The sequence below is a fragment of the Leiobunum rupestre genome, chromosome 2, assembly GCF_980474605.1.
Source record: "Leiobunum rupestre chromosome 2, qqLeiRupe1.1.hap1, whole genome shotgun sequence".
Lineage (NCBI taxonomy): Eukaryota > Metazoa > Arthropoda > Arachnida > Opiliones > Sclerosomatidae > Leiobunum > Leiobunum rupestre.
In genome coordinates, this window is record NC_143385.1 from 53574982 (window position 1) to 53640018 (window position 65037).

At 36.8% G+C, this 65037-nt stretch overlaps 4 protein-coding genes across 5 annotated transcripts; all 4 read left to right on the forward strand.

Annotated features, from left to right (window-relative positions):
* Positions 1-26513: 26513 nt before the first annotated feature.
* On the forward strand, positions 26514-50466 carry LOC149958388 (SEC14-like protein 2). Its single transcript, XM_090164946.1, has 11 exons — positions 26514-26872; positions 27015-27084; positions 27833-27876; positions 30813-30875; positions 30966-31154; positions 33716-33794; positions 35410-35490; positions 38499-38585; positions 40237-40346; positions 48402-48738; positions 49647-50466. Exons 1-11 carry the CDS (start codon positions 26819-26821, stop codon positions 49763-49765), a joined length of 1233 nt encoding a protein of 410 aa, XP_090021072.1. The 5' UTR covers positions 26514-26818; the 3' UTR covers positions 49766-50466.
* A 4984-nt stretch (positions 50467-55450) lies between these two features.
* Positions 55451-55906, forward strand: Polr2K (DNA-directed RNA polymerases I, II, and III subunit Rpb12). Its single transcript, XM_090165805.1, has 2 exons — positions 55451-55541; positions 55614-55906. The coding sequence occupies exon 2, from the start codon at positions 55620-55622 to the stop codon at positions 55791-55793; it is 174 nt and encodes a 57-aa protein (XP_090021931.1). The 5' UTR covers positions 55451-55541; positions 55614-55619; the 3' UTR covers positions 55794-55906.
* Mettl2 (methyltransferase-like protein) lies at positions 55460-56845 on the forward strand. Its single transcript, XM_090165804.1, has 2 exons — positions 55460-55541; positions 55917-56845. Exon 2 carries the CDS (start codon positions 55927-55929, stop codon positions 56812-56814), a length of 888 nt encoding a protein of 295 aa, XP_090021930.1. The 5' UTR covers positions 55460-55541; positions 55917-55926; the 3' UTR covers positions 56815-56845.
* Positions 56846-56966: 121 nt separating this feature from the next.
* On the forward strand, positions 56967-60633 carry LOC149958391 (eukaryotic translation initiation factor 4H-like). 2 transcript variants are annotated; one of them, XM_090165806.1, is made up of 8 exons: positions 56967-57075; positions 57321-57474; positions 57843-57891; positions 57955-58019; positions 58093-58177; positions 58236-58544; positions 58605-58778; positions 59488-60633. In XM_090165806.1, the coding sequence occupies exons 1-7, from the start codon at positions 57038-57040 to the stop codon at positions 58772-58774; spliced, it is 870 nt and encodes a 289-aa protein (XP_090021932.1). In that variant the 5' UTR covers positions 56967-57037; the 3' UTR covers positions 58775-58778; positions 59488-60633. The 2 variants fall into 2 exon arrangements, with proteins under 2 accessions (XP_090021932.1, XP_090021933.1); XM_090165807.1 differs by having other exon boundaries at positions 58093-58171; positions 59488-60632.
* Positions 60634-65037: the final 4404 nt, after the last annotated feature.

The following is a 65037-nucleotide window of genomic DNA, read 5'->3' on the forward strand; positions in this document are numbered from 1 at the left end:
AATTATTTTTGACAAGAGTAAGCTTGGAAGATCTAAAAATACCGTGGTTAATTTTATTTAAACTTTGTAGTCTATAGCGATTGGCTGTGAATGGAACTAAAGATAAATGTATTGGTATGCATGATGTACAAGAAAGTGTTTACTCGGAAAAATCATTGGAAAGGGAACCACACAATTTGGTTGAACAGATAAAAGCTACGTATCATACGAAATTTTTCAGATATTAAGTTGATGGTAACAGCGTTCAAGTAAAAATGAATAAACGTCCCAATTTTTAAATGTGGATCCTCAAATAAGGTGTTAAAGAATTGTGAATTGCTATTGGTTAGTGTTGAACCACTGCTACTTGACACAAATAAAAAAACATTTACTACAACTTTGCACATATAGGCCAAGTGATTTGAGATGCTATTACGAATCTCTAAATTTAAATTATTTCAGCCAAACGCTCCTAGGTTAATTGTTATTAACAAAGCTGTGATTTTACTAAAATAGATTTTTACACAGCAAAAAATTTTGTATTTTCAAAATTAGTTTCAATTTTTTTGTCATTATGACAATATTGACTATTTTGTAAAACTAATACTCTTTTTAGTTCCAAAACCAGGAAAGTTGGTTTGGACTCTTTACGTTCTTGACGAAATAACCACGCAAGTCAGGTAATCTAATTTAAAACTAAATGTAAAGAGATAGTATCTATAATTGACTTTTGAATTTGTTGACAACAATTATTTTGGTATTTATTTTAATTTATAGGACTCCCTTGTAAAGTAGTTTTAACTGAATGGGAATATCCGAATAAAGCTTTTTATTATTATTATCTGGGATGAAATGAATTTCAGTTTAGTGCTTAAAATTAATCCCTTTTAACTAAGGTGAGCACACACAAAAAAATTCCAAAATGTAAAAACCGAAAGGTTTTTCTGGCCTCGGGTAATAGTTTAGTTTGAAAATGTAAATGCATTTCCTTGTATTCGCGATACCGGCTTTAAAACTAAAATCTATCAACGACCATGCCAACTGTAAATTGTTATCCAAATACGTTTGTAGCGTATTCTACTAGATTCCACGTACTAGATTACGTTCAAAGTAAAAACCTTTCTGGAGAATATGGTTTAATTTCAATATATAAAGAAATCTTGAAGCAGGTGAAGAATATTGTTTACGGCAATGGCACGGCTCCAAGGCCCAAGTTGCACGTTTAACTACAATGGATAGGCTTAGCTGATTTCTCAGGTTCTCCCAGGCTTGGTGGATTCTTTGATGAGAGGTTGATTTTATAAACATTTTGCGACATTTCTGTGAGCGCATTAAGATTTCCTTAAACCTCTAGGAGGTAGAAATCCGCTCTTCTCACAGAATTATAAAAAAAAAATGTTAAATAGCAGCTGCTTCTGAAGCTGCTTGTCCGCAACGGCGCCGGTCTTAGGCAGTGAGACCGCTGAGCATCATGGGATTTGTCGATGACGAAGCTTTTTGTACAGGGTTGCCATACCTTTGAAATTAAAATTGCCCTCTTCTTCGAAGAAAGTGTTACACTTGATGGCTTGGGAATCAGAATTTTTATATTTGACTGATGCTAGAGACTCCTAGCGGTGCTATTCAAATTGATTCGCGCGAAAACCGAATATTTTAAAGAAACAGAAAGACACGTTCCATGTTTATTTATTAACCGAATAGAAAATAAACAAAAAATATATAAATCACGTGAAAATGGTAACCGACGATATATATTTTATTTTATTACTTAGTATGTAAAGGATGACAGGGACGTTTGAATTTTGAGGGTGGAGATACAGAGTCACCAGTTTTCGGAAGCGGGGATGTGTGCCTGAGTCACGTGACGAAAAGAGGAGCTCATAGAAATCTTATACTCCTACCTAGAATGCTCCAGTCTACGGGAGAACCTGACGCCAAGTCATTTTGTAGCAACGACTACTTAGAATGCAAGACATGTGCAACAAAGTTTGCGGCAACCTAGACATTTTTACCGAGGAGAGGTATATTTTGGCTTGCCAACTTGTTTCTTGTAAATTTAGCGAGATCTTTAAACTCCAATACACCATTTAACAAGTTGGCAAGCCAAAATATACCTCTCCTCGGAAGAATGGTCCCTAGTGGTATTAATTTCTCGACACGACCCCCAAAGATATCTCCGCAATTCAGAGTTATTTACGAAAAACGTATTCTCGGTTCAAACCCTGCCCGGTATAAAATTTTAATTTTAATTTAAATAATTGAGACGAAACAATCGAGTTTAATTTATTCATAATATTATAAATTAAGTAGTTACAACAGCGAGTTAGACTTACTAAAACAATGCACAATTGAATTTAACCCTTTTTACAGTACATGTTTATCAGTTGAATATAATACTAAGCAAATTTTAATGAAAGAAATATCTACAGATAGTATTTGTATTTTTCTCGCTTACGAAATACTTGCCGCATCTTTAACGCTCATTTTATTTCAACGCTCGTAGACTTCCAGTTGACGTTGTGACACATACCGCAAGAAAAAGACCAATGCCGTCCAATTTACAATATCATATAATGACTCGCACACCCAGGAAATCATTGACTGCGTTAGAAATCGTAGATATCCAAATATACACACCAAATATATTTACAAGAAGCAAAAACCTTACCATCAACAAAGAACAGAGAGCCACTTGACTAACCGCCAGCTCTTAAAGCAATTAACGTTAAATTATCTCCTTTGAATTAACACAACTATATATAGGTCGTTAAAAATACCCGTAAATAAATAACAAAAAAACTAACAAAGTGGACCACCCACAGGGTCTACCCTTTAACCCTCTTATCTCGGCTGACTGCGCTAAAACAAGATTTAACCTTCAAAAAAACCAGATTAGGCCTTCATAAATTCATTAATAAAAAAAGACTTTATTACCTATTATGCTTACGATGCGTGTCTTAATTTCAGTGAACCTAAGGAGCTATCGGTGGTTCTGTGGTAGAGCGCTCGACTGCCAAGCCGAATGGTCTGGGTTCGAAACCTGGGTGGCGCATTTGTTTTTAATCAATAGAGAAACGCTAAATTAGAATTTCTTCGATGCAATAATTTCAATTTCAATTCTATTTCAATTAAACCAAAATTTCGTACTCTATTAAATACGCTTCCGATAAAGCTGAAGGTCTAATTTTCAATAAGGCGTAACAAGTGTCGGTGGTTCTGTGGTAGAACGTCCGCCTGTCAAGCAGGAGGTCTCGGGTTCAAATCCCGCTCGATGCGATCGCAAATTGATACTAAGACGAATACCGTGTACAACTGGTGGAAACCCTGCCATTGGACGTTGAGAGGTAGCATTACACTCAGCACTAGGTCCGTCCCAAAGTCATTAAGAAGAAGTTGGAGAGAAAACGCCCATATAAACACAACAGACTCAACATGCACAACCATCAGAACACAAATACAACAATTCAACACTCATAAGCTACGTATAAACACTACAAAAACGTAAAACGCCAAACCGTCACGACGGTGAGCGGAAAAACACCATCCAAACCAAAACGCAAGTGAATCCGCTAACGCTCACCGTCACACGGTGGTTTTGCCAACCCTTCGAGAAACTGCGAACGCAGAGATCTCGAGAAACTGCGTACGCAGAGATTACACTTTGCACCGAAAATGCGAACGCGTTCGCAGGCCTGACAGACCCACAGACAGACACGGTGGTTGTAAACTATTCTTACTTATGTCTTGGTATGACCGTTACATAATTCACTTATATGTAACTAATATTTATGTACATTGTATTCCCCCTTCTTCCCTACCCCGTGTTTCACCTTGTAGGTACCCCGGTACTGTTGCAAAACACGTTAATAAAACATTTCATTTCATTTACGTTGTGTTATAAATCTGTAATATATTATTCAATGACGTTGTTAAACTCTTTAATTGTCAGTAGGTTTAGTATTTTCGGATAGTCTTTTTTTTAATATAATGTGTATCTGGGTTTTAGGCAAAGGAAGGGTCGTATGTTATTTTTAATGATCGAGATAATGTTGTTTTTTGTCTATTCTTTGATCTTATATTTTTATCTTTTGTTTTTTGGGATTATTTTTTTTCACGAAAACGTCCAGTTTTGGAGGAGACTTTATAGTGTGTACGTCGTGTTGTTTAGCTTATCCGGATTCATGTTAATAACATCGAAAATTCCTGTTTGTTAATGGTAAGGTGTCGCACTAACTATTCCGTCTACGGTCATTTATTGATATACGAGCTGTGGTTTAGTCAAGTGGCTTTCTGTGCTTTGTGACGGTACGTTTTTCGCTTCTTGTTAATACATTTTTTATTGGTGTGGATATTTGGACATTTACGATTCCTAATGCAGTCCTTGATTTCCTGGGTGTGCGAGTCATTATATGATATTGGAAATTGGGCGGTATTGGTCTTTTTCATGCGGTATGTGTCACAACGTCAACAGGAAGTCTACGAGTCGTCCACTACGGTATCTTCATCAAGGGCGAGTGTTGAAATAAAATGAGCGTTAAAGATGCGGCAAGTATTTCGTAAGCGAGAAAAATACGAAACCCTCTGTAGATATTTCTTTCATTAAAATTTGCTTCGTATTATATTTAACTGATAAACTTGTTCTGTAAATAGGGTTAAATTCAATTGTGCATTGTTTTACTACGTCTAACTCGCTGTTGTAACTACTTAATTTATATTATTCTGAATAAATTAAACTTGGTTGTTTCGTCTCAATTATTTAAATTAAAATTAAAATTTTATACCGGGCGAGATTGAACCGGGATTACGTTTTTAGTAAATAACTCTGAATTGCGGAGATATCTTTAAGGGACGTCTCGAGAAATTAATACCACTAGAGACAATTCTTCCGAGGAGAGGTATATTTTGGCTTGCCAACTTGTTTTAAATACGATTTCCACACGCATGAAAACTTATACAATTCGCATTTGAAACGTTTAAATTAATTATCCAATGAATGCTCTTCGGTGTTTAAAAAGTAAATTTCCATATTTTTTATCATTTAACTACTTTCGCTTATAAAACATAATAGCTTGCTTCGTGTGTCCCGCGTTATCTCTTACTAACAAACCTAGGCTTAACGTATGGAGAATCGCGACTATTCTTTGCCTAAAAATTAAATAGAACTTTCCCTTCACCTTAATTATATTCAGATCATGTCTAACCAAGGGGGGATCTTTCTCGATTTTTTCTTGTGTTTTGTTTGAAAGCCGGGAGTAGTGGCTCACTCCTGTAATCCCAGGCGTCCGGGAGGCAGAGTTTGTGGATGGCCGTGTGAGGACAACCACTAATCCCCCAACGGGTGGTTGTCATACTTCCGCCACGGGTGTCCCAACCCTATCCCCAAGTATCCCCCCGTTGGCGTGGCCGTAACACATATCTCGCACCTGTTTAATTAAATGGACGAGCGGACTGTATTGTCCCACCCGTTACAATGGCTCATAACGAGCAAAAAAAAAAGTCTCCGGGCGCACGTGTGTACCAAAATCAAACTTAATGTTTTAGTTTTGTGTTATAATGATGGAAAATTCTCGGAAAGTTATGGATGTTATTATTAAGAATTATGCTGAAGACGTAAACGTATTTATTTCATCCCATTTACTTAAAGGAATTATAAATCCGAATATTTCAGTGTTCGTTTCTTTCTCTTCCACAGATTTTGGATATTCAGTTACTAAGCCCAGGTCTACCTTATCTACGTCTTCTAACGCTTTGCTTTTTCTTAAAATATCTTCATTGTTTTCAATTTCAACGAGTTCAGTTTGAACTCCAGTCGTATGCAACTCTTTTATGTATAAATTACATTGACTTGCCTGGGTTTTAGAATTTTCTGGCATTAATGCTGGGGTTTTTTTTTCGAGCCATTTAGAACTGAAAATTTAGCGGACGATCGAAAGAGCTTATAGGAAATCCGGCCAGGATGTTTAACATCGCGAAACACTACTTTTACAAATTTCCGACCAAAATTTTCCAATGCTTTACAGGCGATCTGATTGGGTGGCACTCAAAGGGTGGGAAGCATTGGGGGTTTGCACCTTAGATTTCATGGAAACCAAAGGGAAAGGTACAGAATACCGCAAATGCGAGACTTTCTGTTTATGTCTATTTATTTTTGGCTATAGTCAAGAAAATAGGTAAAATGAAGGGTTGAAAATCATTATTGATTATGAATGAATATTAAGATCAATTATATATTTTTTTTCATAAAAATACAGTTTTGATAAAACTGAACATCAATTTAATTTTAAAACCATTTATTCTTCAAATAAAAATAGGAACATTTTATTAAAATTCGTTTTGAAAAAATCAGAAAGGCACTTTGAAGTTAATCAGATTTTCAGACTAAGTTGCTAATTTCTTATTTTCTTTTCTTTTTCCTCTCTTGAGCCTCACTAATTGTAGTGATATTTAAATATTTCATTCTAATGAGGGCACTCATTTTTATGAAACAAAAAATAATTTCTCGTGGGTATTTGTTGAATAAGGTCATAAGCTCATTTGTTACATTATTTACAACTCCTTTTTCACTACTTAACACAACCTTATTTGACAAAGTGTTCCCTCTTTTGTGATATTCAGTAAAATGATATTCAAATTTAAATGCATCGTTTTTAAATTCTCTACTTGGCACAGTTGTATTTTTAATTAAATTTACTTTAGCACAGATGAGCTCGGAAATACTATCAGTTCCTAATGCTTTAGTCGGCAGTACCTCATTTTCAACAGTTGCCTGGTTTACTAATTCTGTGCAATAATACGTTTCTACTGATTCAGTCTGCTCTACCACATTATCAACCAATGTTTGGTTTGAAAATTCTTTTTGAAACTGATCTTGTGAGTTGGCTTTCTTAGGATCTTCCACCAAATTAACTTTTTGAAAGATGGCTTCGCAAATGTTTGCAACCTTTTCTGATTCTACAACCGGCGCTGCGCCTTTCCCACACAATTTTCGTTGTGTAAATACCTTTCGGCAAGGGTCTCGTGAGTGTCGCTCTACAGCTAGTGTTGACTGACAAGACAAATCTTTCCATGGCAATTTGATAGATGGAATACAGTTCACCTTTAAATTTTTCTTGGGTTTGGTATTCATCAATTCAGAAACAATGTCTCTCTCAAAATCATCAGGTGCAAAATGATCTGAGCAACTACGAGAATAGTTTGGATTTATGCTGTTTGTAGTGGTTGAAGTAGGACTGCATTTAGATATCCATACTTATCTTAAATTCTTTTCAGGTGGAAAACGATGGTAAGATATTTCATTTCCAGTTGAGTTAAATTTGTTTTCACACCCATAAACACAACATCTGGCTCCAGGCATTTTCTGAAAATGTAATGTTTAGCTTTAGCTTTTTTATATAAAAATATCTGGTCTAAGCCTAGGCCTAATTTTGACCTAGGCTTAGTTTGAGTTATTGAAAATATTAGTTTAAATACGATTATAAAATATTATTGTAGAATTTATTTAAATATTAGTTACACAATACTTACGTAAAAGATAGAAGTTATTTTTCAAGAAAAATCTGCAGATGCTGGGTTATTTATTTTACGCAAGTCTCGCCATGACCGTCCTCAGTCCTGTGTTCAGTCGTCGCCGATTAAAAGTTCGTTCTTTCTTCAAATTCTATTTCTAGCCATGGACTAATTAATTAGTCCATGTTCTAGCCTTACGCGCAAAACGAAGCACCAAATTCATAGTACGTGACGTCTTGTTCGTCCAAAGATTATGGCGTTCGTCAACCATTCGCGTCACTAGAGGTGGGACGATATTGTCAACCCCCCCAAAACTTTCCTTGGAAATCTCCCTCTGCCGACCCCGCCAGAAGAGCCAACCTTATAATACGAAGTTGTTTTTATAAACCTTGATGCCTAACTTTGTTTTGGTTTAAAGAACTTGTAGATTGAAAGCTAAATGCTTAGCGCAATGTCATCCGAAGTCAACCATGGCGGATAACAAAAGAAATCGAGCCTTTTGCTATGAATTAGCAAATAATAGTACAGCGAAATACGCGACGAGTAGGTAAAATATCTGACACGTAGCAAAATAAAGTTATCAAATCTAAGGAAACCCAATGAAAATTTCAATAGACCTACAACAACGACTATGTTTCTGCCCACTGATAAGTTTATGACAATTTTAAAATTTCCATTAAAAAAAGGCGAAAATTATCAAACTTTTGGATTTTATTTCACCCAATACAGATTCTTCATTTGTACTTATCATTTATACAATTTTCGAGTTTGTTAGACATTGTTTTACAAAATGGAGCTTTTTAAAGGGAATGTCACCTGCAGTATTTAGGTCGCTCTCCAAAGGGTTCCAATGTTGACCCACGGACTGTAAATTTTAGAGGACCGGTATTTCCGAGGTATTTTACGCCCCGTTCACCGATCAGGCTGACGGGAGTCGCTCAAGGTCATAAAAAAAACTAAAGCGCGTGTCATTCGGTCGGCCCGATTTCCAGATAACATGCGGGGGGGGGGTCTATCTCTATGCGTGGTACAAATGACCTTGACGGACTCTCTCTCTCTAGTTCGAAGTGATTGATGCTCGGGGAAACCAAAATTCTACAGGGGAAGGCTACGCTTTACTCGTCCTCTAAAATTTACAGTCCATGGTTGACCGTTCCCTATGGCTTCTAACATATCCCGATCTGTTTAGCAGGGGCGGATTAATCGTCTGGTGGACCTGGCGGCCGCCAGGGGCCCCGAACTCTATAAATTTCTAGTTAAAAAAGCGAAAGATGCAATATTTAATATTGTTCACGTATTATACCTGTAAACGCAAAAACCAAAGCAAAAGACTGTTTATAGTTTCAATATTTCAGTGAATTATTTGCGAAGTAAAACTATCAACATCAATAATTTAATGAATTGTGGATAGTTCTATTCGCTTACAATTATAGGTATCGTTAACATTTGATTACTATAAGTTTGGGCAGCATGATATTGAATTAAACATAATTCGAATGTTCAGCTCTCTACTTTTAATTTTCAACGATTTTTATATTATCGAAATTTTCAGAATTATCTTAATATCAGATTGTAAATGTTGAGATATAATTCCATGTAATAGTATTTAATTGCCTTCCATTCTTGTGTTATTATTGTTATAGTTATTTACTCATTACACTTATTTATTATCTACATCAAGTATACTATTATGTCAAATATGCATCTTAAAAATAAGAACCGATCGATTTATACTAATCTCTTGAACAGTATGAAAATTTTTAATAATTATAAATATAATTGCGAATTTCAGCCTGAAATGGTTACTGCGCATTGCGATCGGTCAGTAAGCCACCGTTGGCGTCACTGCACCCTGGTGCCACTCTGGCAACATTTTCGGCATTCACGCAATCCTTTGAGTTCGAGTTCGAATAGAGAAGTGTCAATGCTACATCACGCTACGTCACCCATGCTTTTTCCTATAGAGAAAAAAACGCGCCTAAAATGGCGGCCATGGCCAAAGCTACGAGGTGATACTACTCTATAGGTGGAAAAAATTCGTTTAGTTTCGAATTCGCAAGTTTAATTTTAAAGAGTTTGAGTCTGTACCATTATAGTAGTAAGTAGATGATATTGCTGAGTTGACTACTGTTAGTACTGTTTATTGTTTACTCACCCAACGTTGGTTAAATACTTGATACGTTCCAAAATAGATTAGAAAATGCAAAATATATTTTTTACAGGGCGAAAAGAATAAGCGTTATCAAAGCGGGACAGAAAACAAAAGGTGTAACGAAACCTGAAAAAAAGCCTTGCATAAGTTATAAGTCGCCAGCAGGGCTGGACATAAGGATATATTTTTTAGTAGTGAGCCTCCTATCTGGATTAAATTTAGTAGTCACTGACTAGGGGGGGTCAAAATGGGGGTATAAAAACCAGAAATTCAGTTGCTTTACCTGTCAGAATTAAAATAGGAGTTTATTATCACTTGAGTTACATGATGTGATTTTAAATAAAATGGGATTGGTGAATGATGAATTTATGATACGCCATATTCGCCATTATTTATGAATATTTCGAGGTCTAACCCTGGTCACCAGTACTTATCTACTTCTGGTAACTACGTAGTAGCTTCTACTTTCGAAATGTCTTCTGAGGCGTGTTTAAGTGTAACGAGGTCTATTGATGGAGACGGAGAAGAGGAAGAAGAAGAACAAGTCGACAGTCAAAAGCTTCAAAGTGCCACTGCAGAAGGTGATTGCGAAAACACGGAAGATGGAGAAACTCTTGAAAGACGCGCCGATTTAGACGTCCAACTGCATGCTCGATGATATAGCTCTTTGGTCTTCGATATTAACAGATGAAATGATTGAACATATTCTTAGAAACCAACCAAAGAATATCGGAAATATAGAGGACGGTATTGAAATCGATCAATGAATAAAGATAGAGATGAAGTGTATTACAGAGTACTTTCTAAGTTTTTCTAACCTTTGCAAACTGTTTTCGACATCAAATTCCAAATTAATATCTGTTTTTCAAAACTGGAAATCGATTGCGGCAAAGTTTATTGCAGAGGAGAGAAAATACCATTTAATTTCTCCATTCTATCCAGCTCTTCTTTGACTCGCCCTTTTAGATATACGGGTATCGGTCTTGCTGGTATTATTGTGGGGTTGACATCCTTTTTAAGTGCAGTTTGTGTTGTCCCGGAAGCTTGCCAACAGTATTAAAAACATCTTGATATAAGTCAATAATTTGTTGTGGACTCATGTCGCTACTCAAACCTTTGGAGAGTACTATCTAATAATCAGACGGTGTGAGATAGACTGGTTGACAAAATATTAATCCAAGTCGTCTTGCTGCGTGACCACCAATAACAGTTTTTTTATAGTCACGCGTAACATAGAATACCGTTGGAATGGATAACTTCTGAGAGCCACAAGAAAGTTCAAAAGTTCCCAAGATGTCCACATTGTGACCAGAATATGCCCGGATACGATATTGAGCATTCCGCAGTGGTGGGCGATCAGTTATCTTAAAATATTCAGAATTAGGTATCACATTTACATGTGCACCTGTGTCAATTTGAAAAATAATAAGATGATTTGCTGCATATAGAGGTGCGGCCCTAAATGGGTTAGAGTGTGCAATAACTGGTGGCTTTACCGGGGAGTCGGGGTCCGGCTCTTGTAACCCATAAGGGCAGTGGCGCACTGGGAGATGTTAGCTCTGATCAAATGGTCCTATCTCTACCTCCGACTTCGGTCAGGTTTGGGCTGGATACAGAGCTTCGGCTCAGGCTAACGACGGATTGGGTAGCCTACTGTGGGGCGGCGGGCCTCCGTATGAGGGCACGGCGGTCCTGTTTCCCGGTCTTTTGGACTCACACCGGGATCTCCGGTGCCAGCTGTGCCGGGTTACTTGGGCTGCTGTGTGCTCGTCGTTCACCTTTAGGAGCTCTCTCCAAAGGGTTTGACTCTTTACCTACGTAGGTAGGGTGTCGGCTGGAGTTGCTATAGCATCCACTCTTAATCCCACTGCTGCGTGCGAAGTGGGGATTGGTCCACCCATTGCTGCACCTTCTGCTGGGTTGAGTGGCTTGCGTCAAAGGTGCGACCATCAGTAGTAGGGTACTACTACCCATGCTGGATTTGTCACCTGTCTGGGCTAGGTGGACGCTGGCGTGCGTAGGGCACTATGATGATAGGCCTCCGGTGGAAAGGTCTCTGTTACTAGGTACAACTGGGCTATAAATTCTGACACACTGCATATAGAGGTGCCCGCCATATATTATCTCCACCCGCTATTGCATTTTGTTTCTCCACCATGTCCAGGTTCAAATAAATGTCGTCATCAGTCTCCCATGTACCTTCTGAATCAGCTGTAGTTCGTAACGCCTGAGTCGGCAAGCTTGAACTGTCCGGCACTCCGACGCAAAATGGTTATTACCTCCACAAGCTCTAGAGGTGCGGCCTATCGCTCGGCAGGTATGGTTATAATTAAATGTACCACAGCGAAAACATTTATATTAACGTTGTTGAGTCTGCTGTTGTTGTTGTTGGTAATCTCCTCTAGCTCGGTTACCTGCTGAACTATCCCGACGCAGAAATTGATTGCCTCGTTGAAAGCCAGTTCTGCCCCTAGAGGAACAGCTATAAGCTCGGGGTCGAAATGATTGTTCATTATTTCGGTATGGCTGTCTCTGTATGGCTGTCACAGTAGTATTTTCTGCTCGTACTGTTAATTTGTTCTGAGCATTCGCTGCCTCGTCCGCTTGGCAGATAGTAACGGCTTCTTGTAAGGTTAAGGATGGGATCAGTAACAGTTTCTTGCGAACTTCCGCATCTTGCATTCCAATTGTGATTTGTGTTGCAATCAAGGAATCTTTTAAAAGACCGAAATCACAATCCGCAGCCATAGTTCTAAGGGTGGTTACATAATCATTAAAAGGCTGATGTGTCGCTTGCTTTTTTATAAAGAAGGCATAACGAGAATTCGTAACTTTATGATAAGGCTTGTAATAGGCATGAAAAGCATCGAAGATATTTTGTATAGTACGTTGGGTTTCCGCAACAGCAAATGGAAGTGTTTTATATATTTGATAACCTTCAGTTCCAAATAAATGCAATAATACATCACGTTTTTTCCTGACTTGTAGCGGAGAGGTTCGATGCTGCAGCAAAGATTTGAAAAACGTTCTTTATACTCTCCAGGCATCCGCTGGTTTTGAGCCTGGGACAAATTCTTCTGGAGGTTTAAGTGACAATGCTGTTGTTGCAGTAGTCTGGACTGGAACAGCTGGATTTTGAATACTTCAAAATTCAACGAGAGTTAGATTAAGAGCCAAATTTAACGAGAGTGAGACTAAGAGCTTAGGCCTTGGACAGGGGCTCCAAAGTTCGGTGGCAAAAAAAAGAAGTCAACCGTAAATTTCGCACTTTACTGACTTTAAACACATTTTGCCACCGAACTTTGGAGCCCCTTTAAACATTTCTAACAGCCCAGTCATTTCTATTTCAAAACAATTCTGTCAGGCATCCCACTTCTGTCACCATGTTATGTTAACGAAATTATACTCTTCTAGATCTTATTAAATAGTTTTATTATCTACAAAAGGTAAAATAAAGTATTTACATTGTTACTCTTGGCCCTGCTAGTCTTATTCTGTGTTCAGGTATAGGCCTTTATTAAAAGGTGGGTAAAAATGTCGACCCTCGCAGCAATATTTGAATTTATATGAAAACGAATTTCCTGTCTCGCGTAGTTTCGTGTTTTCGGTTTAAAATCGTCTGCGTTTCAGACGTCGTGTCACGAAATAGCAGTTTCTTATTGGTCTGTCACATAAATTCAAATTTTGCTGGGAGGGTCGCCATTTTTACCCACCTTTTAATAAAGGCCTATAGAGAGTCATCTTGGCCCTCTATCTAATACTAGGTGGCGCCACTATACTGTCAATAAGACCAGAAGCAAGTTAGATTAATAAGTACGTTAGGTTAATAAGTACGTTAGGTTAATAAGTACGTTAGGTTAATAAGTACGTTAGGTTACAACATAATATAGAATATAACAAAGGTGGTCCTTGGTACCAGTCAGCCCAAACATTTCCAATTATCAAGGTTGTCCTTGGTACCAGTAAGTGCAAACATCTCTATTTATCAAAATGAAAAGGCTGTTCGACTACTCGATCATCAATCAATTAAGAAATTGGTAAATACTCTATTATCGAGTATCGAAAAGTAGCCTACGTGGGTACTCGCACGCTGACCTCGTCGAGTAATAATTTTTGGCCGTCGTATTCGGGTACTCGAGTGTTTTCGGAGATCGCCTTTAGACATTCTCTTGGAAAGAACTTTGTAGACTTGGACTGTTTGGGAGAGAGGATACGACCTATGTGCCGGTGACTCTCAAGGTTTATAAAAACAACTTCATATTATGGGTGACTCTCCCTTTTCAACGTACATGAGAGATTGAAACAAGGCTTACAGCACACATTATCTAGTGCCACTGCGTGATGTTTTCGTCTGACTATCGTGTTAGGTTTTGGATTAGAGCAAATTAACTTTGGCGTTTTGTTTTATGGGGTTCACCTTTCGGTTTCGGCAGTTACGAGAATTATGAATTATGTAAAATACAATTTTTAAATGAATAGAAAATGGATTGCCGTTCCCTATTCAGCGTGTCTAGTCGTCAATATGTCATCTTAATAATTTAAAATAGTCAAAACGAAGTTAATCTGAATCTTGATATATATCCAAGGCCTGCAGCTGTAATAGTTTTTATTTCGAATAACTGTTTGAAAAATTGTCAACAGCAGTGGCGGACTGGCCATAGAGTGAACCTGCCCGATGGCAGGTGGGCCCCACGGACCGTTCATGAAGTGGGCCCCTCAAACCTGATAGAGTGATAGTTGTTAAAGCTGGGGCCCTTTGTCTTCTGAAGCCCAAAATATTAGACCCAGTCCGCCACTATTCAACATACCATATTACGATGTCCTGAGTGACTATTTAGTTAGTGTATCTTCTGTTTCGTTTACTGATAACTTTAAGCGTATACTGCTAACAAATATAATGTAATTAAATGTGATATAATTATCAGCACCGGCCCTAGGGCGGTGCGAACGGTGCGACCGCACCGGGCGCCGTCATAGGGAATGGGGCGCCGAAACGGGATCGGGACGACGGGACCAATAACTTTTGCCCCCATAAGTAATGGGGCCCAGGTTTGGACCAACTATGTTTACTTATCCCTTGTTTCTTTTCGAAAGAGTATAGCTATCTCCAGTAGTAACGGCTCTCTTGGGGCCCGGAGTAGCTAGGATCAGGAAATTGCCAGTCATTAATTTCTAGTACTCAAACTAGGAACTCTAATAAGGAGACGACCCGAGGTGTTACACACCGATTTTGTTCAAAATCGGGCCATTGGTAGACCTTCATGTAACTTGAAAAATCCTAAAGGGATTTTAATCAATGGGCAACGGTTTTGTCATGGCAACGAAAAATGTTTTTGACAACTTAAAATGTAAATAGCATGGGATTTTGACCGATTCCAAGGGTCCCCCCTGTGAAACATTTTACAAAATTGAAAACAAATTAAAATACCAAAATTTAAAAAAAAATTGATAAAAATTGACGAAAAAAATCAAAATTGGTCACATTTATATCAATTTTTTAAAAAATTTTCACAGGGAAATCGGTCAAAATCCCATGTTATTTTATGTTGTCAAAAACATTTTTCGTTGCCATGACAAAACCGTTGCCCATTGAATAAAATCCCTGTAGGATTTTTCAAGTTACATGAAGGTCTAACAATCCCTCGAGTTTGAACAAAATCGGTGTGTAACTTGTAAGTTAAGTCCAGTTAAGAAGAAAATAAATTAAAAATCAGATTTAGTCGAGGAAGTAAATTTCTTACAAACCATTATCTAGTTAAAAAATAAATAATGTTACAAATAATTTCAACCCTGGAAACAAGACCAAAGTTCATTAAAATCGAATTTTTAATTTTATTCAATTAAAAATTTATAATCAACTTCGGTAGTACGTTAACGTAAACTATAAGATAATTAATGATAGCTATTTTATTGCAATTTAAACCGTTAACGTATATTTGAGAGTTGAATCGTAAGGTAATGCAATAAAATTTTGATTAATCTAAATTATATTTTGATAATGCTTCATATTTGGGTTATTTTGAATTGGCATTGCTTTGTAAACTATCGGGGAAGTTAGTATTAATCTTAGAAAACATGGTTGTGATTTCTGAACTAGTTGCAGTTAAAAATAAACGGTTTCACTACTTTGTGAAAGAATAATTAACGTATTTAATGAGTTATTTTCATGTTTAAAATTTTAAAATTAAATTTTATACAAATCGTTAAACCTTTGATTCTTTTTGTCGCAATAACTTTTTCAGATTTGACTTACGAGTTACACTATGTTAAAAACACGTGTTTCATTTACCCCACCATCGTTTTCGTTGTTTATTTAAAAAATACGAGATGTCGCTACCGTTAGGATTCTAACTCGTTCAATGTGGCAATCACTATTTCTACTAAAGAAAAACCCAATGGCTTTCCTCCGAATTCTCAGCAGGGAGTCTCGCGCGCCATCGAAATGTCCGAAACCTTCTAGTCGCGAAAGACCCGTAGGGTAGGGGAGATAATTCGGGTAAAGAAAATACCTATTGAGAGGGAGGAGGTCAAATCACGGGCTGTAAATTTTACAGTCCGTGGTCAAATATTGCATCCAAAACGAAATCGTTGAGCGAAAAGGGTTTTTAACCGAGTTTCATATTACCATAAGTTAATGATACCTCTAAGTAGACAAATGGCTATGCTGCCTATGGCGGATATGCTTGTCCAAATCGACCTATGTCTCTCCGTACTGCGTATAAAAGTAGCCTTAACATACACTTGGAACTGCCGAAGCTGACGTTTCTTTAATCCCGTTTGGTGCAAGGCTAGCTTGAACTTCCCCAAAAGAGATAAATTTCGGTATTCCCTTAGAAAATTCTTCCCCCCGCAGAGGCAAAAGAACGTTTATTTTTGTTATTGGTTTATTTCTCTCAGCCCAATATAGTTTCATTCTCGACCGCACAGCGGCGCTGGGTCCGAGATATTTTTCAAATCTTTCATTTTCGCGGGAATCGGAGAGACAAGATTTGACATCATATTTTCTGGACAAAGATTCCACCTTGAAAGGGCTTATTTGTCTACTTAGAGGTATCATTAACTTATGATATTACTCATTTCTTTGGAATTTTTAGTCGCGAACGCCTACAAAATATTTTGGACAAACTGAAAAAAATTTATTTTGATCGCATGTTATTGGAAATCGTTGACCCATGACTCACCAGGTCAATCCGAGAACCAGCTGCTATGGATGAAATAGTTGGTAGTTAACCTACAGTCCCCAAAGAACAGCGCTCAAAAAAACGCACCGGGACTAAAAGATAATCAACTGGTGATGTTGAAGATTATCATGAAAAATTGAAATTGAAAAAAAAGGCACTAAAAGAAAATTAAATGAGTAGTAAAACAATACAGTTAAAAAAAGGTTTGAACTATTTGGTTACAGTGTTTACAGTGATAAATCACCTCAATGGGTTTTATTACAAAGGGTAGATGTCGCTCCATATCGGCGAACTAAAACAATTTGGCGTGACGAAAATTCGTACGTCTATGGATTCTTGTTTATAGTAAACGCCGAGGGGGTAGTCACTTAGGAAAAAATTGTCCAAATATTTCCGATGTATCTTAAATATTTCCGATATTTCTTAAATATTTCCGATATTTCTTAAATATTTCCGATGTATCTTAAATATTTCCGATGTATCTTAAATATTTCCGATATTTCTTAAATATTTCCGATATTTCTTAAATATTTCCGATATTTCTTAAATATTTCCGATATTTCTTAAATATTTCCGATATTTGTTAAATATTTCCGATATTTCTTAAATATTTCCGATGTTTCTTAAATATTTCCGATATTTCTTAAATATTTCCGATGTATCTTAAGTATTTCCGATGTATCTTAAGTATTTCCGATATTTCTTAAATATTTCCAGATTTCCAGAAATATAAAAAATATTTCCGAAAAACTGATGCATATAATATTAAAATCGGCGGCTGACTCGAAGAATCCGACGAAAGGTGGTTCGAGGAAAGGAAGGGAAAGACTCCATTATATAAATCTCTTTGCCCACCACTCCCTAAAAGTGCCTCACGGAGAGTAGCCTTTCCCTTTGTCCTTTTATGGTCAGAGGCCCCAAATGCGCCCATCTCCACAATAAAAGCGTCTCCGAACCGATGACGAATTCTACTACTGATAAGATCTATATTATTACCTGCTTTTTAATCGTATTAAAGGTTTGGTTGATGGCCAATTGGAACAGAACTTATGGAAGCCACAATTAACTTAAACCAGGAATTCATACCTCTAACTTGGAATGGTTATCTTGGCCGATTTCCGTCTCTATCTAGGGGACCGTTTTTTTTTTCATCATTTTGACGTCAGAGCATACGTGTTTTCTCATACGATTTTCAATGGTATTAAATCCTAGTTTCAGATAATTTCATCCCCCTGTGTCGAAAAAGGGTTCAAACATCTTTTTGCTTTTCCCTTCGCTGTCGCTCTATTGATAGCGACGGTCACCTCGTAATTCAGACTTCACGCTTCTCAAGGGCATTGTCACTGCTGACAATTTTGACAGCGCTAACAATGTCGGACTTAATCCTTCCACATAGAGAGGTCGGGAGAGCGAGCTGACCCGTCGCTATCAATGGTGGGGTTTCAAACCCTAAATTTCGAAATGGCCGGGGAGTCGAACAACAAAAAACTACAGTTGTAAAAACGGGAGGTTGCGCGGGGTAAAAACTCCTAAAGAGGGGATACGTGTGCGAGGGGGCGATTTTTTTTTCTCATACACGTCACTGAAAACGGTCCCCGAGATCTTACCATAGGGAATATGGCCGGATAACCATTCCAAGTTAGAGGTATAAATTCCTGCTTAAACTAATTTAAATCAGTATTTAAACCAGTATACCAGGTTTAAACCAGAAACATGTTTAAGCCAAAATCAGGTTTAAACAAAAAGCAGGTTTAAGCAAAAAGCAGGTTTTAGCAAAAATCAGGTTTAAGCAAAAATCAGGTTTATGCAAAAAGCAGGTTTAAGCAAAAAGCAGGTTTAAGCAAAAAGCAGGTTTAAGCAAAAAGCAGGTTTAAGCCAAAAGCAGGTTTAAGCAAAAAGCACGTTTAGGCAAAAATCAGGTTTAAGCAAAAAGCAGGTTTAAGCCAAAAGCAGGTTTAAAAAAGTATTTAAAACTAAAAAACTATTTTAAAACCAAAAATCTGGTTTAAATAAATAAACTATTTTAAAACTAAAAAACTGGTTTAAATAAATAATCTGGTTTAAAACTGAAAAAATTATTTAAACTAAAAAAACTGCATTAAAACAAATAAAATAGTTTAAAACTTAAGAAATGGTTTAAAAAAAACCAAACTGGTTGAAAAACTGGTTATAAACCAGATAACACCAAGTTTAGAAACAAATAAGACCTGCTTTAAAAGAAAAAAAACGGTTTAAAACAAAATAAAACTGGTTTAAAACAAAAAACTGGTTTAAAGCAAAAGAAAACCTGATTTAAAAAAACCGACGTTTTTGAAAATATAACAGGTTATTTACTACCCTATTTAATACAAAAAACACTAACAATTTTAAGTCTCCGAAGGTCATTACAGGTCAGATGTGACTATACCTAAACGTTTTTATACAAAGTAGAAGTACATCCCTAATTAGCAACTGTATTATCTCTCATTGAAATGTTGAACCGGAAATGAACTTTGAAAAGAATTAATTTGTATCGACTGAAGAGAAATTAAATCCGCGGACAGTTTCCATTTGAGACTCGCAGAGGAACGACGTCAATTATCACTCCAATCTTTATCCGAAAATTAATACGAGACAAAATGAAAGTTAATTTAATTTTAATTTCAACCTTATTTTGTATTTTGTGGCTTGCTATGAAAACAGACGCCTTAGGCGAAGGTAAGAGTTCAATAGGCGCTTCAATAAATCATCCTTTCAGGAAATCGCCAAGAAGTAATATTTCCTAGCCAGGACCCGCAAGGTACTGTTTATATAATGCTTGTGGAAATAATGGAAACTTTTCACCTGTAAACAGAACGTGGCCCTAAATGGGTTAGAGTGTGCAATTACTGGTGGCTTTACCGGGGAGTCGGGGTCCGGCACTTGTAACCCATAAGGGCGGTGGCGCACTGGGAGATGTTAGCTCTGATCAAATGGTCCTATCTCCACCTCCGACTTCGGTCAGGTTTGGGCTAACGGAGAGCGTCCAGGCAAGCTGGCCGCCTCGGCGGATTGGGTAGCCTGCTGTGGGGCGGCGGGCCTCCATATGCGGGCACGGCGGTCCTGTTTCCCGGCCTTTTGGGGCCCACCGGGATCTCCGGTGCCAGCTGTGCCGGGTTACTTGGGCTGCTGTGTGCTCGTCGTTCCCCTTTAGGAGCTCTCTCCAAAGCGTTTGACTCCTTACCTACGTAGGTAGGGTGTCGGCTGGAGTTGCTAGAGCATCCATTCTAAATCCCACTGCTGTGTGCGAAGTGGGGATTGGTCCACCCATTGCTGCACCTTCTGCTGGGTTGAGTGGCTTGCGTCAAAGGTGAGACCATCAGTAGTAGGGTTCTGCTACCCATGCTGGATTTGTTACCTGTCCGGGCTAGGTGGACGCTGGCGTAGGGCACTATGATGATAGGCCTCCGGTGGTATGGTCTCTGTTACTAGGTACACCGGGCTATAAATTCTGACTCACTGTAAACAGAACGTCGTGTTTATGATAAGCCTTAAAATGTCAAAAAGCTACCTGGTTAACTAGGAGCAACAAACACAAGGAGAACGCAGCTAGCCTTTTAACACGCTAACGTAGTGTTGCGTACAAATTTCATTGGACGAGCCTTTACGCTGCACGTTTTACGGGCGGGGGGGAAGACTATTTCTGAATTTTCCTCTTCCGACGACAGCCGGCGCTAAAGCGTCTAACCAATGAAAAATGTACACAAGAAAATCCACGACTTTTGACGGGTTGCGTCCTCTTTGTGTGGGGTGCTGTGTTTGTTGCTCCTAGCTGGTTTAAAGGGAACGCCATGGGGAACGCAGGTTGCTGCCGTAAAGGTGAAACACTTCCATTATTTTAACAAGCACTATTTTAACAGTAACTTGTAGGTCCTGGCTCTCGGAAATATTACTTCTGGGCGAATTCCTGGGAGGATGATCCATTTTTGCTGACTCAGCATTTTGATTTGAAAAGTTGGCTCGTGTGAAAAGGTCTTTGGTTGAGATGGTCTAACTTAAGGATAATGACTATGTTGAGATGGTCTAACTTTCCCCAGGCTTCAATAGACGCTTCAATAAAATCCCTTCGAGGAAATTGCCGAGAAGTAATATTTCCGAAAGCCAGGACCCGCAAGTCACTGTTTATATAGTGCTTGTTGAAATAATTGAAACTTTTCACTTGTACAGTGTGAAACAAGTGTGTCCTTTTAACCAGGTAGCTTTTTGTACATATTAAGGCTTAGCAAAAAACACGGCGTTCTATTTACAGATGAAAAGATTCCATTATTTTAACAAGCACTATATAAACAGTGACTTGCGGGTCCTGGCTCTCGGAAATAATACCTCTAGGCAATTTCCTTGAAGTTGTTTTATTGAAGCGTCTATGAGGTACTTAAAATGTTTTCGGATAAAAGAGGGCGCTGCACAACATTAGGGGACTAAAATTAGCCTTTGCTCGGGCGCACGAGACAGCGCGTGAAATGAATAAATAAAAAAATAATAATAATACAAATTTGGGACTGATTTTCTACAAAGTATTTTAAAATTTTCAAGTTATGATTTCTAAAATCTTTTTTTCCTAGAGCATACGGTATTGTTCAACCTCGAGATCACTATTAGCCTTTTAAGTTTGCATAGAACCACGTAGAGGTAAGCAGAAAACACGAAGTTTCCGGAAGTTTACCGCAACGTGGCTCTATGTAAACTAAAAGGGCTAATAGACCCTTCTATCAATTCCTAGCTAAATAGTCCAAACACTTTCACAAAGACAACTTAGCGCTACGGCAGTAGGACTTGCAAACTTATTTACTCTTTGGTTTAAATAATTCTGCATATGCTCATTCCTATTTGATTGGTATTTTCAGAAGCGTCACCCATAAACTAGATTTCCAAAATATAGCTAAGGTAGCCTACGCGTGAAGATAGTATATTTCAAAATATGGTAAGTCCATAACTGAACTATTTACAAAATCAATGAGAAATAGTTCATTATCTATTTATAATGGTTGTATTAAACTATAACCGTTGAATGAGTAGGATTTTTATCAAAAATCCACTATTTATCCAGACAACTTGGTTGGCAGGTTTGCCAGATAATCCTTTTATGAGCCTCCCTGGTTCATGAAAAATCGGGACAAACCTTCAGCTTCTCTATACACCAAAGTAAATAAGCACATAAGTAGTATATTATAGAGTGGTATAGGCAATCTGATCGATATCGAGTGTCTTTTATTTCGTGGGCAGACTGCAGTTTGGTGGGGAAGGCAGCCTGCAACCCGAATGATTGCGCAAAACGCCGGGTTTACTGCAACCCGAGCCAACTTTGCGAATGTTATTGCCTCTCAAACAAGGACTGTTTCTTGAACTATTGCAAAATGGGCGGAGCCTATTGCGACAAGTATGGTCACTGCGCTTGTCCCGGCACGTGGGCCCAACTCCGAAGTTTCCTTAACGGGAAATAATCTCTCAATGACCGATGTCCATCTATTCGAGATATTTTGTATCGCTAAGTTATTCGAAATAAATTATATTTAGACAAGATTCAAAATCGTCAATTTTTTAAGTTAAAAATTAAGTAAATTAAGATTAGTACGTAAAATAAATTCCGCTTCAAACTGATTATCAAAAATATAATTATATTTCATTGAAGATATTACATATTTTCCGATTAAAATTTTTTAGCGTTGAAATAATTACTTTACTGGGTTTTCTAAGCCTATCGTTATTTTTATTTAATCGGTTATCCGAATTGTATTTTATTTAATCTTTTCCTTTATTTTATTTTATTTTATCGTTTCCTTTATTTATTTTAATTTAATCGTTTCCTTTATTTAATTTTATCGATATCTCTATTTCATTTTATCGACTTCTCTATTTAATTTTATCGATATCTTTATTTCATTTTATCGATATCTTTGTTTCACTTTTATTGATTTCTTTATTCCGTTTTATAATTTTATCGATTTCTTTATTTAAATTTTATTGATTTCTTTATTTCATTTTTCTCGATTTCTTTATTTCATTTTTATTGATTTCTTTATTTCATTTTTCTCGATTTCTTTATTTCATTTTTATTGATTTCTTTATTTCATTTTTCTCGATTTCTTTATTTCATTTTTATTGATTTATTTATTTAGTTGAATAATTTTTATTGATTTCTTTATTTCATTGAATCATTTTTATTGATTTCTTTATTTCATTGAATCATTTTTATTGATTTCTTTATTTCATTGAATCATTTTTATTGATTTCTTTATTTCATTGAATCATTTTTATTGATTTCTTTATTTCATTGAATCATTTTTATTGATTTCTTTATTTCATTGAATCATTTTTATTGATTTCTTTATTTCATTGAATCATTTTTATTGATTTCTTTATTTCATTCAATCATTTTTATTGATTTCTTTATTTCATTGAATCGTTTTTATTGATTTCTTTATTTCATTCAATCATTTTTTTATTGATTTCTTTATTTCATTCAATCATTTTTTTATTGATTTCTTTATTTCATTCAATCATTTTTTATTGATTTCTTTATTTCATTTTTATCGATATCTTTATTTAATTTTTATCCATTTTCTTTATTTCTTTTTATCGATATATTTATTTAATTTTATCGATTTCTTTATTTCATTTTATAGATTTCCTTATTTCATTATATAGATTTCCTTATTTCATTTTATCGATTTCTTTATTTCATTTTATAGATTTCTTTATTTCATTTTATAGATTTCCTTATTTCATTTTATATATTTCCTTATTTCATTTTATCGATTTCTTTATTTCATTTTATAGATTTCTTTATTTCATTTTATCGATTTCTTTATTTCATTTTATAGATTTCTTAATTTAATTTTATCGATTTCTTTTATATTTAACCAATAATCATATTATAATTGTGAACATTGCATTTCATCGAGTAACAACTTTTCATTTAATATTAATCGACTTCATTCCTATCAAATATTTTATCGTATTAATCGATATAATTTTTCGACCAAGGCTTAAAATGGAACAAATTATTCAACAAAGCTATGAAAACCTTTTATACGCGTCTGAATCTCATCAAATCAATGTTTACCGAAACTCCGGCGTCTTTAGAAAATGTAATTGACCTCTAACCTATTAAACAAACCGATTTGAAAAAAGAGACGGCCCTTAACTACAGCTCTGTGCGCGACGTCTTGTTTGTCTAGTCCGACGAGGAAAACCCGTTTACCTTTCTCAGTGTAAAAAAGCGTTAACTCCTATTTTTTATTTAATAAGATTCATTCATCGGAAAATACTATTATATTAGGTTTTAACTCCAAATTATTTATTATTTCGGAAATTAAGATAATAAGTAGATATTTTTTAAACTAATTGTGAATCAAAAGGGTTAAGTGCGTGTTGTAAGTTTCAAGGAAGCAGCAAAATCTAAGATTGTACTAATGTCATCGCACTTCCTGTAACAAAACAAATGTTTGGCTATCTGCGTCTTCAACCATTTACTCCCTCATCCAAAGTAGCAATAATTTACTCCCTCATCCAAAGTAGCAATAATTTACTCCCTCATCCAAAGTAGCAATAATTTACTCCCTCATCCAAAGTAGCAATAATTTACTCCCTCATCCAAAGTAGCAATAATTTACTCCCTCATCCAAAGTAGCAATAATTTACTCCCTCATCCAAAGTAGCAATAATTTACTCCCTCATCCAAAGTAGCCATCCAAAGTAGCAATAATTTACTCCTTCATCCAAAGTAGCAATAATTTACTCCCTCATCCAAAGTAGCAATAATTTACTCCCTCATCCAAAGTAGCAATAATTTACTCCCTCATCCAAAGTAGCAATAATTTACTCCCTCATCCAAAGTAGCAATAATTTACTCCCTCATCCAAAGTAGCAATAATTTACTCCCTCATCCAAGGTAGCAATAATTTACTCCCTCATCCAAAGTAGCAATAATTTACTCCCTCATCCGAAGTAGCAATATTTTACTCCCTCGTCCAAAGTAGCCATAATTTACTCTCTCATCCAAAGTAGCAATAATTTACTCCCTCATCCAAGGTAGCAATAATTTACTCCCTCGTCCAAAGTAGCAATAATTTACTCTCTCATCCAAAGTAGCAATAATTTACTCCCTCATCCGAAGTAGCAATAATTTACTCTCTCATCCAAAGTAGCAATAATTTACTCCCTCATCCAAAGTAGCAATAATTTACTCCCTCATCCAAAGTAGCAATAATTTATTCCCTCATCCAAAGTAGCAATAATTTACTCCCTCATCCAAAGTAGCAATAATTTACTCCCTCGTCCAAGGTAGCAATAATTTACTCTCTCATCCAAAGTAGCAATAATTTACTCCCTCATCCGAAGTAGCAATATTTTACTCCCTCGTCCAAAGTAGCAATACTTTACTCCCTCGTCCAAAGTAGCCATAATTTACTCTCTCATCCAAAGTAGCAATAATTTACTCCCTCATCCAAGGTAGCAATAATTTACTCTCTCGTCCAAAGTAGCAATAATTTACTCTCTCATCCAAAGTAGCAATAATTTACTCCCTCATTAAAAGTTGCAATAATTTACTCCCTCATCCAAGGTAGCAATAATTTACTCCCTCGTCCAAAGTAGCAATAATTTACTCTCTCATCCAAAGTAGCAATAATTTACTCCCTCATCCGAAGTAGCAATAATTTACTCCCTCGTCCAAAGCAGCAATACTTTACTCCCTCGTCCAAAGTAGCAATAATTTACTCTCTCATCCAAAGTAGCAATAATTTACTCCCTCATCCAAAGTGGCAATAATTTACTCCCTCATCCGAAGTAGCAATAATTTACTCCCTCATCCGAAGCAGCAATAATTTACTCCCTCATCCAAAGTAGTTATAATTTACTACCTCATAACTTCTGTTTGTACTTATTCTAATTTTTATTTACGATTATATTCTTTTGTTGCATACTTATGGACATATATATTAGATACTTCTGGTCATATTTATTACATACTTCTGGTTATATTTATTGCATACTTCTGGTCATATTTGTTGCATACTTCTGGACATATATATTGCATATTTCTGGTCATATTTATTGCATACGTCTGGACATATATATTACATACTTCTGGTCATATTTATTGCATACTTCTGGACATATATATTAGATACTTCTGGTCATATTTATTACATACTTCTGGTTATATTTATTGCATACTTCTGGTCATATTTGTTGCATACTTCTGGACATATATATTGCATATTTCTGGTCATATTTATTGCATACTTCTGGACATATATATTACATACTTCTGGTCATATTTATTGCATACTTCTGGACATATATATTAGATACGTCTGGTCATATTTATTACATACTTCTGGTTATATTTATTGCATACTTCTGGTCATATTTATTGCATATTTCTGGTCATATTTATTGCATACTTCTGGACATATATATTACATACTTCTGGTCATATTTGTTGCATACTTCTGGACATATATATTACATACTTCTGGTCATATTTAATACATACTTCTAGTCATATTTATTGCATACTTCTGGCCATTCAGAGTTTTGACTATAAGCGTTAAACGTTTAACGATTGTTCGCCTTTAGTAGAAAATGTCGTCCCGTCGAGCTACAGCGTTTTGCCAGTGAGTTGCCGAAGCTCGGCAAGAATCAATAAGGGGAAAGCTGTGGCGTCGGCGCAGTCGCGGCAGGTCGCAGAGCGTTGACTAAAATAGATCTGTCCACAATAAAAACTCGCTCATCGCGGCTATTATCGTATCCGTATCGTAGATATTAAGTATTACCCAAATTTAATACAAATTTTCGACCTTAATATATTTAGTCATGGCTATCCATCGCGGGCGAGCTAGCAGCGTTCGAAGACCCTGAAATGTCCCTGATTCGGAGCCAAACAGCGAAGCCTAACTCTACCTAGAGTCTCGCGAACTACGTCTTCAAAAAGCGCGATATTAAATTTAGTCTATTGTCGACGCTTTCATTAATAATTATGAGTGGACATGTCGGTGATTTGTCCGAACAGCAATTAGCCGCTTTGGACGCGGTAGGTTGAAATCGTTTCCGCGATTGCTTGATTGTATATTTCTAGGAGTATCTGGGTTATGATAATTAGAGCGTTGTCTGTACGTATATTTTTAGGCCTAATTTTATTAATAATTTCTATTTTCCATTCTTTGTAATTGAAGCTAAGGAATCGAGTCGACGATATACTAAGACCCAGTCATAATGACTATTTTCTGCTTAAATGGCTCAGGGGTAAGTTCAATCATTCCTATTAATTTTTTTAGTTTTATTTTCTACGGGTAGATTTCTTGTGGTTTTATCTATGATTGAAATTAACGTGATCATTAATTGTTAGTCATATTGTTTTTAGATTGAATAAATTACAATTTCATAAATATTGGGTCAGTTAATTTAAAATTTAATAAATATTACTATTTCATAAATAGTAGGCCAGTGAAATTCAAGCTTCATAATTATTAGGTCACTTTAATTAGGTTTTATAAATATTAGGTCAGTTAAATTCAATAATAAATATTACTGGTTTGTAGACATTGTTTCAATTTAAATTATTTTATCAAATTTATTAATTTACTAAATAATATTTTTTCAATATTATTATGGTTATACACTTCGTAAACCAATTAAAAATGTTTGATTAACAATTTAAACGTTTCTCAGAATTTATTAACGATATTTGGTGTTAATTTTTTGTTAATGATTATTTTAAGAAATCAATGTATGTATAATATATTCTAGTTTAATTTTATTTATAAATTAATAAAAATGTGAATTAACATTGTAGACCTATAATTTGTTATTTTTTAAACGTTTTGATTACTTATTTTATTGTATAATCTAATATATATAGATGTTTTAAATTTATTTTTTTTTAAATATTCCTTGCCTATCTTAAAATAAATAATTTAAAACTTGATTATTTGCGCCATTATAAAGATTAAATCGTTTGAAAAGTAAAAAAAAAAATAATTTAATTTTGCAGCGAGAAATTTCGACGTGGACGCCACGGAAAATATGCTCAGAACGGTAAATTGTCTTTTATCACGAAAGCTGATATTAAGAGAGAGTTTAAGCACGCTACATACGGCGAGAGAATACGTCAAGGGTATCGAGGTTTTATGGAGGCTTTAAGGAAGCCTAACGACTTGTAGCTCCCGGTGAGCTAGTTTTATAAAATGCCTCGAAAAAGCCCGTTATTCTGGACGTTTTCTGTAGACTCGTTTGGAGCTCTGAAGCCCTCTATTAACACCTTTTGCTATGTACTCAGTATTTATAGAACTCGCGGAATTATCATATTTGCCGGCTAATGGGGCGTTAAATCAATGTCTGTCGACCATCCAAAAGAATAGTAAAAATATATTGTAAATCATGACGTCATGAGGTGGGATTTCGATCGAGTTTTAGTTTCGTTTTAGGACTGCATCGTGGCGCCATCAGTTGTTCTTTTTAAAGTTTTTAAATATATTTAAAATGAATTATATCATAAGAACCGTAATAGACAAGGGCTGCGTTCAGTAAATCTCAACAGACTGACCATTGAGAAAACGTTGAGTTTGATTCTTTGCTGTACGATTTTTCCCGTTTCCGGTTTTGACGTCACGATGTTCATCGGTTACTCAACGAAGTCATCGGCTGTAAGAGCAGGTTTTTCCGTTGCTCAACGGTATAGTGACGTCACACAAACGAGGAATTAATTTAATTGACGTTAAACTTAATGAATTTTATTGATAATTTTGTTTTATGCATAAAAATGCGTTCAGCAAGATTCAACGCTCTCAACGAAAATATATTTTTCAGAAAATGGTTTTTTCTCCGTTGAGTCTTACTGAACGCCGCTATAACTTAAAAGTATGACACTGAACGATTTCTGTTAATCTGTCGAACCGGAAATGCATCACTCAATACTAACTTAGTTTGATGGCGATAAATACGATCAAAACGAGATTAGGTTCCAAATCCAAAAACAAAAACCACCTTCTGAAATTTCCAAAGAAATCCTAATTTTTACTTCTGAAAGCGTTTCAATTCTCAATAGCCATCCAAAAGCTGACATCGGCGATTGCTCGATCATCGTTATCTGTCAGTTCCACTTAGGAGCAACAAACACAAGGAGAACGCAACCCGTCAAAAGTCGTGGATTTTCTTGCGTACGTTTTTCATTGGCTAGACGCTTTAGCGCCTGCTGCCGTCGGAAGGGGAAAATTCGAAAATTGTCGTCCCCCCCACCCGTAAAACGTTCAGCGTAAAGGCTCGTGACGCTCGTCCAATGAAATTCGTACACAACCCTTCGTTAGCGTGTTTAAAGGCTAGCTGCGTTCTCCTTGTGTGTAGGTTCCACAGACTATTCAGAAATCCGGGTCAGTTGTCAGTCCTTATACCAAAGACTATATATACGCTTCGCTTACTAGACAGGCTTGTACTATGGCTCAACTTGCATACCGATTGTGGCTCCATCTCGACGCTGGTCAAAAGTTTCCCCTAGCTTGAGCTGTGTTACTAGTGGCGCCTTTAGCCGCGGGTCAAAATATTACCCCAGCTTTTACAGTGCTACAGAGGTGTTAACAGGTTTTTCCTAGGAACACGCCTGTCTAGTGAGCAAAGCGTATATATAGTCTTTGCCTTATACACATTATGATTTAAATGGTCGTTGATGAAATAGCCTGACGTTATATCCAAAACGTATTTATTTCTGCTTCGGGAGTATGACTTCATTGAGCGTTGTTCCCAAACCACCTCGCGCTCTAATAGTAAACTCCGCCCCCTTAAAACAAAATCAAATCAGCTTGGTATCTCAATAGTTCCCTAAAACTACCGTCTTCCGTCGCGATGGAAATGCACGCCTGTGATATTTTTTACATCTTGCTTACATTAAAAATCTAAATAATAAAAGGTTAAATTCGCCGAAAAACTAAGGTTTACTTTACCGCTAGAAACTGAATTGCTGAAATTGTAGTTTTTAAAAGTTAAATGGTGCTTTTCAGGGCTGGGCGCAAAAGGGTCCATTAGAAAGTGATTAGAGGCTTGCCCTGACTAGAGCCAACTGCTGCGAACTTCGACAGCACACTACTTTCCATTGTCAGAAGCTCATCAACAAGTAGGGTTATTAATAGAGACCTGCAGAGTAAATAGTGAGTGTAGGGAGCTGTTGGCTCGCGTGGCATGCGGGGCTTTCCACCACCCTCCTACGCGTTGTAACCCGGCCACCTGAATTAATGGCTTTAAAAGTCGCTTGATGACTTAGGCCTAAGGTGGAGCCTTGGGTATTATCCTAGCTGATTATTACTATTAAATAAAATTCTGCTCGCTGATATAGTGGTAGGTACTAGAGATAAAATTAGGGTTCCGCGTGGTAGTTAAGGCTTGGATAAATAATAGTAGTTCCTACATGGATATATCACTTGAAAAAAAAACCTGAATAGCAAATGGCTTATGCGACAGCAGCGCCGCTTCGGCGAAAATAGCGGATATTTTGCGAAACTCCCGTAACACGTAGCCTTCTACAAGGCAGAACCCGTAACAAACACTTAGGAAATGCACGCGGAACGCTAGAGTGATATATCCAGGTAGGAACTACTATTATTAATCCAAGGTTAAAGGAACTAAATAAAAAATTGTCAGCTAATTACGGGTGGTACAATTTGTTGGAATTGTAACTAGCATCAATCATCCCTCGCGTTAGTGCCACATTATCCCAGGGGCCCACCAAGAGCAGGAACCAAGCAGGGGCTCATGAATAACAAGGAAGAGGGGGTTGTTGAGGGGTTCACTGGCCCAAAGATGCTCAAAGCCTAGGGCCCTGTCATGGGTTAATACGGCACTGCTTAGCGTCTGTTAAACAGGGTGGCACCTAGTTATAAATTTTTGTCAAAAGAGCTCACAATTAAATCAGTTGCCTCGGGTGCAGAAACGTCTCTGCTCGGCTCCTGTTGCTTCGGACTTAATATTTATTGCTAAACTTGCAGAGTTTGAAATGGAGGGAACAGTTTGGCATCGATTCATTATTGGAGGAATTCGAGCCATCAGAGGTAATTTCCATTTTGTCCCGCGATATTAGTTAATCAATTAGCTAGTGTGGTACAGTCGATTGAAAGGGTGTTTGGTGTTGGTCGTTACAGGTGTTGAAGAAGTACTACCCTCAGGGTCTTTTCGGCCACGACAGAGAGGGCTGTCCCATTTGGATCATTCCCTGTGGCAACATCGACCTTAAGGGCATGCTTTATTCCGCCAAAAAAGCCGACATCCTCAAGTACATCGTCCTGGGCCTCGAAAGGGCTGAGGCGGACATGAAGGAACAGTCGGAAAAGGTCAGCTCATTAAATTTAATACGCTAAGTGGTTTCTTTTCGGCTGTTCTGGGGTTTCGGAGAAGGGTAAGAAGAGTAACCCTATAGCGACATTTTACTGCGATTCTGTGGTGGCGAATAGTTCGAGTCTTGGTAACAATTTCTTCACCAAATAGCTGCCTGTGGTCATTTTAGTTGATAAATTCCCTAAAAGGTTTACTTTCTTAACTCCCGATTTTGAGGAAGAGTAGAAAGACTAGCCCTAATACTCTGGAACAAACGAAGAGTTTGTGGCAAAATAAATAAAATAATAGAAAACGGCCACAAAACATGTGCGTTGTACTTTGTAGGATGTGCAGGCTGTACGCACAAAGGTACTTGTAGGTTGTGCAGGCTGTACGCACAAAGGTACTTGTAGGTTGTGCAGGCTGTACGCACAAAGGTACTTGTAGGTTGTGCAGGCTGTACGCACAAAGGTATTTGTAGGTTGTGCAGGCTGTACGCTCAAAGGTACCTGTAGGTTGTGCAGGCTGTACGCACAAAGGTACTTGTAGGTTGTGCAGGCTGTTCGCACAAAGGTACGTCAGAGCTCCTACAAGCTACCCCTACACGTTTTCGGGAGCTGGATTAACCTCTCAACTCGCATCCTGTTTCAGTTAGAGCCATTTCCAGCTAAAATTGTCTGTAGAGACCCGGACGAAGTGGTCAATATCCCCGCTTCCTACATCCTCTATTTCTGTAGTAAATTACAATTGAATTTAAAAATAAAATAATTAATTTATTTTTTTATTAGATTAGATATCTGCTTATCAGTAAAATAGTAATTTACTTAATTAGTAAATTACTTTTCTTTTAAATTATGAAATTATAATTTTATTTATTAGATAATTATTTACTAAACTACTAATTTGAGTAGTTAGTACATTACTTAATTACTAAATTAGTAATTTGATTTACTTGCAAAATTCCAAATTTTTAATTACTTATTTTATTAATCCGTAAAGTAATTTGATTAATTAATAATTTATTTAATTACTAGGTTATTAATTCTCTTAAGTAGTAATTTATTTAATTACTAGATTATTAATTATCGTAAGTAGTAAATTATTTAACTATTAGATTGTTAATTCTCTTAAGTAGTAAACTATTTAATTACTAGATTATTAATTATCTTTAGTAGTAAATTATTTAATTACTAGATTATTAATTATCTTAAGTAGCATATTATTTAATTACTAGATTATTAATTCTCTTAAGAAGTAAAATATTTAATTACTGGATTATTAATTATCTTAAGTAGTAAAATATTTAATTACTAGATTATTAATTATCTTAAGTAGTAAATTATTTAATTACTAGATTATTAATTATCTTAAGTAGTAAACTATTTAATTACTGGATTATTAATTATCTGAGTAGTAAAATTAAATAATTAGTACTTCCTAAATTAGACCATTTACAATTAAAGAATTGTCCGAAATAAAATCCCTAGCTGTAGTAAAACTTTATTATCAACCTGCAAAACAGGGTCTTCGCCCTAGGGCCTCGAAAACCACTAAAGCCTGCATGACCCTTCGGAATTTTATTGCGGCCTGCCTCGGCTGTAAGTTGTCTCTTGAAAGCAATTTTTCTCCGAACTGTCTCTTGGACATAGTTCTCTCCAGAGACACAGTTGGTTGTTTCCCGAGACTAAGTAGTTCCGGAACTCTGAGCGTGTAACATAATTAACCTGCCAGACTTCTCAATTGATTAATAAATAAATTAATGGTGACGTCAAATATATCGAAATAGCGTGTATTAGCAAAAAGAAACGTTATTTGTATTTGGCGATTTTAATGATCGATCTATTTTGTTTTGTGAATATCAGTGGCAGCCTGCTTGGGTACATGTTTTTACGCGAATAACATTAGTAAGACCGGCAGATGAATACTTCTGACGTAAGATATAACTTATATACTTCTGCTTACACTTATTGGTCAGTGGCTAGGTAGTATAACGAGAAAATTGGCAAGGTTACAGTGGTTGTATTTCTGCTTATTGCTAAAATTAGCGAATAAGTAAATTATGTAAAGGGTTAAAAAATCTAAACCCTAAATAAATTTGAAGAAATGAAAAAACTTACAAACAGCTCGTACCGATAGGTCTTCGAGCAAACAAAAAGACGTGAATCTTGGACCAAATAGATCTTCGAGTGAAAAACTTAATTGAATTAAATAAAATAGCCAGAAATTCCAACGGTAGACCGGTTTCGTCCTATTTCGGACTCGTCAGTACCGTGCGGGAAAGAGAGAAACTAAGCCTAAACATTAAAAATTTCAAAACGCGTTGCGTAGCAACGGAAAGCCGAATATCTGGAGAGTGGTGGATAATTGACGGATTTTGAAATGACGTTTTAGCGCGCGACACAGCCTTCTTTGCGTGCTTTTTTGACCATAACATGTAGAGGTATTTTCACGCGCAAAATGAATTTTAAAAGCCGTCAATTATACGAAATGCAAAGTGGTTCCTTTTAACTTAGATATGCCAAGGTTATTTACATGTATTTAACTAATTATATTTCTGATTTGTCATTTCTTCGCGTAGCTTGGCAAAGTCGTAGAAACCAACACGTGTATCTTCGACATGGAAAATTTCAGTATGAAAACAGTAGCCTGGAAACCAGGTAACAATCCAGTTGATAAATTATTTGAGTACGCCGTAGATTTTTCATAAGAATGATTTTTATAAAACCGTGAAACCACATTTGTACTATAGGTACGGAAGATCATTTTAAGCGAGTAAATAATTAATAAATATTTAAATTTCAAGAAATTTATAATTAAGTAAATTAAAAATTTATAATTAAGTAAATTAAAAATTTATAATTAAGTAAATTAAAAATTTAAAATTAAGTAAATTAAAAATTAAGTAAATTAAAAATTTCTAATTAAGTAAATTAAAAATTTCTAATTAAATAAATTAAAAATTTCTAATTAAATAAATTAAAAATTTCTAATTAAATAAATTAAAAATTTCTAATTAAGTAAATTTAAAATTTATAATTAAGTAAATTTAAAATTTATAATTAAGTAAATTAAAAATTTCTAATTAAGTAAATTAAATTTAAATTTCAAGAAATTACTAATTAAGTAATTTAAATATTTAAATTTCAAGAAATTACTAATTAAGTAATTTAAATATTTAAATTTCAAGAAATTACTAATTAAATTAAATTAAAATTTCAAGAAATTACTAATTAAGTAAATTAAATATTTAAATTTCAAGAAATTTCTAATGAAGTAAATTAAATATTTAAATTTCAAAAAATTTCTAATTAAATAAATTAAATACATAAATTTCAAGAAATTACTAATGAAGTAAATTAAATATTTAAATTTCAAGAAATTTCTAATTAAATAAATTAAATATATAAATTTCAAGAAATTAATAATTAAGTAAATTAAATATTTAAATTTCAAGAAATTACTAATTAAATAAATTAAATACATAAATTTCAAGAAATTACTAATTAAGTAAATTAAATATTTAAATTTCAAGAAATTTCTAATGAAGTAAATTAAATATTTAAATTTCAAGAAATTTCTAATGAAGTAAATTAAATATTTAAATTTCAAGAAATTAATAATGAAGTAAATTAAATATTTAAATTTCAAGAAATTAATAATGAAGTAAATTAAATATTTAAATTTCAAGAAATTTCTAATTAAATAAATTAAATATATAAATTTCAAGAAATTAATAATTAAGTAAATTAAATATATACATTTCAAGAAATTACTAATTAAATAAATTAAATACATAATTTCAAGAAATTACTAATTAAGTAAATTAAATATTTAAATTTCAAAAAATTTCTAAATAAATAAATTAAATACATAAATTTCAAGAAATTACTAATGAAGTAAATTAAATATTTAAATTTCAAGAAATTAATAATTAAGTAAATTAAATATTTAAATTTCAAGAAATTACTAATTAAGTAGATTAAATATTTAAATTTCAAGAAATTAATAATTAAGTAAATTAAATATTTAAATTTCAAGAAATTACCAATTAAGTAAATTAGACTTCAAAGTTTACAGTAAATTATTATTTTACTAATAATGTAGCTAACTAATCTATTAAGTAAATTAACCATTTTATTTTTAAATACAATACTTATTTATTAAATCTCTCTATTATAAATAACTTTTTGCAAATATGGAAGGTGTCACGCTTTTATCAAAAAGTGAAGTATTTTAGCTAGATGAAATTAAGGCAATGTTCTTCTGTGGCAGCTCTGGATTTACTTATCAACATTCTGAAAATATACGAAGCCAACTACCCGGAGACGCTGAAGAAAGCGTTTGTCATCAATGGTAAATATCGCATTCGAAATATTAATATTCATAAGACATTGTTCGCGGAAGTCAGTGGGTGAATAAGTGGTTCCCTTAATTATCTGGTGAAGACTCACTTCCCCTACGTCATAACTTCGTCTTGGTATAGTGGGGATGAACAGATGATAGTGGGGTGTTAGAACTTTCGCCTCGCAGCAAGAGGAGCCGGGTTGGATCGCAACTTGTGGCACTGGGTGAAAACTTGGAACCACTCCTTCCGCGTTGAGTTTGCAAGTTCTCTCCCCACTGGTTAAAGGGGTTTTCTCCCAAGTTCTTCAGGTTCCCCTTTCCATAATAACTTGTAGAGGTTAACGTTAATAGTTAGTTGGCACGCGTGGTATGAAGGGCTAGCCACCGCCCTTCTACGCATTGTAACCCGGCCACCGGTTTAAACTTATAAGTCGCTATATGACTTGGGCCTTTGGTGGTGCCTTGGGTATTAGCCTAGTTGATTATTAGATGACCTTATGACGTACGGGAAGTGAATCTTCACCAGATTTGGAATGGAAAATATTACCCAACTGACTATGGTCATTTGTAGTGTGTGGTAATTGTGGACTTCGAAACCACTTCACAATTTCGGTGCACCTATTAGGTAATGAGCGAGTAACCTAGAGCGATTACAGACTGATTACGGACGATTATGGAGTGAATAAATGTTGAAATTGAAGTGAGAGGGAGACTATCGTAATCATGTCCGCCATAGTGTGCACCGATTAATCAGTCACATCAGCTCATTGTTCACGAGCTATTAAAAGCGGATTTTTCACTTTCCTCAAAATATTTAATGTTGATTATGTTCAGGGGCGCAAGGCCCCTCCCTAGAATTTTGCTGGGAGGGGCAACTAATGTTATTGCCCCCTCCAACCTTTGGTCAGTTGAAATCTTCAAAAGGCTCAATTTATCATTTTAAAAGCATATACAGTTTAAAGAACCTCAACTGTGTTTAAATTTTAGTCTTTTCCCACCAATTTACATAGTAGTAACAAGTACACATGCATTCGGAGAAGCTACACTCCATTAAAAATTAAAAACCATTCTCCAGACCCCTTTTCGTTTATCTTTGCCCCCTCCAACTTCTAGAACGTTCCTACGCCCCTGATTATGTTTTTTTAATAACTGACATCATCATTATAACTAATTATTATGTTGGGTTTTCAAATGCTATTACTGTTGGCCAAAGGTCGGACACTTGGGCATCCTTGCAACAGACCAATCCCTTCCCAAAGCGCGGTCTCCATGGACAAAAAGCTGTTTTTACAGACAAGACCCTGTCTCGAAATATTATACGAAGCAAGGCCAAAGTTAAACTTAACCATTTAATAGGTGTTTCAAATTTCACGAGTCATTTAGGGTTACATTTCTTTGAATGGAATCTCGATTTAAGTACCTGTAAATACTACCCTGTTTAGGCGTTCTCGCTACACGTTCTATTCACGACCGAAAACTATCGTTACGCCCTCTTTTGTTTTCCGTCGAAAACAATATTAGTATTTAGCAGGCAGTAGCGTAAAAACGTTTTATGGTAGTCAATGCACGCTATTCCCATTTCCTGCAATTGGCGGATTTTGGAAGCCGATGAATAGAATTGGGGAAGCAGTTGATATTTTAACAGGGTTTCCGTGTACTTTTCGTTCTTTTGCATCAAAAGATGCTTGACAAAACTGTTCTGCAATGACTGGACAACTGGATTGCCGTAAATGTTTTGTTGTTAAATAAATAAATTAGAGTAAATTCATATAAACCCTGTTAAAAAATATTGTCTGCTTAGTAATAATAATAATAAACAACTAGACTTGTACCCAAGGCACCACCTTAGACCCAAGTCATCTAGCGACTTTTAATGCCTTTAAACAGGTGGCCGGGTTACAATGCGTAGGAGGGTGGTGACAAGCCCTTCATGCCACACGAGCCAACAGCTCCCTACACTTACTATTACCGTTAACCTCAACAAGTTTTTAAGGAAGGAGAAACCGAAGAACTCAGGGGAAAACTCCTTAAACCAGTGGGGAGAGAACTTGCAAACTCTACGAAGGAGTGGTTCCTAGTTTTCACCCAATTCAATTCATCAGCTTCCAAAATCCGCCACTTGGAGGAAATTGGAATAACGTCCATTACGCGTATTAGCAGAAGTAAATGAACCGAAGTTATCAGATTACTATACTCCCCATGTTGGAAGCGTTTTCCTTATGAAGTTACATTTTTCCCTCGAATTTTAAATTTTGCACGCTTCTAGACTGAAATTTTTTTTTTGGTATTAATGAAACCATTATGTATACATATAAATAGCTATACCGACAATTCCCAAGTGCAATTTATCGCGTCAAAAGACGGGGATGGAAATTATATTTTATTTGACTCGATTTTCTCATCATTTTCTTAAGGAAAACGCCCTCCGATTCTGATCGCTATTTCGATAACCTCAGTTCATTTATGTCTGGTATTATTAAAAGCAACATCAGACGCAAAAGTGTGCTAGATCGTTATATTTTCTACTGAGAGCTGAAGTTGCCGCGATGCAAAAAGAGAGTCTAGGAGAGGGCGGAAAGAATAGGTAATCAAAATTTTAATTTTCGCCACACCAGCGCCACTACGTGTGGAATTTTAGGATGTATCTTTATACGCGACTAAAGCTAGGCTAATACCCCCAAAGCACCACCTTAGGCCTAAGTCATCAAGCGACTTTTGAAGTCTTTAATTCAGGTAGCCGGGTTACAATGCGTAGGAGTCACCAAAGATAATATAGGATTCGAAATCACTAACTAACGCGTTGTCAATAGCGTTTACACACTTTCTGCCGGAACTCCGAAAAAAATAGCTCCATCGTTACCACGGTAACCAACTATAGCAACCGGTGAAGGCAGATTTTTCGGAGGTCACGTGCAGGAAGTGGGTAATCGCTTCGCTAGATTAGAATCTAGGGTAGGAAGTTCTATAGTATCTTTACAAACTAAATCTCTAATGTAATTTATTTTGTGACTACATAGCTCCAAAAGTGTACCCAGTCTTCTACGCCATGATCAAACCTTTTCTCGGAGAGGAGACGAAGAAGAAAATTCACATCTACAGCAAAGGTCAGTTTCAACTATTACAAAGACTGTCTGCGTACGTTACGAATAACCTCGAAAAGAACGGATATGATCGACCCGAAAAAGTTCATTCTTTGAGGGGTATTCTTCTCGCTATTCCTAGATTGCTCGTGGTTGTTGGTGGTTTTAATTGCCACGTGAACGAGTGTCGTGACATGACCAGTTACACCCATGGTGGCCATGTGATTATTTGCATCCCAGGATCACGTATTATTTTGCCTGTTCATCCGTTACGCGCAATAATATCAGGGTGGCCATTTTAAACCTATATTTTTTATATATAATAATAAATATTTATTTTAAGTAATGGGAATTTTAACTCAAATTAGTTAGCCTAGTTGGCGCTGCCGCACAATTACGATAAAAGAGGGAGAGTTTATGGAAAGGAAGTAAGATTCGCTAGTCACACCCCCTAATGTTGTATTACCCTGGCTGGGCTTAGCTACGACGTATGACCTCCTAATGTTGTACAAACCAGGCTAACCTTAGCTACGATGTACAACCTCCCAATGTTGTATAGCCTTGGCTGAGCTTAGCTACGACGTACCTGTATGACCTCCTAATGTTGTACAACCCAGGCTGGCCTTAGCTACGATGTACAACCCAGGCTGGCCTTAGCTACGATGTACAACCTGCCAATGTTGTATAGCCTTGTCTGAGCTTAGCTACGACGTACCTGTATGACTTCCTAATTTTTTACAACCCTGGCTGGCCTTAGCTACCATGTACAGCCTCCCAATGTTGTATAGCCTTGGCTGAGCTTAGCTACGACGTACCTGTATGACCTCCTAATGTTGCGAAGCAACAACTAAATGTATTAAACTTAGTTTCCACTAACGCCCGTAATGATGTATTTTGCTTAATGCGCGTGAAAACGTTTGTACGTCCAAAAGTTGAGTAACGCGCCATTACGCGCGCTAGTGGAAAGTAAGCATTATGCTTACTTTCCACTAGTACTCGTAACGGCGCGTCACTCAATTTGGGGACGTGCAAACGTTTTAATGGGAATACAGAAACACATTATTACCGGCCTTGTGGAAATTAAGCTTTTGGGCTGACTAAGATTTATTGCGATAGTGAAAACGCCGTTAAGCTTAAGTGCGTTAAGCCCTTACAACACCCCAAAGTTGAGTTAAGCGCTGTTTCGCGCATTAGGCCTAATGCCTAATTTCCACTCAACTTTTACACGTAGAAAAGTTTTAACGTGGGTAAAGAGAAATATATAAGCGCGCTAATGGAAACTAAGCGAATTCTATATTTTGCGTCGACATTCGCCGTCACGGAACTTTTGCTCTAGTTAAAACTAGCCCTTAAGTCTAACGTTTAGTTAAGTTAGTTTCCACTAGCAGGCGTAATGACGTGTTTCTTAACTTCGGAACGTACAAACGATTAAACACGAGTAAAGAACATTTCAATAACAACACTGGTGGAAACTATCACTTGGTTTCCACTAGCGCACGTCATAACGTATTTTTCTTTAAGCACACCAAAACGTTTGTACGTCCCAAAATTGAATGACTCGCCGTTTCACGCGCTAGTGAAACCAAGGCGAAGATTTTTCACGTCGATTCTCGATTTAGCGTAATTTTTCCTTTATGAAAAGCAGCCTTTAACCTCTCTGATATCACTGTAACAGGAACTTGGAAAGGGCCCATTTTGGAGGACATTGACCCAAACGAACTTCCGCAGCATTGGGGAGGAAACTTAGTAGACGAAGTTGACGGAAATCCCCATTGTTCTTCGAAGGTTGGTATCTCGTTTTCGGAAATTTCACGTATACTGGAGCTCCATCTAAAAATTCCCTTTTTGCGAGCTCTAGCGGGCTTCTTTATCCACCTTTCAGACCCTATTAGAGATTTTCAGCAACCCATTTCTAGGCGTAAACGTGAACGTCTACGTCTCTTCCCGACGTTTGGGTAAAAATTTGTTTCAGCAAAAATTGTTGCAAATTTTTTACGTCTAGCGAAGTGAAATACGGCGCCATCTATGTTTCAAATAGGATACTGATAAAGCCACGTTGCCACATGCACCAGCTTACATATTTCTAATTTAGAAACAAGTCGGCCCAGGCCGTATTATTAGTTCCACATCAGTGTATTCGAGTGGACAAACATATACACCCTTAGTAGACACAGGTAGGCAAACTAATACAAAAGCTAATGAGGCTACGTGATTTATTATCGTTTGATAAATAAATTGCCACCCTAAGTTAAAGAGTGGATGCCGCCCACCATCAGCTGACCCGGGTGGGCAAACTAATAAAAAATCTGTTGGGCCCATGTGATTTCCTATTGTTTGATATAAAATTCACCATCCTATGTTAAAGAGTGGCCACCGCCCACCCTCATGAAATCAACTTTTTTTCCGGTAACTCTCCCTTTAAGGGGGTTGGTCGGAGGGGTTAAAGAGTTCTATCGAATGAGACCAACGGGTTTTTTTTCGGTCACTCTCCTTTATTTATTACTTCTGATCATACACGGTTTCGATAAGAAAGTGCCACACTTATTTTTACTTCTGACCATACACGGTTTCCATAAGAAAGTGCCACACTTATTTATTACCTCTGACCATACACGGTTTCCATAAGAAAGTGCCACACTTATTATCCCCAGTCCGACCCGCAGACCGCACCGTCAGCGGGGCCTCGCGATTCAGGGGCGAGGGAGAAAATTGTCGGGTGAAAAAGCCTATGTGATACGAAAAGAGAACGGAACATGGTTGTCCGCAAACCCCAGTCCGACCCGCAGACTGCACCGTCAGCGGGGCGTCGCGATTCAGGGACGAGGGAGAAAATTGTCGGGCGAAAAAGCCTATGTGATACGAAAAGAGAACGGAACATGGTTGTTCGCAAATCCCCAGTCCAACCCGCAGACTGCACCGTCAGCGGGGCGTCGCGATTCAGGGACGAGGGAGAAAATTGTCGGGCGAAAAAGCCTATGTGATACGAAAAGAAAACGGAACATGGTTGTCCGCAAATCCCCAGTCTGACCCGCAGACCGCACCGCCAGCGGGGCCTCGCAATTCAGGGGCGAGGGAGAAAATTGACGGGCGAAAAAGCCTATGTGATACGAAAAGGGAACGGAACATGGTTGTCCGCAAATCCCCAGTCTGACCCGCAGACCGCACCGCCAGCGGGGCCTCGCAATTCAGGGGCGAGGGAGAAAATTGTCGGGCGAAAAAGCCTATGTGATACGAAAAGGGAACGGAATATGGTTGTCCGCAAATCCCCAGTCTGACCCGCAGACCGCACCGCCAGCGGGGCGTCGCGATTCAGGGACGAGGGAGAAAATTGTCGGGCGAAAAAGCCTATGTGATACGAAAAGGGAACGGAATATGGTTGTCCGCAAATCCTCAGTCCGATCCGCAGACTGCACCGTCAGCGGGGCGTCGCGATTCAGGGACGAGGGAGAAAATTGTCGGGCGAAAAAGCCTATGTGATACGAAAAGAGAACGGAACATGGTTGTCCGCAAATCCCCAGTCCAACCCGCAGACTGCACCGTCAGCGGGGCGTCGCGATTCAGGGGCGAGGGAGAAAATTGTTGGGTGAAAAAGCCTATGTGATACGAAAAGAGAACGGAACATGGTTGTTCGCAAATCCCCAGTCCAACCCGCAGACTGCACCGTCAGCGGGGCGTCGCGATTCAGGGGCGAGGGAGAAAATTGTCGGGTGAAAAAGCCTATGTGATACGAAAAGAGAACGTAACATGGTTGTCCGCAAATCCCCAGTCTGACCCGCAGACCGCACCGTCAGCGGGGCGTCGCGATTCAGGGGCGAGGGAGAAAATTGTCGGGTGAAAAAGCCTATGTGATACGAAAAGAGAACGGAACATGGTTGTTCGCAAATCCCCAGTCCAACCCGCAGACTGCACCGTCAGCGGGGCGTCGCGATTCAGGGGCGAGGGAGAAAATTGTCGGGTGAAAAAGCCTATGTGATACGAAAAGAGAACGGAACATGGTTGTTCGCAAATCCCCAGTCCAACCCGCAGACTGCACCGTCAGCGGGGCGTCGCGATTCAGGGGCGAGGGAGAAAATTGTCGGGTGAAAAAGCCTATGTGATACGAAAAGAGAACGTAACATGGTTGTCCGCAAATCCCCAGTCTGACCCGCAGACCGCACCGTCAGCGGGGCGTCGCGGTTCAGGGGCGAGGGAGAAAATTGTCGGGCGATTAAGCCTATGTGATACGAAAAGAGAACGGAACGTGGTTGTCCGCAAATCCCCAGTCCAACCCGCAGACTGCACCGTCAGCGGGGCGTCGCGATTCAGGGGCGAGGGAGAAAATTGTCGGGTGAAAAAGCCTATGTGATACGAAAAGAGAACGGAACATGGTTGTTCGCAAATCCCCAGTCCAACCCGCAGACTGCACCGTCAGCGGGGCGTCGCGATTCAGGGGCGAGGGAGAAAATTGTCGGGTGAAAAAGCCTATGTGATACGAAAAGAGAACGGAACATGGTTGTTCGCAAATCCCCAGTCCAACCCGCAGACTGCACCGTCAGCGGGGCGTCGCGATTCAGGGGCGAGGGAGAAAATTGTCGGGTGAAAAAGCCTATGTGATACGAAAAGAGAACGGAACATGGTTGTTCGCAAATCCCCAGTCCAACCCGCAGACTGCACCGTCAGCGGGGCGTCGCGATTCAGGGGCGAGGGAGAAAATTGTCGGGTGAAAAAGCCTATGTGATACGAAAAGAGAACGGAACATGGTTGTCCGCAAATCCCCAGTCTGACCCGAAGACCGCACCGTCAGCGGGGCGTCGCGATTCAGGGGCGAGGGAGAAAATTGTCGGGCGAAAAAGCCTATGTGATACGAAAAGAGAACGGAACATGGTTGTTCGCAAATCCCCAGTCCAACCCGCAGACTGCACCGTCAGCGGGGCGTCGCGATTCAGGGGCGAGGGAGAAAATTGTCGGGTGAAAAAGCCTATGTGATACGAAAAGAGAACGGAACATGGTTGTCCGCAAATCCCCATTCTGACCCGCAGACCGCACCGCCAGCGGGGCCTCGCAATTCAGGGGCGAGGGAGAAAATTGACGGGTGAAAAAGCCTATGTGAAACGAAAAGAGAACGGAATATGGTTGTCCGCAAATCCTCAGTCCGATCCGCAGACTGCACCGTCAGCGGGGCCTCGCAATTCAGGGGCGAGGGAGAAAATTGACGGGTGAAAAAGCCTATGTGAAACGAAAAGAGAACGGAATATGGTTGTCCGCAAATCCCCAGTCCAACCCGCAGACTGCACCGTCAGCGGGGCGTCGCGATTCAGGGGCGAGGGAGAAAATTGTCGGGTGAAAAAGCCTATGTGAAACGAAAAGAGAACGGAATATGGTTGTCCGCAAATCCCCAGTCCAACCCGCAGACTGCACCGTCAGCGGGGCGTCGCGATTCAGGGGCGAGGGAGAAAATTGTCGGGTGAAAAAGCCTATGTGAAACGAAAAGAGAACGGAATATGGTTGTCCGCAAATCCCCAGTCCAACCCGCAGACTGCACCGTCAGCGGGGCGTCGCGATTCAGGGGCGAGGGAGAAAATTGTCGGGTGAAAAAGCCTATGTGAAACGAAAAGAGAACGGAACATGGTTGTCCGCAAATCCTCAGTCCGATCCGCAGACTGCACCGTCAGCGGGGCGTCGCGATTCAGGGGCGAGGGAGAAAATTGTCGGGTGAAAAAGCCTATGTGAAACGAAAAGAGAACGGAATATGGTTGTCCGCAAATCCCCAGTCCAACCCGCAGACTGCACCGTCAGCGGGGCGTCGCGATTCAGGGGCGAGGGAGAAAATTGTCGGGTGAAAAAGCCTATGTGAAACGAAAAGAGAACGGAATATGGTTGTCCGCAAATCCCCAGTCCAACCCGCAGACTGCACCGTCAGCGGGGCCTCGCGATTCAGGGGCGAGGGCCGAAAAGGTCTTCTCTCCTGCCTTTACGGGCACTACTAGTTAACAATCTACTTGTCCCGCTTTTGAGTAAACGCAAAATTTCGTCCCGCCCCCACTGGAAGAAAAACACTGTTCAAGGGTAAAATTTCAAGCGAATATATTTAGAAGACGGCGTGGCTTGGTTGGGAGGCCGTGGGGTTTTTGGAGATTACGCGGCCAGGCTAGCAATATAAATTATATTAATAAATTATTTTTCGCAGCTCCATCTACCGTGTCGTCGCTTTTCCACAACAAACACACAAACACACAAACAAACAACAACACACAAACAAACAACAACACTTAACGACAATCCGTCTATAGCAATAGTCCCACTTCGATATATATATCTCGATGTGGAACTAAAAAAGTGACACTTTACATTTTGTTGGCAATACGACGACCTAACTAGTTAAAAAATGGCTTTTGTTGTTAGTTTCACTCGTCGTCTGCTTTTTCAAATGGGGGATTCTTGTGTTCCCGACGTTCCCAACGATAGATAAATTAACGCCTAGAAATTAGTTGCTGAAACTCTCTAATAAGGCATTCAATGTAAAAGGAATTTTGTAATTTTGTCAAAGATTCAATTTTTCAAAAAAGAGTGTTTCTTAACAAAACGGATAATATATGTGTAAATATCTTTACTGAGACTAAAATAACTCGATCGGCTCTTTTTCGTAATACTAAACCAAAAGGACTCGTTTTACTGTTTTTAGAACTTTTTTGTTCGTCATGTACATCACTACTTTATTTTATTGAAGTATTTCGTTGAGAAAAGGGGGGTCCGGGGTCGGGGGCCCATTTATTTGGTTTGCCTACCGTCGCGAAAATTCCTGGCGCCGCCACTGACGTTTGGACTATTTCATCCTTAAAATATGTGGTTTATCAATATGCGGTGTAATCGAATTTATATACACGGTTAGCTTCGATTCGAGATGCTGTGTACACATTGGCAATTTAGCGGGATCAAGCCTTTCTATAAAGTCATTACGCTTCACAGCGTGCTGGGAGACCGAATTTGTGGCCAAAAATCCACAGCGTATCTACCTATAAAATTTATACATATTTGGCTTTGTTTTGGTCAAAAATATACGTTTGCAGACGATAGCTCCCGCTGGTGGCTGCTTCACCTACAGGTGGCGCTACATGTTCGTGCTTCTGATATATTATAAGCCTATCAAACGTTGATTTTTACACGAAGTTTGGTTTATTTTGGACTTAAAAAACCTTTGCAAAAATGGCGATTTAGGTGGAAAACAACTGAAATTTGGGCATTTCTGTCAATTTTAACCCTAAATATCTCAAAATGGCGTGCGAATGCGCAGCTACAAATGTCATAGAAACAATTTGCGGTATTTTGTCAGTATATTTTGAAAGTTTCAGCTTGGTAACTCGTGGAACTTTTTAAGCAATTCATTTTTAAAGTAACGAGTAAACTACCTGAAAATGGCAGGGGTTTTCCATAAATAATAATTGCAAATGAACCAAAAAATACAAACGAAAATAATAAAATCATTTATTCTTTTTAATATAATTCTAAATTATCCAGAACATTTAAGTTATCCTGATCTGATTGTGTAATAATTAATAAATAAATTCGTAAATAAAGACAAGCTGGTTTGTTAATCAGGTGGTCTAAGCAGGTATGTTAGTACACGCCAATTAGTATTGTTAATCAGGTCAGGTAGTGAGGTTAGGTTGTCAGAAAAGTACCGAGAAAACTATTAGAATAATAAAAAGCACAGTGAACACACGTTGGGAACGGGATACGCTAGAAATCCTTTCATTGTAAGCTTTGATTTGAAATTCGCGTTCTAAATCACAGAAAAACAACATCGAATTTTGATATATATCTCTATCTTTGCGGGTCTCTAGCTGCCGAAATACGGAGTTTTGGCCGTTGAGCCCAGCAACACATTGGTTCATGATGTTCAGAAGTACAACATATCCAAATTTCAGAAAAATTGGCCGGAAGCCATTTTCTATAGAGTCGTGTGCTTGGTCCTTTCGGTTTATAAGCCTAATTTGATCTTGAATTTGTTTTTAAATTGAAATATTAGTATATTAAAAATATTTAGAATTTCGTTAAGCTCATCTGCTAGGTTTAATCCTTTTAGAAATATTGTACAAATATCTCCCCGAGAAACGGTACGTTTATTAAACGCCATCTTCTTCGGCACGTTTCAAAATGCTGGTCTACTTTACGGTTAATCATTGATTTCAATCTTAAGCCAATTTTCATTCGATTGAGTTTTTAAAAGACGAAAGCAATAAAATAATAAAACAAACAATCCAAATGTTTTCCGACGCTTGTGTAAAAAAATTTAGCTGATGACCCCTGCCATTTTCAGGTAGTTTACTCGTTACTTTAAAAATGAATTGTTTAAAAGTTCCACGAGTTACCAAGCTGAAACTTTCGAAATGTACTGACAAAATACCGCAAAATGCTTCTATACCATTTGTAGCTGCGCATTCGCGCGACATTTTGAGATATTTAGGGTTAAAGTTGACAGAAATGGCCAAATTTCAGTTGTTTTCCACCTAAATTGCCATTTTTGCAAGGGTTTATTAAGTCCAAATAAAACCAAACTTCGTGTAAAAATCAACGTTTGATAGGTTTATGATATATCAAAAGCACTGACATGTAGCGCCACCTGTAGGTGAAGTAGCTTCCAGCTGGCGCTATCGTCTCCAAATGTATATTTTTGACATCATCTCTCCAAAACAAAGCCAAATATGTATAAATGTTATAGGTAGATACGCTGTGGATTTTTGGCCACAAATTCGGTCTCCCAGCAAACTGTGCGCTTGCCGAACCTGTTTTACTGTCACGAGATACGTAGCAGTTCAGTTCAATTTTGAATGTTTGATCTTTATAGAAAGGGCGACTCGTTGAATTTTAATTCATGTCTTGACAGTCTTTTTCAACTTATTAAAATGTTCCACGCGCTCTTCAATATTTTAGCGTAAAAGGCGAAATCGCTCGAGCCCGTTTACGCTAAAATATCAAGACCAATGAGGTAGAATAAATAGAGATCCAAACAAATCTGGGATTCACGGGACACGTTTTATTTGAGTAGGAGAATTAGGCTTAAGTTTGAACTTTATCCAATCGTGTTGGCGCCATCTGTTTGTATAAGCAGACACTTTTGCAACATATATTAAGATTTAGTTTTCCAATAACACGATAGATGGCGCCAACACGATTTGATTAAGTTAATTTACTAGGCCTAACTCTGCAACTCAACAAATACTGTCCCGCGAAACAATAAGTCCTGGAAGGCCAATTTGGATCTCTGTTTATTCTACCTCATTGATCAAAACGCGTTTGGAACTTTTTAACAAGTTGAATAAGACAAAGAGTTTATGCTAGCGTCTATTGGCTATCATAGTGAAACGTCACTTCTACGTCACGAGTGACGCGCCTGATACATCTAAACAAGAAGACCAATGTTACTTTTTAGCTAGGAGCAACAAACACAACACCCTACACAAAGAGAACGCAATCCGTCAAAAGTCGTGGATGTTCTTGTGTACGTTTTTCATTGGCTAGACGCTTTAGCGCCTGCTGCCGTCGGAAGGGGAACATTCGGAAATTGTCTTCCCCTCCACCCGTAAAACCTTCAGCGTAAAGGCTCGTGACGCTCGTCCAATGAAATTCGTACACAGCCCTTCGTTAGCGTGTTTAAAGGCTAGCTGCGTTCTCCTTGTGTTTGTTGCTCCTAGCTTTTTAGAAAGGCCTATTGAGCGTCCAGCCTGTAAAGGTACACGTTTCATTTTAATGAGCTACATGTATACTTATATCGTAAGATATATCTTATAAACTCCTGGTTTTATTGATATAATTGACCTGTATTTTAAAATGTGACAAATTGTGTTCGGGGTGGTGTTATAGATTTGCATGGGAGGTCCAGTTCCGTGTTCGTATTACATGGCACCCAGTCGTAGGCTGTCGTCCGACCAGGATCTGCAGACCACGACGGTAGACAAGAAGGGGGTCTTCACGGTCAAGCTGAATATTGACCAGCCGGGCTCCACCATCAGCTGGACCTTCCAGACGGAAAACTACGACATCGGCTTCGGGGTCTCCTTCAAGGCCGACCCATCCATGGACGATGCCGAAGACGCCCGCTCGACGCCCACCACGGAAGAAAAGCTCCTGCCCATCGAGAGGGTCAATTGTCAATTGGTCCCCGAGGACGGAAGCCTCGTTTGCCCTAAAACCGGACAGTGTAAGGTCACGTTTTATTTTATACCGTTAAGCTATTTATACAGGGTGTTTCAAAAGGTGATGCAAAAATTTTATGCCTGTTTTTTCCCATTTTCCTACGATCAGTTAAAAGAGCGCCAGAGAGCCTACTAGCCCCTGGAAGTAGGCTGCAACAAGCGCAAAACTTAACAGCAGGGACTTAAATACTGTTTAAGTTTACTTTTTTTTACGCTGGTTACCCCGATTTGTTTACAAAGTCCTTTTTTTACCTATAACACGAACCCAAACCTTAATGTTCGCATTTCCCTGCTGCTTGGTTTTGCGCTTGGCCATAGACATCGGTCATTTGAAAGACTGAATGTATGTTTGACTACATTACTAAATAAATGAAGAGATAAAATAAGATTAAAAGTAATATTTGCACCTTTAAGGCTTTAACTGTTAAGAGCTCTCAACAGTTTTTTCAGCTCGGAGAACTGTTTTTGTTATAATTACCAGAGCTGTGGTTAGCCGAGAACGTGGGGGGTAACAATGGCAGCCAGAGATAAAACGCTAATAATTTCTACGTCTGCCTATAAAACGTTCGGTATATTTGGGACTAATTAATTTTATTTCTCGTTATTTTTTTAATCGTTATAATCAACGTGAATGTTAAATGTTAAGAAAGTGTTCAAATTCTTATTGTTAAAACTACGAAAACATTCTTGCTTGGATAGCGATAATTTTTTTCTTATTATTGGGAAAGTTAAGAAATCTTAGTATTCTTCCAAGATTCGGTGACGCACGATGGATTTAATATGGGAAAATATCGCAAATTAGTTCGATAAGAATATTTTTAGTAAGCATTCGGTAGTATTGTCCAAACACGTATTTTCTCTTCGCGTAACCTACGCTACTCTATTTTAATCGGAAACAAAACTTGGTCTTTAGATACGCTGATCTTCGACAACAGCTTCAGTTGGTGCCGGAGTAAGAAATTAATGTACGAAGTGCAAGTAACACCACCGGACACAAATGGCAAGACGACGGAAGGCGTGGACCTATTGTAAAGTTCTCCCATCGAGCCCATCATCGCCAGCCACCAATGTCATTCCAACTACAACCAACAAACACTCCAAAGAAACGTTACTTGAGTTTACAAACGTTTTTATAACAAAAACCGCGTAATGTTAAGTGCTTTTTCCTTCAAACCGACGTAATGTTCTTTGCCTTTCGTTTCTCTATATTTCTTAAGGACTTAAAATTATATTTTCTGAAAACTTGATTTTAGAAGTTACGATGTTTTCAAACTCATGTAACGAAATTTATTTCAGCGAAACTCATTTCTTTAAACTATTCATTGTGACTCATGAAAGTCATTGTCTTTTAACGCAGTACCTAAATTCACCCGCAAGCATTTAAAGCTGTTAATTATATTAATTTTAATCCAAAAATAACGGAACTGCGCTTGAGGTGCTTGTAGGGTGACTGTTAAATGTATCGTCAAATCTCTACCTCCTTAGCGCAAAAATGTAGCAACTCAATTCTTGAATAGGCTATAGTTAAAAAGTTATTAAGGTAAATTTCGTTATTAACGCTTTTTCAACAGTTATCATATTTTATTTAAATGCCTCGTGAAATCGCTACCTCTGTAGTGCTAAAATGTAGCATCTACAAAGTCATAAAAACCGAATTATGTATTTGGTTATTTCCTTGTTTTCGAGAGTTACCATACTTTGAAACTCAAGTTTTCGTGATAAAATATAAAAAACTTGAATATGCATTTTTTTTTCTATAAAGTTGTTTGAAAACCCAATAACTTGGAGTTAGAATAATTTAACACCGAGATTAATTGTAATTTTATTATTAAACAGTACTGAAATTAACATAATTTCTGTAGATTCAACATGTTTAAATTTTTATTAATTTTTTTAAAATAAAAGCGTTTTCTTATCTAAGAATAATTTTTCAAAAATCAGAGTTGCCATACTTTTGATATCGGAGAGTGATTTGCTAAAAAATAGAATTTACTGTGTATCAACATTATTTGAAATAGGAAATCCGGGTTTTACTGGTTTGGGTTGCAAATGTTTCCTATTAGAAGTAAATGAACTTAAGTATAGTCGATAATTTCTCTTTCAAACTCCATTTTTCTTATCGGCGCCATCTGATGGTGTATGGAAAATGATTTAATTAAAAAAAGTGGGTTTCTTATGGGAAAAATAAAAGTTCGTTTACTTTTGATATTACTTTTCCTGGGTGTCTTGATTATAGCGAGTCTTAGCGCCTCTAATTTGGCATTTATAACGGTCTCCGAATTTTAAAATTGTTTACCTCTATTCGACCCCTTGGATTCGAAAGTAATTTGCTTGACGTCACTGAAACAGTCTACATTATCTGAAGCTTCTAAGCCAAAATTTATCATGTTGTTTCACGGAGAATAATCAATAATAATAATATTTCGGCCTTTTTTTATCGCAAATACCAGAAGTATATAACATCTATTTGATAAAAAAGTATCCATCTTCATATATTGCTAATGTTAATCTCCTGAAACTTGTTTTTTCGTGTTTCTTCTGCTTTTGTGTGAAAAATGTTAACCTTTGTATCGTTACGCACTGTAATTTTTACATTTTATGTCATTTAAACGGATTACACTTCAAAACAGTAAATGTTAAAACAGGATGCGATGTACGCATCCGCTATTGGGCGATGAATTCCCACCCTTGGAGCATCCAATTAGAGCCTGCGAAGGAGCACGTTTTACGGCACAGGTTGATACTTCTTTGGAAGCCATATATTATATACTTCTGGTAATACGGGTCTCTAAGGGAGCACGAACTAAATCGAAAACTCATCCGTTAACACACTCTACGACTGGTTTTTAACGTAACTAGCGCCAATCATGCTTAGCTTCTGTTATACCTAGTGGCAAATATGTGAAATTCGTTGATGATAGTTCATATTTCCTTTAATTTAATTTCTGAGTGAGACAATTGTTAAATAACAATAAAATGTAGGCTTATAGGCTTCGTGCGTAGTTTAAATTTTGGTCATAAGTATCGCCGCCTATCGACTGAGTTTTAAATTGAATATATGAAAGCTGTCTGTTCGTTTAAAAATATCTCGGAAAGTTAAACCGAAAAACGTAGAAATTCAAAAGTTATCTGCTATTTCTTCACATATTTAGTTGACAGATATTAAGGCAGATGGCGCTATATTTCCTAAGCTCGAAGCCTATAGTAGTGAGACTACTTCCCTGAACCGTCGCTTCCAAAATCAGTGAAATATGGCATAAATATTTCGATAACTTGAAATGAAATACAATCACTTTCATCATATGTAACATAATTACTCATAAGTATGCCTCTGTATAACATTCCCATTGAAAAAAATTCAATGAGACCTTGTTTCACGCGGAATATACATTAAGCGGACCCAAAAATTCAAAAATGCTTATAATCCTTGCGCTATTGTAAAGGTTTCCATGGAAATGAAATCATGTGATCGCGAGGCACGAACTAAACTGACATGGGCAAAGCCAGAAACGCGCGAGGAATTCTCACTAACTTCCGTTTCCCATCAGTAAAGTTGATGACGCGTATTTCGTCACGTAGTTGTAAGTGACGTAATTTACGTCATATCCCGTGAACAAGGTTTCATTAACGAAAATGATTTTATGGCATATTTATGAGGGATTATGTTACATATGCTTTCATAAATAAGTCCAACATATTGAGAAATTGTAATGTCTAAAAATTAAACTTTCTAAATCAAATGGTCAACGTAAAAATGCAAAAACCAATGTGTAAAACTAAAATGTGAGTCGTAATCATGTATATGCAAAAAAATTGCTTTAAAATTGAAAAAAAAAAACGTAAAACTTTTTCTAAGTGTTTTAGAAGTGGGAAAAAAAAATTTGGAATAAAGTTGTATTTTTTAAATATTTTTGGTCCCGACCAACTTGTTCTCTAAGCCATTTCCAGAAGTAAACTGTTACCGTGTTTAAAATTTAGTAACTAGGGAACAAGTTCGTCGAGACGTATTGCTTGGATTACAACTTTTTTAAATGAAAGCCTAAATTTTAATAATTAAAAATGTCTAAGAAATTACATAAATGTTATACGAGTACCGTACCGTACGTGTTGATATTTCCCTAAATCGCTTTAATTTATAAGTTTTGTAACTATCCAACGCCATCTTGGTAGACTTCAGGGAAATATCTTTTTATTTAGTTGACTGTAGAATTACATAAACCAAAAGTCTATTTAATTAGATGTAAAAATACTTCAGATTGCCTTTATTATAATCATTATATTTATTAATCGTTATTTACCAAATATAAATGTTATTTTTACCTAATACAATTTTTTCACGATATTAAACTAATATAATAATTATTTTTAAATGTTTCGGTTTTAAAATATCGTAAAATTATTTTTTTTGATCGGAAAAGTAGATGTTATAATATCTTCAAGTTAAAATATTTTTTGTTTATTTTTTATTACTTTTAATTTTATAGTAACTTCAAGTTTAGATATTTTTAATTAAATTTCAAAGTGAAAATATCGTAACTTGACCTTTTTCTATAAAAAAATTTAAGTTTAATTATTGTAAATTGTTCATTACCTCTTCGAAACATTTAAAATGATTACCTAGTAAATTTGTGGTGATATTTGTAGAAAGGCCTCAGAACTTAATTTTTTAAATTCGTGGATCTTCCCCGTTCCTTCAAAGATGGCATTATCTAAATTTAATCTTGTCTATTCAGGGTGCTGATGTTATGTTTGACTTAGAATATGGCTCCATATCATTTGATGGATTATATGCCGAAATTTTGCTGTTAATCTGGGTTTGCTGTCCAAAGAAACTCCTTGCGAATGTTAAATTTTAAAATAGCACATTTTTTATCTTGTTAGTTGATCACAAAATAATGTAGTGAATATTCGTTGACTAGTGTAAAGTGTTGAAATTTGACTAATTGGTGATTGGATGATTATTTTCAAATGGTATTCTAACCTAATTTATAAATTATGTTATATTTTACCTTAAAATATTTAAAAATTACCGAGAAATGTTTTTCTTGACTATTGTTTTTAATTCCAGCCAGCCATTCAGTGTTTGCGGTTTTACTTTTGCCTCTTTTAAAACTATTAACTTAAAAGTATAATTTTTTTGTTCAAAATGGGTGTAAAATTATTATAACCAATATATAAAAAATGGCTGTCAGAAAATAATCATCCAATTTTATATCTGCTACGTAAAACGTTGTTAGAGATTTAAAAATTAAATTTTGCCAAAATTTATAAAAATCTGTTATAAATAAATATTTCACCCCTATACTTAAGTGTTTCACGAGCAATACATCAATTAATTTAAAGGGTTAGTTTCGTAAAACAAAGGTTACACTTAATTTAAATTATTTTATTTTATAAAAATAAAAGTTAAATTTACATTAAATTAACCGTAGTTAATTACTGGTATATTTATATAGTGTAATACCGGTCTTACACGTTTCAGTTTTATTAGAAGTATTTTTAATTATTGAAAATCCAACTAAAGTATTCATGCACCAGGAAATTATATACATATATACTTGGAATGCCTAAAGAATACTGAGAAATGGGCGTGGTTTACTGCTGAAATATTCTGTCGTGCCATAGTACGATCAGCTCGACGCTGATTCGACATTAACCCTTGTTACCTTGTACAAGATCAGTTATTGCTCTTTTTAATCATCTAAATGTGGAATTTGTGCGTGGAAAACAATTTAAATCTATTAAAATATTTGTACTTTTAATTTTTTCGAAACCTCTTGGTGCTCCTTGTAGGCTTGGTGCCCTAGGCCCAGGCCTAGTAGTCCTATTGGGTAATCCGGCCCTGCTGGCGTGTGAGCGTCTTCCAATATTTTCCTGGTCGGCCGTCAACCAATGAATTTTAAAATAAAAGTTACGTCTTACTTTCTATATAATTTCCTGATGTTACGAATCTAATCCTTTAATTAAAATAATATATGAATCGTTCTTCCAAAATTAAACTTATTATTTGCTAGAAAATTGCAAACCTTTAAAATGAAAAAATATGGTGTGATATATAAAAACAACGAAAAAAATATCCTTATAAAAATTTGTTAGAAATACAGTTTGAAAAAAAAATAACTGCATATCTGAATGTTTAAATGTAAAAACAAATGTTCTGAAAAGTTTGCCACAGTCCACAAATAATCGTGTTTAGAACCGAGTTCAATTTTGTGTTCAAATGAGAGTTTAACGTGTAGTTTTACGTGAAAACGTAAAAACCGTAGTAACGTATTGATGTGTTTAATTTACGTGTAAACAAAGTTTAGATTGGCGTAAGCTGTCATATCAAACGATTAGGCGAAAAAACACGAACAGTTAAAACATGGCCTTTTAAGCGTGCCTGAAGGTAAATAAAAGCCTGGTGGGATTTTGAACTAAATGTGTCCAAAATGAATCCACTGGTAAACCAGTGAACCTTTTTCCTTTATAATGTAAACATCGTTGTACGTTTATCTTTCATTTTATTATTGGTATATATTAAAGGTTTTGGTTCTTATTGCGTTTTATTTAATTTTTAGGTTTAAGCTTTTTTGTTTTGAGTTGCGCGCCAAATTTCCTGAACCACTAGCGCCATCTCTGATGTGTATGGTGCGAAGACCTAGTTGTCATGTGCACCAAAATAAAGTTCATTATTTTTGAAAAAAAAAAATATTTCGTAAGGCGTAAAAGCCTCGATGTCATAATTGTCATTGTGCACCAACTTTCCTTCTAATTTAAAAAATCAAAATTAGAATCTTTGCATAGTGGGTTTTACGCAAAATATTAGGTAATATTTTTGGTTATTTTGTAGTAAGTTTTTGTAATTCGAAAGATATTGCTTGTGAAATTTAAAATAAAGCTTAAAATGGATGCTCCAACGGCCAAAGAACCAGCTCGCCAACCAATGATCTATATTTGTGGTGAATGCCATCAAGAAAATGAAATAAAACCAAGGGATCCAATTCGATGTCGTGAATGCGGATACAGAATTATGTATAAGAAACGTACCAAACGTCTAATTGTGTTTGACGCCAGATAGAAATATAATTGGAGATTCAAAACACAAAACATTTCATTATTAATTTTGAACTGTGTACATTAATTTGAAAATAAAGCCATTTCAACAAAAATAATTTTAATTATGGTATACTGCCTTTTTTAGTAAAACAAATATGGAGGAAAATACCGCTCGTCCGCAATTTGGAAACCGTTTTCTTACTGATCCATCAAAAGTATTTGAGCATAATGCTTGGGATAATGTCCAATGGAATGAAACGTTAGAAGCGGAAGCATTGGAAAAAATTGCCAAAAATTCATCTCTGCTTGTAACAGAAGAGAATTGTGTGAAATACGAGAAGGAGGCTAATAAGTTCTGGGACAAGTTTTACAACACCCATCAAGATAAATTCTTCAAAGATCGGCATTGGCTGTTTACAGAGTTTCCTGAATTACTAAAAGAATCAGAGCTGACAGATGATTTCAATATTCTGGAAGTTGGTTGCGGAGTTGGAAACACTGTAATTCCTCTATTGGAGGGCAATTCTAACAAGAGAGTGAAAATATACTGCTGCGATTTTTCAGGAACGGCTATAGATATAGTAAAAGAACATCCAGATGTAATGAAAAGTACTGATCGGTGTTTTCCTTTTGTATGTGATGTCACTTCACAAAATTGGAGTGTACCATTTGAGGAGAATAGTCTTGACATTGTTATTTTAATTTTTGTCTTATCAGCAATTGATCCAGCAATAATGCCCAAGGTTTTAAAAAGAATTAACAAATACCTAAAACCAGGTGGATTAGTTTTGTTTCGTGATTATGGGCGATTTGATATGGCTCAGCTACGGTTTAAGAATGGATCTTGTTTGCAAGCAAACTTTTATGTGAGGGGGGATGGTACAAGGGTTTATTTTTTTGATCAAAAAGAAGTGGATAATTTATTTGAAGATGCTGGTTTCAAGAAAGAAAGTAGCCTAGTTGACAGAAGGTTACAAGTTAATAGGGGAAAGCAGTTAACAATGTATCGTGTTTGGATTCAGGGAAAATATCAAAAGAGTTAGCTGGTTTCGAAAAAAAAATGTTCAATAAAAAGATGCTTCCTTTCAAATTAGTTTTTTATTTCAAATACTATACACTTCAATTCTCTTGTTAAAAAATTTATAAGGTCAAAGTTGAAATTAGCACAAAGAAGATAAAGGGCAAGGTCGAGGATTTTATTTTTCTCGCGCCATCTAGAGGTTGCCGGGGTGGGAAACTGGGAATTTTATAATTTATTTTCGGAACATGGCCGACAGAGGGTTTAACGATTACAATTCTTTTAGGTGAATATGTCCACATTGTTTCAATTTACCCTAAAATTTTATTATTTAGCCTATATGATAGAATATTTAAGTATAAGTATAGTATTTTAATATTATTTAGTGAACGTTTTAACTATTTTAAATTATAGAAAATGCATCTGAATTGTTTCTCTTGTTAAGCCTTTGCTAAGGCAATGCTTTCAATGTTACCTATGGAGGCTACGGTCATTGTAGCAATATCACGTTATTGTTATTTTTTCTTCCAGGGGTGAAGACGGTGGTGGTGGTTACAACGATAATAATGTACGGAGTCGCAGTAATAAGCCATTGCCTACAGAACCTCCATACACATTATTCGTGGGTAACCTGCCCTTTTCGTGTGTGCAAGGCGATGTAGATAAGATATTTAGTGGAGGAAAGGTTAGTACTGTTTGTAATTCTAATTGGCAGTATGAAATATACATATTGTGCTTGCGGTTTTACTGTGAAATTGATATAAATATAACATAATTTTTTGTTTATGGTTTTTGGTTTCGACACGTTGCCTTTTTATCATTTCTATAATAGCAGTATGTTTTTAATGGTTGGCGCTAGAAGTGGACCCTCAAGCGCATTAGGGAAAATGCTACTTAAAAATTTTAATAAATTTAATATCTTACTTTAATTAACTGCTATTTCACACATTTTAAGACCATTTTATGCTAAAACTTTATTTTCAATATAGTTTCATTATACAACGTTGCGATGAGCATGTAAAAAACAATAATTCAATGTGTTATAATGTTTAGGTTAAAAATGTCCGTATGGTCACAGATCGTGATACAGGAAAATTTAAAGGTATTTAATTTCTTAATTTATACGGGTTTTCATAGTATTCTAACTATAATTTGATGATTTCAGGATATTGTTATGTGGAATTTGATGATTTAGAGTCATTAATAGGAGGTTTAGAGTTTGATGAAGCCGTAAGTAATTATTTCTTACTACAAACCCCTCATTGTATACTCATTTCAGGCATTTTCCTAATGTCAATTTTAGGAAATGGGAAACCAGAAATTACGTGTTGATATTGCTGACAATCGTCGTGGCGATAAAGGAGGAGGCTTTTCAAATAGAGGTCGAGGTATTAATCAAAACTATTAATAAAAATTCTGAAATAACTTTTTTGTCCATATTTAAAGGTGGTGGCGGTTTTGACAGAGGTGGCAATCGAGGAGGCGACAGGAGATACAATGACCGTGGGCGTAGTGGAGGTAGCAGCTATGGTCGAAGTGGATTTAACGATCGTGGTGGTGGATTCAGCGATCGTGGAGGAGGAGGAGGAGGAGGTGGTTTCAATGACCGTGGATTCAGCGATCGCGGAGGCTACAATGATAGAGATCAAGACATGGATGGTGGACGAAGGGGTGGAAGGTATGGTGGAAGTAACAGAGGCCCTCAAAGGGACAGACCACCGCAGAATATGGAAGAATTTAGAGAACTCACTGAAGGTACTATACGAGTCATATTTATTTAGTGATGCAACCAGTAACATTCATTTGTAATTTCAGAGGAAAAGTCAGCACGTCCTCGCTTAAGACTTCTGCCACGTTCGGTCAAAGACCCAGTTAACGCAGTTGCTGACACTATGAGCCGAGCAAATATCTTTGGAGAAGCAAAACCTCGCGAGGAGAAAGGAAGTGAATCTGGTACATCTAGATCGCGGCAAGCATCAGAATGAAAAGGTTAGTGTACTTATTAATGAATAAGGCCCAATTTGAGCATAGTCTTAAGGTTTTAGAAGTCAAAGTAAGCCTGAAATAATATTAAGGACCGTTTACGAATTAGCAAACCCTATTTCCCCCTAATAGCGAGCTTAGCAATTAGAAAGACTGCTTTAATTAGGTTGAGAATATATTCTGACACCTAGTTTTAATAGCATTGGGATGCTTATTACTATGATTAAATTAGATTTAAAATCAATTCAGTTCCCTTAACCATAAAAACTTGGCATGCACATCGCTATGAATGAAAAAGGGATTGACAATTTGATGGGTACGTTACTTTAATTCGGGGTTATACCTACAGAAATTAATTCATAACTCTGAAACAGTAGTCTATCGGGAAAAATGTCATAGAACATTTTCGATTCCAAATGACCTCTATGACTCGTGAAACTTTGCTCCTACCCCCATTTACCCTGTATATGTAGTTTATGGTGCTCTTGGACTGAATTTGAGCTATGAAATTATCAAATTGGGTGTAGGTCAAAACTTTAAAATAGGAAAAGTTGAGATCTATGTTTTTATAAAGATAGAAGTTTAACTTTCACTTCGCTGTCCTTTTGGGTTAGATGGGTTTTCTCATAGATCTTTCGTCAATAGAAACATTTTTTTTTTTTTTCTATATTGAAAATCCAATCTAAATTTAATAATTTTTTTTTAACTATTTCAGGTTTATTAAATGGGAGGAAAAAATTAAATTAACCAAAATTATTCAGTGTAAATCTGCCATTTAATAATAAAAGTTAAAAAAAACTACATAAAAAAAGACCATTAGTGGGGCTGTTGAAGGCCCCAAAATATGTTTTAAAACTACACACTTTTCAACGATTAATTGGACTTTATTTTACTCTATTTATAATATTTAATCATTATTAATTTCTGGTTCCATTATTAATTTTTATTTATGAGCTGCTAGTTAACAGCTGTAAACTGGCTCTTGATTGTAATTTATAGAAGTCTAACTATGAAATGGGTTTTTGATTATGTTCTTGAAATTCACTTACTATTTCAATTCTTAACTAAAAATACTTTATTTTATTTTAAAATTTTAACCCATATAACTAATGAACTGTTTCTATGGCGAAATTAAATCAAGGCTTAACGCAATTCATGCAAAAGCTTAAGCTTCAAAGCGTTACAAAGGCTTAACAAACATTTATGGATAAATAAAAGCTTAGAGACTCTAAATACGTCGTAATTTATCATAACTCGTTAGGACGAACGGTTCCTCTCAAATTGTACAAAATAAAGAATCTTCGATATTTTGCTAAAATTTTCATATCATTATTTTTGTTGGAGGAAACTTTTTAAGTATTATTAGGGTTTGTAGATTCGAAGGTTTTTCTACGGTAATAATTGCAGTAATGTGTAGCTAATTCTTAACTTATTTTCTTATAGTGTGTAAATTTTAGCAAGATACGTAACTCAAATTGTAAAATTCTCCCCTTTCAGCTAATTAATCAATGTTTGTTGTGTGTAGTTTTAAATAAAATTTCAGGAACGTGTATAGAAGAACTAGGTTTAACCACTTTCTGTTTATGTAATTAAATATAAAAAGGACGGTTTTAAAAAGGTTAATTTTTTGCGCCCCTCCTCTTCGAAATCATCAGCAAAGTTTGCTTAATTTTATCTTTAAAATGTGGTGAAAAAAATTACAAATGTTAGGTGGAACCTTTTTTTTCAGCAAAATGTTTAACTATTATTGTTTGAAAGTAATGATTATTCGTTTTGCTCTGCTATATTTTATATATGAAACTGTAAAAAAATGTCAAAGCGCCCTCCGGGCAGACGTTTTTTGTATTAAAAATAATTGATCCTGGTTTTTCGAACATGTTTATTAGTCTTTGTATTTTACATTTTTCATCCCAACCATGATTACCTAAAGCAAAGATAATTTAAACTCGTACCCTAGATTCGAATACTGAGAGCTTTCCCATTGACGGTTTTGTTAGGAAGCGTTTACCCTTTTCCGGCACGTGACCTCAGAAAAATCGGGCTCCATTGGTTGCGGCACGCCCAACTTCGATCACGCGCTGCCTATATAGCGCGGCAGCGCGTGATCGAAGTTGGCTGTGGTTGCGGTAAGGCGCAAACCATGGAGCGAATTTTTTCTGAGTTCCGGCGGGAAGTGGGTAAACGCTATCGGCAACGCGCGAGAGAGTGATTTCGAATCTAGGGTACGAGTTTAAATTATCTTTGCCTAAAGTGACCTAATGGCCAACACCAGAAGCTCCTAAGCAGACTTGGAAATAAGGTTTTTTTAAACTGGTCCTTATGACCAGTGACCCCCTAGCATCTGAATTATTAAACTGGTCCTTATGACCAGTGACCCCCTAGCTTATGAATTATTCAACTGGTCTTATATAAAATGTTCTAATGTCATTTATAATCCTAAAAAACCTATACTACATGTTTAGAAGTTAGATTATGTTGGTAACATTAATTTTACACGTTTTCAAAATAGTTAACTTTATTTTATGAGTACCACAAGAATAGTACAATATAGTACTATATCTCACCTAAGACTACTACCATAGCCTAGAAGACCCTCGTAATTTACCGTATTATCTCTCTTTCTCTAGGCCCCGTAACTCCAGAGTCCCCGGTCGGTTACCGCGTAGCCAGGTGGCCTACCGTACTCGGGGGAAAGCGAGACTAGAGGATTGAGGGTTTGAGGCCAAAGGGGGGTTAGACAGTTCGGCTCGTTCGAGGGATGCGAGCGAATGTACTCTACATGAAACCTCGACGTGCGGCCGCGGCGGTAGTAAGCGGAGTCGCTGTACATAGAAATCCAGTGAATAGGGAAATCAAAATTGATATAAACCTTAAATTAATAGGTCATCTCCTATTATTTGGAATTATTAAACTGGTCACCTTTTGTTTTAAGGTTATTATTTCGAATGAATAAACTGGACACGGTGACCAGTGACCCCCCCAATTTTGAATAAATAAACTGGTCTGAGCAATTAATTAGCTGGTCTTTGACCACCTGACCACCGTTATTTCCAAGGCTGCTCCTAAGATGTAGATTTTAGTCTGCTAAGCAGTCGATTTTCTAATGTAAAACATTAAGCGTCTGCTTAGCAGACGAAATTCCAGCAGTTTTGGAGGTTCTCCTTTTGACCGCTACCGGACTCCGGAGCAGGCTTGGAAATAAGCGGTGGTCAGTGGGTCACAGACCAGTTTATTAATTTCTCGGACCAGTTTTTTATTCAAAAGCTAGGGCTTCACTGGTCCAGTGTCCAGTTTATTAATTCAAAATTATCTACCGTATTATTAACCAACTGGTCAACGTGACCACTTAAATAATTCAAGAGTTGGGAGTCACTGGCCTAATAGACCAGTTTAGAAATAAACCTTATTTCCAAGCCTGCTCCGGAGTACCGGGCTCATTATTCAAACGTGACTCTAATGAAATAAGCAGTAGTTACAGCCAACAAGTAAACATCTTAAGAATGTATTTAATTTTACTTTGGGATAATGACTACGTGGAGATGACGCTTTTGAAATAGATGCTGGTTAACGTTTTTCTCTTCCTCACTTCCTCTCCTGCCACGGGAGCTAGGACGTTTCCAAAGTATAAATAAATAATTATAGGTAGAATTTATTTAAATTGCTAGTTTTTGCAGTACCAGATACAAAAGTTGTCGAAGTGTTAGACATACTTACGAAACTGCTGTTTATATAGCCTAAAAATGTAACTGCAGTAATAATTGCAGAAGTTTATATTATAGTTTTAAGAGATATGTATATATCTAGGACAGCGGTTCCTAAAAGGTGTTCCGCGGAAGGGTCACAGGGGTGTCAAGAGTCTTTTAAGATCCGCTAGGGGCGCTCACGTCATACACATCTTTTGCTCATAGGTTAACACAGAAACGTCAACGAATGAGATGGCTGCTGTAGCGCGAGAGATCAAAGTTGGCCGTGCTCGTAGAAACGGGCGTGTCTTAAAGCGGGAAAACTCACGAGAAAAACTCATGCGCCTCGCTACCCTAATTCGACGAAAACTCGTCATTAAGCCTAGTCATGGTTATTATATTATTAGCTTACCTGATTATCTCTTTTATAACCATAAAAATACCTGAAATTAGGTATCAATACACTTCTTTCGCGAAGAACATTATAATTACTTCAAAATATTAAGTACGATAACAAATTGAGGTTTTAAATCCATTGTTTTAAAGCCTATTTGTTACCATGACGACGCATTCTTTCCGCGTCAAACCACGAGCCAATGAATTTGAAATGTCGTGTTACGTCTTACACTTGACGTAGTTAAAGGGGAACGGTCAAGCTTTAACCAGTTAGATAGCCCTATAGCCCATTAAAAACTAAAATTTATGGCGAAAACCGCATCAAACAATATTGAGTTGTTAATTTTTAATAAAATAAAGAATTTTCGGGAAATCGAAAAGCGCGCGTCCGCCGTGACACCTGGTGAGAAGTCGGTGAGACAGAAAAACAACGTAAAAGCGCGCACTGCTGAAGACGCAAAAAAAATGTTTTGCACGCGCGGCGCGTTGCAGCTATAAAGGCCCAAACACACATACGGTTCGCAAGCGATTTCGCCTGCAAATTTTCGCGCACGTGCCCATGCGCCATGACTTCCATTCTATTTAAGTCACGCGACGCGACGCGATTTGCCAGCGAAATTTCGCGCGCGAAGGCTATGTGTCATGTGTGCATCCACCTTAAGAGACCTAAGCCTAAACTGCGCGATTTTAAAAGTTAGGATAGTTCGCAAATCGCTCATACGGGGTTAGGGGCGCTGGGGTAGCCCCTAAGATGGCGGCGAAAATTCAAACCCAAACACCTGGCGTTATTTTTCGTATCAACTTTTTGGGCCAAAAGCTATTTTTTTTCAAGACAAAAAAAGGTACGTGTTAGTCTTGTTAATCTTTTGATACGGAAATAAGGCCATATTTGGAAAAGCTTGGCCGTTCCCCTTTAAGCCCCGCCGATTTTAACCAAAGACTATATATACGCTTCGCTTACTAGACAGGCGTGTTCTATGGCTCAACTTGCATACCGATTGTGGCTCCATCTCGACGCTGGTCCAAATTTTCCCCTAGCTTGAGCTGTGTTACTAGTGGCGCCTCTAGCCGCGGGTCAAAATATTACCCCAGCTTACAGTGCTACAGAGGTGTTAACAGGTTTTTCCTAGGAACACGCCTGTCTAGAAAGCGAAGCGTATATATAGTCTTTGATTTTAACCTATGTTGAACCCCTCCCGTTCAAAAGAAGCTAGGGGTCTTGACGTGATGGGTCGTTTTGTATTTTTATTATAGGCCTAGATGTTAGTACGTTTTTTTTATTTCCCTGGAAAGCTCAAAGTCATCTTTTCACTAGGAGAATTTCCCTTTACTATTTCATAACGGCACTTGTTAATTGGAACGTCCCACCGAGCACGCTTCAACTGTAGCTATTCAGTGTAAAGCACCTATTTATTTGTCATGTATCGCCATTTTCATCATAGTCGGAGTAAAGAACCACCTTTATAATTAGACATTTTTGGGGTGATTGTAATGGTTCCTTCAAAGACGACATTTTTCTCAAAGGCCATTAGATATGCAAAATTTAACACATTTCGAAATATCAGGGTAACCACAGTTCCTATATTTTTCTATTTTTTCCTATAATTTAACGTCCTTCCTTTTTTCTCCTATAATTTCATTAAATTTCCTCTAATACCCTATATTTTAACTCAAAAGTCTGAAGAAATTAAAATAGTTGCTATTTTACCCTAAGAAGTCTTTAAAACGTCCTAGTTTTTAAAGATGCTTATTTCCAACACTGTTCGCCGATAGTGTTCGACTATTTCTATCTGTTATCAACTTTATAACAACGGTTTTCTCTTACTGTATAATTATTTTTATCCTATTTTCTCCCAATTTTATTCTTATATTTCACTGATAAATTTCCTATAATTCCTTTAAAGGATTTTAAAATATTCTGTGGTCACCCTGAAATATGAAACACTTCAATTGAAATACTGAAAAATAGAAAATATAAAGGATAAATGAGAAGGGGCCCTTGGATCGACATCCACAATCTAACTGTTAAGGAGAGGCGAACTTCTGCCCAACTAGGTATACAATCTATATAAAAATAAATCAAAACAAATATACTCATGTGACACCCAAAAATAACTCTTTTAGCGGACGGGTATAATAAAAGAGGATTGAAAGCAACCGATAGGAGACCGTCCAACTTGCTTAGG

Coding starts and splice junctions, on each gene's coding strand:
- LOC149958388 (XM_090164946.1), top strand. CDS start 26,819: ATGAGTGGACATGTCGGTGATTTGTCCGAACAGCAATTAGCCGCTTTG. Junction 27,877..30,812: donor CGGAAAATATGCTCAGAACG/GTAAATTGTCTT, acceptor CTAAACTTGCAG/AGTTTGAAATGGAGGGAACA. Junction 30,876..30,965: donor AGGAATTCGAGCCATCAGAG/GTAATTTCCATT, acceptor TGGTCGTTACAG/GTGTTGAAGAAGTACTACCC.
- Mettl2 (XM_090165804.1), top strand. CDS start 55,927: ATGGAGGAAAATACCGCTCGTCCGCAATTTGGAAACCGTTTTCTTACT.
- Polr2K (XM_090165805.1), top strand. CDS start 55,620: ATGGATGCTCCAACGGCCAAAGAACCAGCTCGCCAACCAATGATCTAT.
- LOC149958391 (XM_090165806.1), top strand. CDS start 57,038: ATGGCCGACAGAGGGTTTAACGATTACAATTCTTTTAG. Junction 57,892..57,954: donor TGATACAGGAAAATTTAAAG/GTATTTAATTTC, acceptor TGATGATTTCAG/GATATTGTTATGTGGAATTT. Junction 58,020..58,092: donor GTTTAGAGTTTGATGAAGCC/GTAAGTAATTAT, acceptor TGTCAATTTTAG/GAAATGGGAAACCAGAAATT.